General features: G+C 47.5%; 1 protein-coding gene and 1 pseudogene across 3 annotated transcripts; both read right to left on the reverse strand.

Moving 5' to 3' along the window:
• Window positions 1–20,230: 20,230 nt before the first annotated feature.
• LOC125518439 (uncharacterized) lies at window positions 20,231–22,153 on the reverse strand (annotated as a pseudogene). Its single transcript, XR_015612134.1, has 3 exons — window positions 21,303–22,153; window positions 20,860–21,238; window positions 20,231–20,762 (listed from the first exon to the last, which is right to left on the reverse strand). The product of XR_015612134.1 is annotated as an uncharacterized LOC125518439 (transcript).
• A 16,336-nt stretch (window positions 22,154–38,489) lies between these two features.
• Window positions 38,490–40,541, reverse strand: LOC125520966 (uncharacterized). Of its 2 annotated transcripts, none has more exons than XM_087537519.1 (3): window positions 39,664–40,541; window positions 39,188–39,534; window positions 38,490–39,077 (listed from the first exon to the last, which is right to left on the reverse strand). In XM_087537519.1, exons 1-3 carry the CDS (start codon window positions 40,463–40,465, stop codon window positions 38,730–38,732), a joined length of 1,497 nt encoding a protein of 498 aa, XP_087393645.1. In that variant the 5' UTR covers window positions 40,466–40,541; the 3' UTR covers window positions 38,490–38,729. The 2 variants fall into 2 exon arrangements, with proteins under 2 accessions (XP_087393645.1, XP_048541964.2); XM_048686007.2 differs by having other exon boundaries at window positions 39,188–39,576.
• Between the last annotated feature and the right edge of the window lie 31,548 nt (window positions 40,542–72,089).

Below are 72,089 nucleotides of genomic sequence, written 5' to 3' on the forward strand. Positions count from 1 at the left end.
GGAGTAGGCTAAAAAATTGGTATTACCAAAGATAAAATCATGCATCAAGATCTTACACAGTGACATGAAAACAGTAAAAATACCTAAGAAGCAGGCTAGGACAACAATAGAGACAAGAGTACCAAAATGAAAATACTACCTATTGCTGTGACCATGAAACTGTAAATATTACAAAAGCTTACTATAAAAGCGAAGAACGGACACCTTGCTTATTTTTCAAAAGTAATACGACTGGCTATATTTGATTGTCAAGTGTATAATTAACTGCCTACAATGGAAGCAAACATGTAGGAGCTCACTGTAAAAAAAACAAACAACCTGAGGAGTGGGCTAGAAAATTAGTATTACCTGATATACATACATGCATCAAGCCATTTACAGTGACACATACACAATAGGAGCCTTTAAGATTGTTAGAAGTGTAATCATGTTTAAGGTAGAGATAAGGATGTAGAGATAGAATAGCTTAAACATGCTACGACTTGTCTTGTACTCCAAGTCTTTCTTCCTTCATTGTACCTCTATATATACCCCATACACGGATCAGATCAATACAACAGAAATATTAGTCATCCTATATTTTTCTACATGGTATTAAAGCGGTTAGTCTCACGACGCCGATCCTAGGACTTTCCACCACTTCCGCAGCGCGCCGCCCCCGGGAAGATCAATCTCCTCTCTCCGGGGGCGTGGCACCTGGTCTCGATCAAAAATCAGATCGTTCTTTAGACTAGATTAGATCCCAATTTTGAAAATTTTCAATTCGTAGATTAGATCCAGTTAGCCGCAAATAAAATCCCTAGATTAGATCCTCACGACCCTCGAATCTCCGGTGAAAATCAGTGCAGATATCGGCATCTAGGACTCCATCGACTCCCGCAGAATCTGATGTCTCCGGCGGCAGCAACGTCCGGCACGGACCTTCACGCAACGCGTCCCACATGGACGCTGGACGGAGCAGCCCCGGCCAGCCGAACGAGCTGGCACACAGGGCAGCGGCTCCGTCGAGGCGCTGGCGTGCGCCCACAGCCGCACGCGTACAGGTGCTTGAACACCACGAGAGTAAACTCCACACCGATCGGCTCGGAGCGTCGTCCCGCAGAGCCGTGAACGCGGCATCTTGGGGACGGGCGCAGCTCCGGGCGGCTTTGATCCGGCAAGCATCGCGGCCACAAGCACGGTCTCTGCATCGACCATCCGCCCGCCGGACCCAGCAACTCGGAGTCTCCAAGCGAGACGCTATCTTCACGTTCGGACCGCCTTCCTCGACTACCCTCCATCACCACGTTCGCTCTACGTCAACATGCGGCGTGACGCGAGGAGCAGCGCAGGCCGTAGGAGACCATCGCATCATCTGCGCGTTCTGCACGGACACCGGACAGGAGCAACGCAGGCCGGCCAATACGCGACCACGTCAAGCATCAGGGTAGCCAGGGTTCGAAAGACCGCAGCAACCACACACACGAAAATACAATGGCCTAATTATCGAAACTCTACATCATCACAATTGTATGAAAGGTATACCAACAAAATTTTAATCATTATAGTGGCCTAAAAACAGTAATTCATTCTTGTTACAGAGGACTCCAGAAATTGGTACCAACCAAAAATGTGCAAAAAGATTACATGGAAGTTTCAACTTAATTTACTAATTTCTGAATATTTTAACTTCGATGCGTTTTAACTGCAAAAGGAAGACATGGAAGAGTAAAATCCAGTGTAATGCTCCATTAAGGGCCAGTTCTTTTCGGCGATTCTCCCAGAATCAACCCCCTCCCCAGCTTCTTTCAGAATCGCCACTTCATATTTTTTTACAATCCTATCTAGTTAAGGTCTAATTAGCTAGGATTGTAAAAAACATATGGAGTGGTTATTCTGGAAGAAGCTGGGGAGGGGGGCGATTCTGATAGAATCGCCCAAAAGAACTGGCCCTAATCAAGTTCAGACAACAATGAAAGTCAGATACATCTGCTCAAGAAATTACAGAGAATTGAAACCTCAAAAACAAAATATACTTGTACAAACCTCCTCGCGAAGAAGTACCACAATATCTAGCAATAATCACTCATAGAGTATGTCCAATCAATATGTTGGCATATAACGGTTTGTTTTTTTTCCCAGAAAACCTGGTGTCTCAGGAGAGGCGATTAGGGTTTTGGAGGGTGGACTCGTGACGGCGCTCGTTGAGATTGTCGACGAGGCGCCTTGAGAAGCTGATCGGGATGGCTGGAATCCCAGATCGGGGGAGGGGCAAGCAGCCCCTGTCGCCTTCGACGACGAGGGCAGAGTTAGCGGAGGCTTTGGGTAAGTTGGAGATCTCGGAGGAGGAAGCAACGCCGCTTGTTCTGGATGATTGTGAAGAGGGGCCGGAGAAGTGGATGCTGGCAGGAAAGGTTCTTCATCGCCATACTTTCCACATCCAAACCATCACGAGTGCTCTTCGTCCTGCATGGGGAAACCCTAAAGGACTATCCTTCCGGCCAGCGGGCGATAATATTTTTGTGGCTGAATTTGCCAATCAGAGGGATCGTGATCGTGTATGGGCTGGTTCCCCATGGCATGTGAGTAAGAATGTTGTAATTTTGTCGGAGTTTGAGGAGTGCATGGGACCGTCGAAATTAAAATTCGACAAGCTACAGATGTGGGCTAGAGTTGTTAACCTCCCCTTCAATCTACGTGATGAAAAGTGGAGCAAAGCAATTGCTAAACAGATTGATCGGACTGCTAAACAGATTGATCGGACTGCTACAATGGTACAGTTTGACCAGACTGCTGGGTACCTAAGGGCGAGAGTCACATTAGAGGTGGACAAGCCCTTGAGGAGATGGATACTGATTGAATCAAAGAGGAGAAAGTGCATGGATCCGTATGACATACAGTATGAGAATGTCCCTCATTTTTGCTTCTCATGTGGGCGTCTAGGACACTCCGATCTGTACTCTCCGACGCCTGGAATAAGAGATGAGAATGGCGATCTTCCCTTTGGGAGGGGTCTACGCGCGCCAGAGGATCGTAAAAGGCCAACATCAAGTGAAAATTCTGGGAAAGATCATAGCGGCACGCAAAACAGTAAGGCAGAAACTCGCAACTCTTCCTCGGGAGTAGATGGCGGTACGGAGGTCACATCCCCGTTGAAGCCGAGCACCCAGCAGAACAAACGAAAGGGTGGACCTCAGGGACCGAAACAAGTGTACAAACAGATTCAGATGCCCCTTCTCATGAATTCAACTCATAATGAGATGACGGCAGATGTTGGTTATACAAACTCGTTGGTAGAGAGTCAGAAGGGTGAACTCGATCCAGCAGTTGGGGAGGGAGAGACCCTGAACCAAAGAAAAAGAAACCCACACCAACTAGCTCCGAGAATTTGGCAGAGGCTGCTAGACAGCCCTGCCCGAGTCAATGAGTTGTTTGAGCTGGAACTGCCGGGGGCTTGGGAACCCCGGGGCAGTTCGCGAGCTTCGCAGTATTGTGAAGCAAGAAGTGCCCGGTCTCCTTTTCATTATGGAGACAAAGATAGCAGCAGCAAGAGTGGAAAGCCTACAGAATTTATTGGGTTTTGCGGGCTGTTTCACAGTTAACAGTGTGGGACTCAGCGGAGGGATTGGCTTGTTCTGGACAGCTGATTTTGATGTGGAGTTAAAGAACTACAGTGCCGGCCATATTGATGTTATGGTGCGGAGGAAGAATAACTTAGCTAAGGAATGGAGAGTAACCGGTTTCTATGGAGCTCCACGGGTTGAGGATAGACACCATAGTTGGATATTCATGAGAACACTTTATGCAATTCAGCATGATGCCTGGATGTGCATCGGAGATTTTAATGAAACATTGTTTGGTTCTGAACACTTCTCGAGAACACCACGTCCTGAGTGGCAGATGCGTGCCTTCCGGGAAGTCACGAATGAATGTATGCTTACTGATTTGGGTTGGACAGGAGTTGAATATACATGGGATAATAGACAATCAGGGGGGTCAAATGTCAAAGCCAGAATTGACAGAGCTTTTGGCAATGCAGCTTTGATGAGCATGTTTGAAAACATCAAAGTGCGGCACATTGTGGCTACGGAGTCCGACCACTGTTTCGTCATGGCGGATCTCCGGGAGCGACTTGGGGAAAATCGAACGAGAGGGCCTCGGCGTTTCGGTACGAAGACGCTTGGCAAACGCATGTCGACTATGACAAGCTAGTTCTTGATAAATGGAACAGATGTGCTGGAGTTCATGGTTTGCAAGGGGTTAACCAAGCGTTGCAGCAACTACAAGAAGACTTATCATCCTGGGGAGCACGAGAGTTTGGTTGCTTGGCGTGTAAAATCCGCAAACTGCGTGAGAAGCTTACACGGCTGCGGGAGCGGTCAGTTGGAAGGGGACCGTCCGATGAAGAAAAAAAGGTCACTAAACAGCTGAAACTTGCACTCCAGCAAGAAGAGATTTGGATTCGTCAGAGGTCCCGAGTCACATGGTTACGACAGGGGGACAGAAACACGGGCTACTTCCAGGCCCAGGCCTCACAACGTAAACGCATGAACAAAGTTGAGGGGCTGGAACGTGCGGATGGCTCAAAATGCAGTTCTGCAGAAGAGGATCATGCGGAGGTTCTAGCCTTTTATCAAGCTTTATATTCGTCAAGAGGGTTTCATCCACCTGACGAATTATTACAGCATGTCCCTCACTGGGTGACAGATGCCATGAATGATGAGCTAGAAAAACCTTACACCGAAGAGGAAGTTAGACACGCCTCTTTCAAATGGCTCCGTCGAAAGCCCCGGGAGTGGATGGGTTTACGGCGGGTTTTTTCCAACGTCACTGGCATTTCTTGAAAGATGACATTGTTCCGGCTGTGCTGGATTTCTTGAATGGAGGAGAACTACCAGAGGGTATGAATGATACTTCCATTACGCCGATCCCAAAGGTACAGTTTCCACAAAAAATATCACAATACCGTCCTATTTCTTTGTGTCCGGTTTTGTACAAAATAGCTGCCAAGGCTATTGCTAACCGTACAAGACAGTGTTTGGACGAGGTTATTGGTGATGAACAGAGTGCTTTTGTCCCTGGCCGCCTAATCACTGACAACATGTTAATTGCGCATGAAAGTGTGCATGCTATGAGGAGACGGAAGAAGGGGGCAAATGCAGTGTGTGCAGTGAAATTAGACATGATGAAGGCGTACGACCGGGTGGAATGGCACTATCTCGAGTCAATCATGTTGAGATTGGGTTTCGGTGCAGAGTTCGTGAGATTGGTCCTGAAGTGTGTGACATCATTGAGATTTTCTATTCGGGTTAATGGCGAACTGCTGCCTTTCTTCACCCCTTCATGTGGTTTAAGGCAAGGTGATCCTATATCGCCATACCTCTTCCTCTTGTGTGCCGAGGGGTTTACGTCCTTGTTGAATAATTATGGGGGGGCTCAAGTGGATAGAGGGATTCGAGTGAGTTATCGGTCGCCATGGATAAACCACTTACTCTTCGCGGATGACAGCTTAATTTTTATGCAAGCATTGGTACAGAGTGGCCACCGGCTGAATGATATTTTGCGGATTTATGGGGAATGTTCGGGTCAAGCAATAAACAAGGAAAAGAGTTCAATTTATTTTAGCCTGAATACTCCTGCTACAACCCGTCAAAGGCTAAAGCAAATTCTGAATATCTCGGTTGAGGCATTCAGCGAACGAGATCTGGGTCTTCCCACTGCAGTGGGGCGGATTACGAGTGGCACTTTTAATCATATTCGAGAGTGAATCCGTAGCTGTTGGGTTTCGTAGTAATTTCAAAAAAATTCCTACGCACACGCAAGATCATGTGATGCATAGCAACGAGGGGGAGAGTATTGTCTACGTACCCAACGCAGACCGACTGCGGAAGCGATGACACGACGTAGAGGAAGTAGTCGTACGTCTTCACGATCCAACCGATCAAGCACCGAAACTACGGCACCTCCGAGTTCGAGCACACGTTCAGCTCGATGACGATCCCCGGACTCCGATCCAGCAAAGTGTCGGGGAAGAGTTCCGTCAGCACGACGGCGTGGTGACGATCTTGATGAGCTACAGCAGCAGGGCTTCGCCTAAACTCCGCTACAGTATTATCGAGGAATATGGTGGCAGGGGGCACCGCACACGGCTAAGGAACAGATCACGTGGATCAACTTGTGTGTTTAGAGGTGCCCCCTGCCTCCGTATATAAAGGAGTAGAGGGGGGGAGGCTGGCCGGCCAAGCTTGGTGCGCCAGGAGAGTCCTACTCCCTCTGGGAGTAGGATTCCCCCCCAATCCTAGTTGGAATAGGATTCCCGGAGGGGGAAAAGAGGAGGAGGGGGCCGGCCACCTCTCCTAGTCCTAATAGGACTAGGGGAAGGGGGGAGGCGTGCAGACCATCAAGGGCAGCCCCTTCTCTTTTCCACTAAGGCCCACTATGACCCATATAGCTCCCGGGGGGTTCCTGTAACCCTCCCGGTACTCCGGTAAAATCCCGATTTCACCCGGAACACTTCCGATATCCAAATATAGGCTTTCAATATATCAATCTTTACGTCTCGACCATTTCGAGACTCCTCGTCATGTCCGTGATCACATCCGGGACTCCGAACAACCTTCGGTACATCAAAATGCATAAACTCATAATATAACTGTCATCGTAACCTTAAGCGTGCGGACCCTACGGGTTCGAGAACAATGTAGACATGACCGAGACACGTCTCCGGTCAATAACCAATAGCGGGACCTGGATGCCCATATTGGTTCCTACATATTCTACGAAGATCTTTATCGGTCAGACCGCATAACAACATACGTTGTTCCCTTTGTCATCGGTATGTTACTTGCCCGAGATTCGATCGTCGGTATCCAATACCTAGTTCAATCTCGTTACCGGCAAGTCTCTTTACTCGTTCCGTAATACATCATCTCACAACTAACATATTAGTTGTAATGCTTGCAAGGCTTATGTGATGTGTATTATCGAGAGGGCCCAGAGATACCTCTCCGACAATCGGAGTGACAAATCCTAATCTCGAAATACGCCAACCCTGTTGGGGAACGTAGCAGAAATTCAAAATTTTCCTACGTATCACCAAGATCTATCTATGGAGAAACCAGCAACGAGGGGAAGGAGAGTGCATCTACATACCCTTGTAGATCGTTAAGCGGAAGCGTTCAAGTGAACGGGGTTGATGGAGTCGTACTCGTCGTGATTCAAATCACCGATGATCAAGTGCAGAACGGACGGCACCTCCGCGTTCAACACACGTACGGAACGGAGACGTCTCCCATGCCTTGATCCAGCAAGGAGTAGGGAGAGGTTGATGGAGATCCAGCAGCACGACGGCGTGGTGGAAGTAGCGGGATTCCAACAGGGCTTCGCTAAGCGCTGCGGGAGGAGGAAGATGTGTCACGGGAGGGAGAGGGAGGCGCCAGGCCTTAGATTGGTTTGCTCCTCCTTTTTCCCCACTATATATAGGGCCAAGGGAGAGGGGGAGGCGCAGCCCTTGCCCCTTCCTCCAAGGAAGGGTGCGGCCAAGGGTGGGGAGGAGTCCATCCTCCCCAAGGCACCTCGGAGGTGCCTTCCCCTTGTAGGACTCTCCCCTTTTTTTCTCTCTTGGCGCATGGGCCTCTTGGGGCTGGTGCACACCCCCTACAGCCCATGTGGCCCCCCGGGGCAGGTGGCCCCACCCGGTGGGCCCCCGGGACCCTTCCGGTGGTCCCGGTACAATACCGATGACCCCGAAACTTGTCCCGATGGCCGAAATAGCACTTCCTATATATAATTCTTTACCTCCGGACCATTCCGGAACTCCTCGTGACGTCCGGGATCTCATCCGGGACTCCGAACAACATTCGGGTTACCGCATACTAATATCTCTACAACCCTAGCGTCACCGAACCTTAAGTGTGTAGACCCTACGGGTTCGGGAGACATGCAGACATGACCGAGACGTTCTCCGGTCAATAACCAACAGCGGGATCTGGATACCCATGATGGCTCCCACATGTTCCACGATGATCTCATCGGATGAACCACGATGTCAAGGACTTAATCAATCCCGTATACAATTCCCTTTGTCTATCGGTATGTTACTTGCCCGAGATTCGATCGTCGGTATACCGATACCTAGTTCAATCTCGTTACCGGCAAGTCTCTTTACTCGTTCCGTAACACATCATCCCGTGATCAACTCCTTGGTCACATTGCGCATATGATGATGTCCTACCGAGTGGGCCCAGAGATACCTCTCCGCTTACACGGAGTGACAAATCCCAGTCTCGATTCGTGCCAACCCAACAGACACTTTCAGAGATACCTGTAATGCACCTTTATAGTCACCCAGTTACGTTGTCACGTTTGATACACCCAAAGCATTCCTACGGTATCCAGGAGTTGCATAATCTCATGGTCTAAGGAAATGATACTTGACATTAGAAAAGCTATAGCATATGAACTACACGATCTAGTGCTATGCTTAGGATTGGGTCTTGTCCATCACATCATTCTCCTAATGATGTGATCCCGTTATCAATGACATTCAATGTCCATGGTCAGGAAACCGTAACCATCTATTGATCAACGAGCTAGTCAACTAGAGGCTTACTAGGGACATGGTGTTGTCTATGTATCCACACATGTATCTAAGTTTCCTATCAATACAATTATAGCATGGATAATAAACGATTATCATGAACAAGGAAATATAATAATAACCAATTTATTATTGCCTCTAGGGCATATTTCCAACAGTCTCCCACTTGCACTAGAGTCAATAATCTAGTTCACATCGCCATGTGATTAACACTCACGGGTCACATCGCCATGTGACTAACACCCAAGAGTTTACTAGAGTCAGTAGTCTAGTTCACATCACTATGTGATTAACACTCAATGAGTTTTAGGTTTGATCATGTTGCTTGTGAGAGAGGTTTTAGTCAACGGGTCCGAACCTTTCAGATCCGTGTGTGCTTTACAAATCTCTATGTCATCTCCTAGATGTAGCTACCACGTTCTATTTGGAGCTACTCCAAATAACTGTTCTACTTGGAGCTATTCTAAATTGTTGCTCCATTATATGTATCCGGTATCTCTACTCAGAGCTATCCGGATAGGTGTTAAGCTTGCATCGACGTAACCTTTTACGACGAACTCTTTTACCACCTCCATAATCGAGAAAATTCCTTAGTCCACTAGTTACTAAGGATAACTTTGACCGCTGTCCTGTGATCCATACTTGGATCATTCTTGTACCCCTTGACTGACTCATGGCAAGGCACACTTCAGGTGCGGTACACAGCATAGCATACTGTAGAGCCTATGTCTTAAGCATAGGGGACGACTTTCGTCCTTTCTCTCTATTCTGCCATGGTCGAGCTTTAAGTCTTAACTTCATACCTTACAACTCAGGCAAGAACTCCTTCTTTGACTGATCCATCTTGAATAGCTTCAAGATCATGTCAAGGTATGTGCTCATTTGAAAGTACCATTAAGCGTTTTGATCTATCCTTATAGATCTTGATGCTTAATGTTCAAGTAGCTTAATCCTGGCTTTCCATTGAAAAACACTTTCCAAATAACCCTATATGCTTTCCAGAAATTCTACGTCATTTCCGATCAACAATATGTTAAAACATATACTCATCAGAAATTCTATAGTGCTCCCACTCACTTCTTTGGAATTACAAGTTTCTCATAAACTTTGTATACACCCAAAATCTTTGATCATCTCATCAAAGCATACATTCCAACTCCGAGATGCTTACTCCAGTCTTTAGAAGGATTGCTGGAGCTTTGCATACTTATTAGCATCTTTTAGGATTGACAAAACCTTCCGGTTGTATCACATACAACCTTTCCTCAAGAAAATCGTCGAGGAAACAATGTTTTTTGACATCCTATCTGCAAGATTTCATAAATAATGCAGTAATCGCTAATATAATTCCAACAGACTCTTAGCATCGCTACGAGTGAGAAAGTCTCACCGTAGTCAACTCCTTGAACTTGTCGGAAAACATCTTAACGACAAGTCGAGCTTTCTTAACGGTGATACTTACCATCATTGTCCGTCTTCCTTTTAAAATCCATCTACACTCAACAGCCTTACGACCATCGAGCTGTTCTGCCAAAGTCTACACTTTGTTTTCATACATGGATCCTCTCTCGGATTTTATGGTCTCGAGCCATTTATCGGAATCCGGGCCCACCATCGCTTCTCCATAGCTCGTAGGTTCATTGTTGTCTAGCAACATGACTTCCAAGACAGGATTACGTACCACTATGAAGTAGTACACATCCTTGTCATCCCACGAGGTTTGGGAGTGACTTGATCCGAAGTCTCATGATCAATATCATAAGCTTCCACTTCAATTGGTGTAGGTGCCACAGGAACAACTCTTTGTGTCCTGCTATACACTAGTTGAAGTGACGGTTCAATAACCTCATCAAGTCTCCACCATCCTCCCACTCAATTCTTTCGAGAGAAACTTTTCCTCGAGAAAGGGCCTGATTCTAGAAACAATCCCTTATTGCTTTCGAATCTGAGACAGGAGGTATACCCAACTGTTTCGGGTGTCCTATGAAGATGCATTTATCTGCTTTAGGTTCGAGCTTATCAGCCTGAAACTTTTTCACATAAGCGTCGCAGTCCCAAACTTTTAAGAAATGACAGCTTAGGTTTCTCTAAACCATAGTTCATACGGTGTCATCTCATCGGAATTACGTGGTGCCCTATTTAAAGTGAATGTGGTTGTCTCTAATGCCTAACCCATAAACTATCGTGGTAATTCGATAAGAGACATCATGGTATGCATCATATCCAATAGGGTGCAGTTATGATGTTCGGACACACCATCACACTATGGTGTTCCAGGCTGTATTAGTTGTGAAACGATTTCCACAATGTCTTAATTTTGTGCCAAACTCGTAATTCAGATATTCATCTCTATGATCATATCATAGATATTTTATCCTCTTGTCACGACGATCTTTCAACTTCACCCTGAAATTACTTGAACCTTTCAATAATTCAGACTCGTGATTCATCAAGTAAATGCACTCAACATCTACTCAAATCATCTGTGAAGAAAGAACATAACGATATCCACTACATGCCTCAGCGCTCATTGGGCTGCACACATCAAAATGTATTTCCTCCAACAAGTTGCTTTCTAGTTCCATTTTATTGAAACCGAGGCTTTCAGTCATCTTGCCCATGTGGTATGATTTGCATGTCTCAAGTGATTCAAAATCAAGTGAGTCCGAACGGTCCATTTGCATGGAGTTCCTTCATGCATATACACCAACAGACATGGTTCGCATGTCTCAAATTTTTCAAAAATGAGTGAGTCCAAAGATCCATCAACATGGAGCTTCTTCATGCGTTTTATACCGATATGACTTACATGGCTGTGCCACAAGTAGGTGGTACTATCATTACTATCTTATATCTTTTGGCATGAACATGTGTATCACTACGATCGAAATTCAATGAACCATTCATTTTAGGTGTAAGACCATTGAAGGTATTATTCAAATAAACAGAGTAACCATTATTCTCCTTAAATGAATAACCGTATTGCGATAGACATAATCCAATCATGTCTATGCTCAACGCAAACACCAATCTCGATGGTAGAGGGAGCGTGCGATGCTTGATCATATCAACATTGGAAACACTTCCAACACCTATCGTCAGCTCACCTTTAGCTAGTCCCCGTTTATTCCGTAGCTTTTATTTCGAGTTACTAACACTTAGCAACCGAACCGGTATCTAATACCCTGGTGCTACTAGGAGTACTAGTAAAGTACACATTAACATAATGTATATCCAATATACTTCTATCGACCTTGCCAGCCTTCTAATCTACCAAGTATCTAGGGTAATTCTGCTCCAGTGGTTGTTCCCCTTTTTACAGAAGCACTCAGTCTCGGGTTTGGGTTCAACCTTGGGTTTCTTCACTAGAGCAGCAGCTGAATTGCCGTTTCACGAAGTATCCCTTCTTGCCCTTGCCCTTCTTGAAACTAGCGGTTTCACAAACCATCAACAATTGATGCTCCTTCTTGATTTCTACTTTTGTGGTGTCTAACATCGCGAATATCTCAAGGATCATCATATATGTCCCTGATATATTATAGTTCATCACGAAGCTCTAGAAGCTTGGTGGTAATGACTTCGGAGATCCATCACTATTTCATCTGGAAGATCAACTCCCACTTGATTCAAGCGATTGTTGTACTCAGACAATCTGAGCACTAGCTCAACAATTGAGCTTTTCTCCTTAGTTTGCAGGCTAAGAAAATCGTCGGAGGTCTTATACCTCTTGACGTGGGCACGAGCCTGAAATTCCAATTTCAGCCCTCAAAACATCTCATATGTTTCGTGACGTTTCAAAACGTCTTTGGTGCCTCAACTCTAAACCGTTTAACTGAACTATCATGTAGTTATCAAAACGTGTATGTCAGATGTTCACAACATCCACAGACAACGTTCGAGGTTCAGCACACTGAGCGGTGCATTAAGGACATAAGCCTTCTAAGAAGCAATGAGGACAATCCTCAGTTTACGGACCTAGTCCGCATAATTGCTACTATCAACTTTCAACTAATTTTTCTCTAGGAACATATCTAAACAGTAGAACTAAAGCGCGAGCTACGACATAAATTGCAAAATCCTTTTGACTATGTTCAGGATAATTAAGTTCATCTTATGAACTCCCACTTAGATAGACATCCCTCTAGTCATCTAAGTGATTACATGATCCGAGTGAACTAGGCCGTGTCTGATCATCACGTGAGACGGACTAGTCAACGTCGGTGAACATCATCATGTTGATCGTATCTACCATACGACTCATGCTCGACCTTTCGGTCTTCTGTGTTCCGAGGCCATGTCTATGCACATGCTAGGCTCGTCAAGTTAACCCCAAGTGTATTTGCTGTGTAAAACTGTCTTACACCCGTTGTATGTGAACGTAAGGATCTATCACACCCGATCATCACGTGGTGCTTCGAAACGACGAACTGTAGCAACGGTGCACAGTTAGGGAAGAACACTTCTTGAAATTTTAATGAGGGATCATCTTATTTACTACCATCGATCTAAGCAAATAAGATGTATAAACATGATAAACATCATATGCAATCAAATAGTGACATGATATGGCCAATATCATGTAGCTCCTTTGATCTCCATCTTGGGGCTCCATGATCATCTTGTCACCGGTATGACACCATGATCTCCATCATTGTTGAAGTTGTCTCGTCATCGACATGCAAGTCGTGATTCCCTTGACAAGAACATGATCAATCTCATACATCACATATATCATTCATCACATCCTTTTGGCCATATCACATCACATAGCATACCCTGCAAAAACAAGTTAGACGTCCTCTAATTGTTGTTTGCATGTTTTACGTGGCTGCTATGGGTTTCTAGCAAGAACGTTTCTTACCTACGCAAAACCACAACGTGATATGCCAATTGCTATTTACCCTTCATAAGGACCCTTTTCATCGAATCCGATCCGACTAAAGTGGGAGAGACAGACACCCGCTAGCCACCTTATGCAACTAGTGCATGTTTGTCGGTGGAACCTGTCTCACGTAAGAGTACGTGTAAGGTTGGTCCGGGCCGCTTCATCCCACGATGCCGCCGAATCAAGATAAGACTAGTAACGGCAAGCATATTGAACAAAATCAACGCCCACAACTTCTTTGTGTTCTACTCGTGCATAGAATCTACGCAATAGACCTAGCTCATGATGCCACTGTCGGGGAACGTAGCAGAAATTCAAAATTTTCGTACGTATCACCAAGATCTATCTATGGAGAAACCAGCAACGAGGGGAAGGAGAGTGCATCTACATACCCTTGTAGATCGTTAAGCGGAAGCGTTCAAGTGAACGGGGTTGATGGAGTCGTACTCGTCGTGATTCAAATCACCGATGATCAAGTGCAGAACGGACGGCACCTCCGCGTTCAACACACGTACGGAACGGAGACGTCTCCCATGCCTTGATCCAGCAAGGAGGAGGGAGAGGTTGATGGAGATCCAGCAGCACGACGGCGTGGTGGAAGTAGCGGGATTCCAACAGGGCTTCGCTAAGCGCTGCGGGAGGAGGAAGATGTGTCACGGGAGGGAGAGGGAGGCGCCAGGCCTTAGATTGGTTTGCTCCTCCTTTTTCCCCACTATATATAGGGCCAAGGGAGAGGGGGAGGCGCAGCCCTTGCCCCTTCCTCCAAGGAAGGGTGCGGCCAAGGGTGGGGAGGAGTCCATCCTCCCCAAGGCACCTCGGAGGTGCCTTCCCCTTGTAGGACTCTCCCCTTTTTTTCTCTCTTGGCGCATGGGCCTCTTGGGGCTGGTGCCCTTGGCCCATATAGGCCAAGGCACACCCCCTACAGCCCATGTGGCCCCCCGGGGCAGGTGGCCCCACCCGGTGGGCCCCCGGGACCCTTCCGGTGGTCCCGGTACAATACCGATGACCCCGAAACTTGTCCCGATGGCCGAAATAGCACTTCCTATATATAATTCTTTACCTCCGGACCATTCCGGAACTCCTCGTGACGTCCGGGATCTCATCCGGGACTCCGAACAACATTCGGGTTACCGCATACTAATATCTCTACAACCCTAGCGTCACCGAACCTTAAGTGTGTAGACCCTACGGGTTCGGGAGACATGCAGACATGACCGAGACGTTCTCCGGTCAATAACCAACAGCGGGATCTGGATACCCATGATGGCTCCCACATGTTCCACGATGATCTCATCGGATGAACCACGATGTCAAGGACTTAATCAATCCCGTATACAATTCCCTTTGTCTATCGGTATGTTACTTGCCCGAGATTCGATCGTCGGTATACCGATACCTAGTTCAATCTCGTTACCGGCAAGTCTCTTTACTCGTTCCGTAACACATCATCCCGTGATCAACTCCTTGGTCACATTGCGCATATGATGATGTCCTACCGAGTGGGCCCAGAGATACCTCTCCGCTTACACGGAGTGACAAATCCCAGTCTCGATTCGTGCCAACCCAACAGACACTTTCAGAGATACCTGTAATGCACCTTTATAGTCACCCAGTTACGTTGTCACGTTTGATACACCCAAAGCATTCCTACGGTATCCAGGAGTTGCACAATCTCATGGTCTAAGGAAATGATACTTGACATTAGAAAAGCTATAGCATATGAACTACACGATCTAGTGCTATGCTTAGGATTGGGTCTTGTCCATCACATCATTCTCCTAATGATGTGATCCCGTTATCAATGACATTCAATGTCCATGGTCAGGAAACCGTAACCATCTATTGATCAACGAGCTAGTCAACTAGAGGCTTACTAGGGACATGGTGTTGTCTATGTATCCACACATGTATCTGAGTTTCCTATCAATACAATTATAGCATGGATAATAAACGATTATCATGAACAAGGAAATATAATAATAACCAATTTATTATTGCCTCTAGGGCATATTTCCAACAAACCCAACATCTACCTTTGGAGACACCTGTAATGCTCCTTTATAATCACCCAGTTACGTTGTGACGTTTGGTAGCACCCAAAGTGTTCCTCCGGCAAACGGGAGTTGCATAATCTCATAGTCATAGGAACATGTATAAGTCATGAAGAAAGCAATAGCAACATACTAAACGATCGGGTGTTAAGCTAATGGAATGGGTCATGTCAATCAGATCATTCAACTAATGATGTGACCTCGTTAATCAAATAACAACTCATTGTTCATGGTCAGGAAACATAACCATCTTTGATTAACGAGCTAGTCAAGTAGAGGCATACTAGTGACACTTTGTTTGTCTATGTATTCACACATGTATTATATTTCCGGTTAATACAATTCTAGCATGAATAATAAACATTTATCATGATTATAAGGAAATATATAATAACTTTATTATTGCCTCTAGGGCATATTTCCTTCAGTAGCAACCTCCAAGGAGGCTCAGAACGCATGATTTCTTGTGCGGGAAGAGAAGTTAGATTAAAAACTGTGGCACAAGCTATACCAACCTTTAGCATGTCCTGTTTCAAATTGACGAAGAAGGTGTGTAAAAGCTTGGTGTCGCTTATGGCAAAATACTGGTGGAGTTCATCCTTAGATCGCCGATCTATGTATTGGTTGGCCTGGGATGCAATGTCACAACCAAAAATCAATGGAGGAATGGGATTCCGGGACCTAGAACTGTTCAACCTAGCCTTGTTAGGAAAGCATGGCTGGAAGTTGATGACAGAACCTAATTCTCTGTGTGCTCAGGTACTGAAAGGGAGATACTTTCCATTCAGCGATTTTATGCAAGCTACAGCGCCTAAAAGTTCCTCAGCTACTTGGCGAGCAGTTATCGAGGGAAGGAAAGCCCTGCAGACCGGTCTGATAAAGCGTGTTGGTACTGGAACGGCGATTTCCATATGGGAGGATAAGTGGATTCCCAGTACTGTGGCCATGATACCTACTAGAATCGGTAATGCACAAGTAAGTTTGGTGTCAGACTTAATTGATGATGATATTGGTATGTGGAAAGTCGATGTTATCAGACAAATATTCATTCCCCCTGATGCAGATGCAATCCTAAATATACCGATCAGAACGGGTGGACATGAAGATATATTGGCCTGGACGTTTGAGAAGTATGGGACCTACACTGTAAAATCTGCGTATCGCTCTCTTGTGAATCAGAATGAGCATAAAGCTCTAGAGGAAGGGACGCATACGGAAACCTCAGAGACAGAAAAACAGTTGTGGTCTCGGTTGTGGAAACTCCAAGTAATGCCCAAGGTACAAGTGTTTTGGTGGCGAGTGCTGCGATGAATTCTACCAGTTGAATCCTTGCTAAAGCATCGCCACATATCTACTGAAAGCACATGCAAGTTATGCATGCACACTGATGAGACCTTGATGCATGCTCTCATGCACTGTTCTCATGCAAGGAAATTCTGGGATGAGGCGCCAGAGTGGTTGCAAATCAAACGACCGGACCTACATCCTCTTACTTGGAAGAAGGACATTTTATGTGATCCTCGCTTCTCTGAATCGGAAAGGGCAAAGTTGGTCTCCATCATGTGGGCTATCTGGACCTCCCGCAATAACATCACACATGACAAAGGAGCTACCAGCCCTGTTCAGTCCATGATCATGACCCGCGATGCACTTGCTTTACTTGATATTCCACGTGAGCATGCTCGGATTCTGCCTGGCCATGGCTGGCGCCCCCGGATGAGAACTGGGTGAAGATTAATACCGATGGTAGCATAGCTATGGATGCTCGTCGGGGTGGCGGTGGAGGAGTCGCGAGAACTCGCTCTGCGTTCTTGGCAGCTTGGTGTAAACCATACAATGGGATCTCGGATCCGCTAATTGCTAAAGCTCTCGCTTTGCGAGACGGTGTCCTGTTTGCAAAGCTGCGAGGTTTCTCCAAAATCATCATGGAAACTGACTGCCAAGACCTTGTCAACTTCTGGAATTTGCGTCAATCTTCTCGGACAATAGTGGCGCCTATCTTAGATGAAATAGGGGAGCATGCCTTGTCTTTTACTTCTTTTGTTGTTCAGCATGTTTCTAGATCAGCAAACACCTCCGCCCATCTGTGTGCTAGGCAAGCAAGCACTCTAGATGTGATGGACTGCTGGTTAGAGTCAAAAGCTTTCTTGTAACTAGTCTCTTGGAAGATACTGCCGGAGCCTTTGCTGAATAAAACTCCCCGTATTTCCCGTAAAAGAAAGAGTATGTCCAATCAATTGGGACCCCCCTAACAACAAGTACGGACCTTCCTGTAACAGAAGGGGATGGGGAATCAAGCTAAATGAACATTGCCCACAAGATTTAGCAACACTAGCTCCATATGAAATACAGAGCACACCAAAACTTGTACAATCGAAGCAAAAATCCATCCACAAGCCTGGATCAGCAACTACAAACCCTTGGAATATCTAACAAGCAAAGGGGAGGACAACCACCCGAACGAAAATCCCACCTCCCATACAAATCACCTAAACAACTAGGAATAGGAAGGGACAACTAGGAATTCCTAGAAATTGGAGGATGGAGGAGGAAAACAATCTAAGCAAACCAAAATCTAGACCTAGAGATGAACAAAAACAAACAATCAAGAGCAGAAGGGGGAAGGTTGAACAAACAAGGTGACAAACCGCTACACCCCAAATGAATCTGATACCGGGGGTTCTTCGCTCCCATGTCCTGATGATTGTGGTCTTCTTTTAGTTATGTGGTTAGGTTTTTAGAGTCATAAAGTGTGGCAAACCTTGTTATGTTTAAATGACTGCCACCGATTTGGTGGCATGTAGTTTTTCGCTTTTGTGTCCTTTGTGGCACCTTGAACCTGGCGTTTTAGCCCAGATGTTCTCACTTTTGTAAGGTTTTGGTTTCGTTTCTATGGAATGGAGCCAGGGGCTCCCCTTTGATTGAAATTTGATACCGAGGGTAGGAACCTCGAGTTCAAACACTCAATATCGCCATGGGAAGAAGATGAGGTAGTGTTCCCCGTAGCTTCTATTATCTATTCTCCCTCTCTTTCCTTGTAGCTTCTCTCCTCTCTGACCCCTGTTCTCCCTGTCTCTCGAGCGACAGGAAATGAACAAACAGACAAACAGGCGGGCAGCTTGCGAGCAGGAGGGGAAGCAATTAATAAAAAAAACTAAAGAGAACCACTATTGGGCGGCTTGCAGGCAGCCCGAACACAAACCCAGGCCCGAGAAAAAACGAGATGGGAAGTCAGCACGAATCGTGGCACCTGATCAGACGGACCACAATTTGAATGAAAGCCTGTTGCTTTTCAGCCAGCCGAAAAATAGCAAAACCGTAGACAATTCATCAAAATGAAACATGAAAGGTGAGCTTTTATCTAAAGCTTGAGAAGTATTCACTGCATGCACCAGTGAGTCGATTTCCACATGAAAGTGGTCTCTACATATCAGCCTTAATTTCCGCATGAAATCAATCTTGACCATGAACAAACCTTCAACCAACAACAAATTAGGATACGCATATGTCTAGATCATGGCTCAGCAGTTCGCCGGAGCAATTTTCCCATGCACAAAATATCACCAAAACAGCTCCAAGTTCAAAGCACCGGCTAATCAAGCGGCAGGACCAGCTTGGTGGCGTCGAGGCGCGGGTAGTGCCGGAGCACGACGCCCTTCACTTTTACGTAACCTTTTGTCTCATTTTATTTTTGCACACATTTTTAAAGTGTTTATCTCACATTTTCTCTTATCATTTTACTTTTTGCATGGTGCCTCACTATAGCTCCCCGTGCGCAACCACATTTGGCTGCCCAACTAAAGCCGTGCATGTTATTTTTCTTTCTTAATGTATCCTTTTCTTTTGCATGGTTTCCACTTACTTTTCATAACAAAGAAAATAGTATATTAAAGCCAACCAACTTTTTCAAGATCATCTTAAGACACACAAATAGAAATTAAACAAAAACTTTGGATAAACGATGGATTCTTTCTCCCAAACTCATCAATGATTCGTCATGTGTGAAGCTCCATCCCCATCTGGATATCTAAAACACCATTGAAGCCAGGAAAAAGGTGTTGACGCAGCGCCTAAGGAGTGAAATTGAACGTTGTCCTGAAAAAAAATGCGATAAAGAGGACTGGACAACAATGCCATATTCGATTATCTACTCCGAACCTAATCATCGCCCCAATAAAACCGAACCTGACCAAATGTCGCCGATTGGAGAAAGGAAGACAAGATAGGGGCAAGTCTTCCCATCGGCGAGGGTCACTCCAATGCAAGGTTATTGATTGCACTACATCCGACTGTCATGTGACTTAATGAAATATGTTCATATTTGTGTTAACATTTTGGAGCATATTCATCATTTTTCATACGTGACCAGACATCAGAGCATAGAAACCATGCCGCTTGTTTTGCCATTGCTGAATCGAGATATAAGAACCATTGTTCATGAACATATTTTGCACCAAATGGATATGAAATGCTTCTGATGATTATCACTGTTAGCACTCATGAACCATTCGTAGAACACAAACATAAACGACATTTTTGCTAGAAGACCGCAAGCAACAACATTGGACCTGGATCTTCACAGTATCATGGCAAATTCGGGCACTAATCCCCATTTTGGATCATTCTCCGAAGATAAAAATCCCCATGGCCGATCCAGTAATCACACGAATGAATAGTGAATGGTGAGCTTTTATCTGAACCATGAAACCCATTCACTGCATGCAACATCGTCGAGTCGATTTCTCCACCGAAGTGCCAGATCATGAAACCATGAAAAGACCAAACCAGCAACAAATCATGGCCTGGCTAAATCTCTGCACACGATGTTGCTATTGACTAGAGCAGTTTCCCCACGTACGCCAAAAGATCAACAAAAACGACTCCAAGTTCCTTCCAGCTAATCAGACCGAGCTAATCAAAGCGGCAGCTCCAGCTTGGCGGCGTCGAGGTGCGGGTAGTGCCGGAGCGCGATGCGCTTCATCTCCTCCGCGCCGCGCAGGTACGCCGGCAGCGCATGCTTGGCCAGCCGCCGCGTGTACTCCTCGGACCCCAGGAACTGCTGCACCGCCGTGGCCTCGGCGCTCTCCAGCTCTGCCTTCACCTTCTCCAGCTCGGCCTCCGCGGCCTGCCTCGCCGCCTTCTCCTTCTCCACTTGCTCCCACAGTGCCAGGTTGTCGCGCTCGCGCGCCACAACCTTTTCGTCCAGCTCCAGCGCGTAGTTCAGGGAGAAGGTCGCGTAGTTCGCGGCCTGCACGCGCCATTGTTGCCGCCGAACGGCATAACCAAACAATGTGATGCTGGTCCGGACATGCACCTAAGGACGAACGATTTGTTTGGAAATATACCTGGAGCACTGCAACGTAGCTCGACGCCAGGAGGTCGGAGGGCTTGGACGCCGCGAAGTGGCGCTCCCGCGACGGCGTGACGAGGCCCTCTAGAATCTTCTGCGGGGCCTTCCAGTCGGCGCTGTCGCCGTCGTGCGTGTCGGGTACGGCCGAGCGCGGTGACCGCGGGCCAAAGCCCGACGGGGCACGCGGGTCGGACACCGGGGCGGCGCAGTCAAGCCCGTCTGTTGCAGTCGCCTCCTCCCGTCTCCTCTTCTTTCCGGACAACGGAAGCGTGTCGCCGTGCGCCTCGCTTTTCACCTGCTCCGCCCTGCCGCCGGCGCCGCCGTCTTCTCCACTGGCATTTTGTCAGTCATGTCGCGGACGGGTGGATCCACCCCTAGCACACAAACAACAACAGTCAAACACCTTTCGCCGTGAGTATGTGCCAATAGAACGCTTACCTTTGGCAACAGTAGAACGGGGAGAAGGCTGAGGTGGTGGCGGTGCGCCGGCGAGGTCCGCGGACAAGGCCGCAGCAAGATCCGTCTGCCGGAGGTAAGCCCGGAGATCACGCGCTGTGCCGTGTACGGCTAGCAGCTTTTCCGCCGACTGCTTCTGGTGGCTCGTGAGCGCCGGACCTGCGGCGGAGCTCTTGTACGGCGGCTCGCCCCAGCGCACAGGGCAGCGCCATGACTCCGGCGACGTCAGGAAGAAGAAAGCCCCTTTCCACTCCCTCTCAGATTGCGAATAGCTCGTGCCAGTGAAGAGCACTCCGGCGAACGCCCTGCAGCGGAAGTAGTACCAGTCGTTCCGGTTGTACAGCTTGAAGAAGTGCCGGAACAGAGCCATGGACGGCCGCACGCCGGCCTCGTGGCAGAGCGCCACGAACCCCACCAGGACGCGCCACCCATTTATGGAGAGCTGGCCCGGCGCGAGGCCGAAATGGTTGAGCGCGTCGCAGAAGAAGGCATGCAGCGGGAAGCGCACCCCGGACTCCAGCATGTGGGCGTACACGCAGACGGACCCCCGCGGAGGCGCGCTGCACGCGCGCAGCTCGCCGGCGGGGCGCGCGGCGAACCCCCTCGGCACGTCGTGGTTCTTGCAGAGGGCGTCGACCGCGGCCTGGGTGGTCAGGGTGGAGGCGATGCGCTCGGCGGCGGACCTCGAGGGCGCGCCGGATGCGGCGCCGTCGTCGCCACTCTCGTCGTCGCTGAGGACGACGACGGGGGATGGGGCGGGGGAGGAAGGCATCGCGTCGAGTCGCTTCCGCCTCGACGGCGCCGGAGGAGAAGCAGATGTGAGTCGTTGTGGCGAGAGTAGATCACAACAATGAGCCCAGTTGGTCTACGTAGTTTCGTACCGAAATGTTATCAACACTCGAGAAATCACGAGGGATCATTGTTGTTTGTAGTAACCCGGCGACCTGCAAGGTAAAAAAAGAACTCTTCATCTGATGATGCAACACTCAAAAAAAATTTAGGGCATCTAAAATGGTTTTAGGTAACTAGACATTTTTCTTTCGTAGCTGATGATGTAAAATAGGGCATCAGAAAAAAACTACAATAGAAGATGATGTAGAATAGGTCACAAACTATCTTCATCTCCACCGTTGCACACATATTGAAACATAACATGAGCTATGAATACAATTTAAACATTGCAAGATCATCATACACATATCAACAACATATCAAAGTGTACAATAGCACCAACTTAGCACATTTTGAGGCTGCCGATATTTGTTGTAGTGCACTATTTAAACTTTGCCCAAAGAGAATGAGGAGCTAGAAAGGTTCTACAGAGAATGTTTAGGGTACTCCAAGCCCGTTTTGAAGTTGTTTTGAGGACCTGCAAAAAAATTGTAAACGTTGTGTGAGGTGATGATAGCTAGTGTGATCATGCCTAACATGATTATCTGGGAAAAGGGTGACGGAGTTCGCCACGATTTGGAATCTGAGCACATAAGTAATCCTATCAAACTTCCATAGCATAACACAACAATGTTTGAGGAATTTATACAAACTAGTAAATGCAACCATGCAATGCATGTTGATATATGGTAGAATACTAATTGCAAATTGATTGTTAATATTTGGTAGAATGTTACTTGCACATTGATATTAGGTACGATATCAGTGGTATGGTAATAGTGTGATTAGCGTACATATTGATATTTGGTATGGTATTAATTGCACGTTAACATGTTGAACGCTTACCATCAGAGCAATTCATATCATTGGATTGGTTAATGGCCGAGATTAATTGGATATGCCGCTCTAGGTCTTTTTATATTGACATAGATGTAGATGCATCAACAGATTTGCCATCGAGCAACTCAAGGCAACTTCGGAATGACCGGGTTGAAGATCTGTAGGCGCTTTGACAGGAAAACTACAAAATATGTGTGAATAAATTGAATTCAAATTTGGAAATTTTTATTCCAAATTTTTATTTTTGGCTGTAATATTTATATATTTAAATTACTATTGTGTTAGAATGTTTTTCCATTGTGACTATGGAAGAAGGATGATTTAATTTTTAATTTTTTAGTACTTCGGATAAAACAAACTTGACAAATATTTAATGTATGCGTGGACATGCCTGGACATGTCCAACAACGTATGATGTGTTCAATTTCATGCACGGTGTTGGAATGCCCTTAGAGCATCTACAATAGCTAATTCGAACCTTATACGCCCGCGGATGAGTCCGTGGACAGGTCCGAGTTGTCCCTCTCCACAACCACACTTCTCAAATCTTGATACCCAAATCTATGCAAATCCATGCACAATGATCATACAACACAAATTCATCATACATTCAACAATACAAACATAGTTTAGCCTGAATAAATTCAGTGCATGCTAAAATAAAAATCTAATAGTTCATACATAGATATGTGATAAACAAATGAATCAATGACTTCAGTAGCCGCGGTCATTGATCATCTTCTTCATGCGGAGGAATCACTTCTTCCCTTCCTCATCCAAGAAGTTGATATCTTGCAACATGGTCCTCGACTTCTTCGTCTCTCTTGCAGGCCTTCTCCGCCGCTATCTTCTCTGCCGCCTCACGCTCGCGTTGCCTCCGGCGACACTCCTTTCGAGCAAGGTTCTCCGCCTTGCAAGGATCCACCGCCACGCCGAGGAGCCCGACTATCCGCCAAGGCATGATCCGTGGTCATGGTGACGGACAAGATCGTCAGCGACGATATCTGCGAAGGCGGACGAGGACGGTGAGCAAGGAACGGGGTGGGCAGCTCCACGGAGGCGGGAGAAATGAAGAAGGAAGGCTTGACAGAGCCTACGTGGCGAGCATGTCCGGACGCGCCCAGACGTCTCCATATCCGGCTCAGATTTTGGTCGAATATAGAGAGTGTTAGTCAATTCAGGTGTTTGGGCCGGAAATGAGATGCTTGGTTAGGTGGTGTTTTTTCATCCCGCCACTCATCGGACAATCTGGCCGGGTGTTTAGGACTGGTACGGTTCCGGTTTCAGATGCTCTTGTGCTCTCGAGAAATCCTACACGGTCGGGTCTGGTGTGGACTCATGGACAAGACATCTTGTGTCGTTTGACCGTACTACACTCGGCTGGTCCTCCTTTTCTTTTTCCGTTCTGCCACGATTGGTCACACTCTCACAGACCACCGGATCAACAGCAAATTTGCCATCGAGCAACTCATGGCAACTTCGGAATGACCGGGTTGAAGATCTATAGGCGCTTTGACAGGAAAACTACCAAATAGGTCTGAATAAATTGAATTCAAATTTGGAAATTTTTATTCCAAACTTTTTTTTGCCTGTAATATTTATATATTTAAATTACTGTTGCATTATAATGTTTTCTCATTGTGACTATGGAAGAAGGATGATTTTATTTTTTATTGTTTTAGTACTTTGGATAAAACAAACTGGACACATATTTAATGCATGCGTGGAGATGTCTGGACATGTCCAACAATGTTTGATGTGTTCAATTTAATGCATGGTGTTGGAATGCCCTTAAAGCATCTACAATAGCTAATCCGAACCTATACGCCCGCGGAGAGGTCCCAGTTGTCCCTCTCCACAACGAGACTTCTCAAATCTTGATACCCAAATCTATGCAAATCCATGCATGATGATCATACAACACAAATTCATCATACATTCAACGATACAAACATAGTTTAGCCTGAATAAATTCAGTGCATGCTAAAAAAAAATCTAATACTTCATACATGAGGTAATATCACAGGTGGTGCTTAAACTTACCACCGATGTTTACTTTAGTGTCTGAAGTTGAAAAATACACCAAACTGGTTTTAAAATTTGGCACGAGCGTGCAAATACGGTGCTAATCCTATTAGTAGATGTTTTTATGCTGACATGGCACCGTAGTTCGCTTAGCATGCACAGACAACCTCGCCCTAGCAAACTGGAACTACTGGCCAGTATGCCATACGTTTTCTCGTGCCTGTTAATGAAAACAGATTCTTTTTCTTAGAATAATGAAAACATTTCTTTCTTTTTTTTAGATAAAGAGACACGTACGTGGGTTTTAATCGGCTCAGCAGTGCAGCCCAGTTTGCGCATGTTAGTTTCATTTAGAATTTTGTAGAAAAGTTTGTAAATTATAATCACAGTAATAAAAATATTCACATATTTGTTTTAAATGTATCCTATAAATAAAATGGTATTTCTGATTATAAAAATGGCTGTAAAATTTAGAATTATATAAATATTTTCTATACTACAATTCATAAATATTATTTTAACTACATAAACCTTTTAATAGTTACATGTACATTTTTACGATTCATATTGTTTAACAAATTTTCAATAATGTAAAATGTTCATAAATATGCAAAACTTAAAATTTTAGTTTATAAAAAATATTCACTCCAGACTATAGTTTAATTATAAAAAAATATGAATATATGACACGATGAAAGTTATACACATGTTTCTCGCAAAAAAAGAAAGTTATACACATGTGAATATTAATAAAAATGTTTCTACTTATCATTTTTTTCCATTTAAGCATAATCCAAGCATGCATAATCTTTTGGAATTTACTCAAAAAATTAAGTTTTTTATAATTATTTTTTCATATACTAAACAATTTAGAAAATTTATTTACTAAAAGCTTTAACTATAAATCACATGTAAATAGCTGACTATTTTTTAATTACATGAAAATTTTAGTTATTTAATTTATATGTATTTATAAAAAATTTGAAGCACAAATATTTGAAATGTATTTTTATTACTGTGATTATAATTAACAATTTTTTTTACAAATTTCTAAATCAAACTAACATGCGCAAACTGGGCTGCACTGCAGCAGGCCATTAAAACCCACTAACGTGTTTCTTTATCTAACAAAATAGGAAATGTTTTCATTATTCTAAAAAAAAGATATGTTTTCATTAACAGGCACGAGAAAACGTATGGGCGAGTAGTTCCAGTTTGCTAGGGCGAGGTTGTCTGTGCATGCTAAGCGAACTACGGTGCCACGTCAGTATAAAAACGTCTACTAATAGGATTAGCACCGTATTTGCACGCTCGTGCCAAGTTTTAAAACCAGTTTGGTGTATTTTTCAACTTCAGGCACTAAAGTGAACATCGGTGGCAAGTTTAAGCACCACCTGTGATATTGCCTCTTCATACATAGATATGTGAGAAACAAATGAATCAATGACTTCAGTAGCTGCGGTCATTGATCATCTTCTTCATGTGGAGGAATCACTTCTTCCCTTCCTCATCCAAGAAGATGATATCTTGCAACATGATCCTCGACTTCTTCGTCTCTCTTGCAGGCCTTCTCCGCTGCCATCTTCTCTACCGCCTCACGCTCGCGTTGCCTCCAGCGGCACTCCTTTCGACCAAGGTTCTCCGCCTTGCAGGGATCCACCGCCAAGCCGAGGAGCCCGACTGTCTGCCAAGGCATGATCCGTGGCCATGGTGACGGACAAGAACGTCAGCGACGATATCTGCGAAGGCCGACGAGGACGGTGAGCAAGGAACGGGGTGGGCAGCTCCACGAAGGCGGGAGAAATGAAGGAGGAAGGCTTGACAGAGCCTACGTGGCGAGCATGTCCGGACGCGCCCAGACGTCTCCATATCCGGCTCAGATTTTGGTCGAATATAGAGAGTGTCGGTCAATTCAGGTGTTTGGGCCGGAAATGAACGCACGCACGCACACCCTACCCCTATGAGCACCTCCGAGAGACTGAGCCGGCATATCATCTTGAGATTTACGAAGTCACCTAGGCGCCTCGTCGTTGACGGGAACGTCTCCTCCCACTGAAAGCGCATCGCCGGAAATCCTGAAATAAATACAGGAATACTGCGAGCACCGGGATTGGTACGGTGGGTTGGGGATACCACTGTCCACCTAACCAACTCAACCACAGGTTGATTCGCAATGAGATACTTGGTTAGGTGGTGTTTTTTCATCCCGCCACTCTTCGGACAATCTGGCCGGGTGTTTAGGACTGGTACGGTCCCGGTTTCAGATGCTCTCATGCTCTCGAGAAATCCTACGCGGTCGGGCCGGGTGTGGACTCATGGACAAGACATCTTGTGTCGTTTGACCATACTACACTCGGCTGGTCCTCCTTTCTTTTTCCGTTCTGGCACGATTAGTCACAATCTCACAGACCACCGGATCAACGGCAAATCCCTTGCTTCCGCAGCTTGGTTCTGCAGTCCTGCCAGCGCTCAAGCGCTTAGGGCATCTCCAGCCATTGCCCCCCCAGGATGCATAAAAATCGCCCCCTGGGGGCGAGCCGGCGATACACTCGGCGCTGGGGGCGGTTTTGCGCCCAGTCGTCGCCCCCAGCTCGCCCCCAGGCGCCGAAATTGGCCCACTTTGCAGCCCAATTTCGGCGAATAAAGGGCCCATATGGGCGAGAATAGGCCCATATTCGGCGTGGTTTTGCCGTGTCTCGGCGTTCAATTATCAACACAATTATTTCTTATCACATATTTCATCACAGAAAAATCAAATACTTCAACAAAATAGTACAACAACAAATAGTTCAATACAAATTATATAGTTCAACAAATAAAAACTCGTATTTCATCACACGGCGTCCCCCTTGAGCCTCCATAGGTGCTCAATCAGATCTTTCTGCAGTTGATGATGCACCTGTGGGTCTCGGATCTCCTGACGCATACTGAGATAGGCAGTCCAAGTTGCCGGTAGCTGATGATCAACTTCGGCTAGAGGACCCTGCCTGTAGTATGGTTCAGTGTCAAACACTGGGTCTTCTTGCTCGCTCTCGATGATCATGTTGTGCAAGATGACACAGCAAGTCATAATCTCCCACATTTGATCTTTGGACCAGGTCTGAGCGGGGTACCGAACAACAGCAAATCGAGATTGAAGCACACCAAATGCCCGCTCGACATCCTTCCTGCAAGCCTCCTGAAGCTTCGCAAACCAGGCGTTCTTGCCTCCTGCCACAGGGTTTGAGATCGTCTTCACAAATGTCGACCATCTCGGATAGATGCCGTCAGCTAGATAGTACCCCTTGTTGTATTGGTGCCCATTGATCTCGAAGTTCACCGGAGGAGAATGGCCCTCAACGAGCTTGGCAAAAACAGGAGAGCACTGCAGCACGTTGATGTCATTGTGAGTTCCTGGCATACCAAAGAAGGAGTGCCAAATCCAGAGGTCCTGTGTGGCTACCGCCTCAAGCACCACACTGCAACCGCCTTTGGCGCCTTTGTACATCCCCTGCCAACCAAATGGGCAGTTCTTCCATTTCTAATGCATGCAGTCGATGCTTCCAAGCATCCCAGGAAATCCTCTTGCTGCATTCTGGGCTAGGATCCGAGCAGTGTCTTCCGCATTGGGTGTTCTCAAGTATTGTGGCCCAAACACTGCCACCACTACCCGACAGAACTTGTAGAAACACTCTATGCTGGTGGACTCGGCCATGCGCCCATAGTCGTCGAGTGAATCACTGGGAGCTCCATATGAAAGCATCCTCATCGCTGTCGTGCACTTCCGGATGGAGGTGAATCCAAGAGCGCCAGTGCAATCCATCTTGCACTTGAAGTAGTTGTCGAACTCCCGGATGGAATTCACAATCCTGAGGAAGAGCTTTCGGCTCATCCGATAACGGCGCCGAAATGTTCTCTCGCCATGAAGTGGAGCATCGGTGAAGTAGTCGAAGTAGAGCATGCAGTAGCCTTGGAGACGATGCCGGTTCTTTGCTTTCACCCGCCCCGGCGCCGAGCCACCTCGCCGCGGCTTTTCATTGCTCGCCAGCAGCTGGGCGAGGGCCGCGAGCACCATGAGATGCTCTTCTTCCTGGACGTCGGCCGCGGCTTCCTCCTCCAGCAGCGCGGCGAGCTCTTCCTCCTCATCCGAGTCCATCGCCGAGACAGGCAAAACGCCGAACACCTTGCGCTCGGTGGGCGTGTACCCGCCGTTAAACCGCGCCTCCGCGGCCGGAAACGGCGGCCGGAAACGCCCAGCTGCTGTGGGAGGGGCTGCCGCGGCGAAGCGCTGCTATTTTCCAGCGGGGAATGGCTATCTACCGGAGTAGGGCGGCGGCCGTCGCCGGGATATAGCTAGTGGTGGCCGAGGACGCGGGGGGTTGCGAGGCGAGTCGGGGGAAGAAAACCTTGACTTTTCCCCTATCGATGTGGGCCAGGCGTGCTTTTCCCTAGCGCCAGAGCCCCCAACTGCTCCCCAGCGTGCCGGGTTCGGCCTGTGACCGCCGGGCGGAAAAAAGGTCCGAATCGGCGATTTTCGGCGTCCTGGGTGCGCGACTGGGCCGTTTTTTCGGCGCCGGCGCCGAAAAAGTGGCCTTGGGGCCTGTTGGGGGCGCGGCTGGAGATGCCCTTAGGATGTGGGGCATTGCACAGTGCGCACACACCACAGTTGCCATGGTCTGCACAAGACCTACGTGCATACAGACAACCGAGCCGGCCAGCCGGGTTGCAGGCTGCTGCCAAAGTCTTTTAGTACCAGTCAGGTGCGAAAAAGAAAGCAAGTAAATGCCCACACACGGCGTTGCAGCGTGGCCGGACGGTCGCGAGATACCTTCTCAAGACGAAGAAGCTAGCAACCATTGCTCCGTCCAAGTACCTGGTCCACTGCCCGAGAAGGCGAGGAGCATGTGTCGTGGCCAATCTTTCGGCCACTGTTCAGTCTCACGAACCAACCTCTGGTCTACCCGAAATAGTGGCATTTGCAGGGCTGGAAATACACCATTGCTACCCGAAGGACGATGGCGTGCGACATACGATGGCGGGTGGCGTACGCGGCCGATCTGGTGCTTCGCACCGCCACGTTCCGCGACGGCGAGATCTTCCTCCGCAGCGACATCCAGCGACTCGCTCTCCTCGACTGCCGCGGGTGCTTGGTCGATGCGCGGTACGTTCACGAGGGGGAGCGGATCGATGTTGGAGGGGTCGTGTCCTTTCCATGCCACTTCGCCAAGATCCACGATCGCCTGCCGGTGATTGGGTCGTCTCACGGAGGGGCGCCAGCGTGCGGGGACGGGGCGGAGTGTCGCGTCGATCGGGGGAGCGATGCTGCGGTGCACGGGAACAAGGTGGACGTGACCGTGCGTGGCCCGCCAAGACCTCCACCACGACCGGATGCGGGCCCTGGGGTGCTCGGCCGTGGCCCGGGCCGCCATGGCGCCGATCTGAGACACGTGGGCGACGCGGCCATCGACCGCCCCGATCCGCCCCGATCTAGGGTTTCGGCACCCGCCTCAGGTACAAAAGCCCCGCCGTCCCGTCCGCGTCCCATTTTCTCAGATCTGGACGAATGCTTGCTTCACCTCTGGGAGCCGCCGCAGAGGGGGGGGGCTAGGGTTCCTCCTTCTTTTTCGTGGTGGGAGGAGAAAATTCGCGGCGACAGTAGATCCTTTGCTCAGGTTGTCGCATCTCCACCTCCCGCAAAAATCCCACCAAAGAATCCTGATATTCGGAGGCGAAGTGGAGGCGGAGAGATGAGGGGAGATGGTTTTGGTGCGGGCAGGCACGGCCGTGGGGCGGGGCGCTTCGACCGCGGTGGCAGCCGGGGGCGAGACAGCAACGTGTGGAAGCGCAAGGAGGATGCGGGGCAGTCCTCAACCACCAAGGCGTCGGGCTCTGGTGACACGGGATTCGACAAGTGGGAAGCCGCGGCGGGCTCGGGCGGATCTGGACTGCCTCGACCTGACCGCTGGACGACGGCCACCGACGGCGAAGGTGGGGATAAAGCTCCACGCCGTCCTCATGGGAAGTCTCCTACCCCCACTATGAGGCGTGATCTTCCCGTCAACGCTGGTAACCCTAACCCCATGCCTGATGCATGCTAGATCTGCAACCTTGTGGGTCACTACACTGCTAGATGCCCACAGGCTCTGTGTGAGCGTTGCAAGAGAAAGGGTCACCTGTCGATTGTCTGTACTGATTTGATTCCATGGGAGTGTATTCCTGCTATGTGTGGTTTCCAATCTAAGGGGCAGGGTTTTTGCTATTTTCCTGATTATAGCATGGAGAGGCAGCCTCAGAGAGAGAATACAAATGTTCTGATCACTATTGTAGAGGGTAATATCTCCAAGCAAGATCTGCAGGATGACATGGGGGTGTACATCGGTCAGGGCTGGAGATGCTCTGCTCATCTCTTGGCCCCCAACAAGTATGTCATGAGGTTTCCTAACATTAGGGAGGTAGAGCGTGCCCTTTTTGTTGAATATATTACCCTGAAGAAACACAAGACTGTGGTTCGCATCACTCCATGGTCTGATGACATGGATTGTGAGAGTCTGATGGAAATTGCCTGGGTTAGAATCAGCAAGATCCCTTTAAACAAGAGATGTGAGAAGAATGTGGCATTTGTGGGTGGGCTTGTCGGTGTGACCTTGGAGATTGATATGTCTACTCTGAAAAGACCTTCATCTGTCCGGGCTAAAATTGGATGCCGCAGTGTGGATGAACTTCCTGTTTCTGCTGAGGGGTGCATGGGGGGACGTTTTTACAGATTTCGTTATGAAGTGGAAGAGGTTGTGGTTAGAAATCCTCCTGTCGAGGATGGCCCTGTGGCTGTTAGGAACTAGGATAATAACAACATCACTACCCCAAAAAGAAAAAGACAAGAAGGAGGGGGGGTTGAATCCTCGAAAGGAGCCCAGGCTCCTGTTGAGCTTGGTAACTCCTCCTTCAGGGGGGGCACGACCTGTCGCCTGATTCCCTCTGAGAAAAAGCTTGACTCTGAGAAGACCAATGCAGTAAAGGACGACTCTTCTAATTCATCGGAGAGTGATGAGGATACGACCCTGTTCATTGAGAGATTGGCAAATGAGCATTCTGCTCTGGTGTCCTATGATCTGGCATTTGAGAACAAGCAGAATTGCGAGGCTCAGGAACCCGTGCCAGAGTGCACAACTTGGGTGCGTGATATACAGGTGAATGATATGCCATGTACTGTGAAAAAATCTTCTTACGCAGAAATAGTAACTGGTGTCTCGCAGGTGTCTGAGGTGGTGGGAGAGGCTGATCCTAATATGAAGATCTCAGATGATTATCTGGTACATTTACCATCACCTGACTGCGAAGATGAGATCGTCCCAACTCCCCCTTTGGTTCCTGAAGCTAACCTGAGGTTTAGTCTTCACTGTGCTCAGGGGGGGCAGGCGGATATGATGACAAAGGCTATGGCTGTGAAGAAGAAAACCATGGAAGGTAATACTTCAAACCCCAGAACTAATTCTTTTGCTGCTTTAGGGGATGCTGAGTTGATATGTAGAGCTAATAAAATGGGAGTTTGCATTCCTGACAATGATTTTACATGCGTTGACATTTTACGCGAGCTTGAGGAGGCTAGAGAAAACTTAATGAATAAACAGAATTCTATGAACAAAGAGAATGATTTCGATAATAACATGTCAGTGATTAATGGTCTAGGAAAAAAAGCCCCTCTTAGCTTAACTTGGCTGGAGCAAGATGAGTATGTTGAGGATGAGTTCGTTTCATCCAAGCATGGCAGTAAAAAGAAAACCCACAGATCATCGGTTAAGATTTCTAGGCCTGTGACTAGAAGTTAAAAGAACCTGGTGACTGAGGATAGGAAGAATGGTGGTAACTCTGCCCCGGCTCCTGGCAGGGTTACCAGGGCCAAGAAACAAAAAAACCGTTCCAAATGAGAGGTCTCATTTGGAACTGTAGAGGGGTGGGCAAGAAAGGTATGGCCACCTGCCTCTCTGATCTAATTAGTGACCATACACTCGACTTCATAGGGTTGCAGGAGACTATGAAGAAAAACATCTCCTCTAAATGCTTGAGGAAGATTGACCCTTTTAATATATTTGAGTGGGTCTGGATCCCCTCAAATGGCAAATCTGGTGGGATTTTGGCTGGGGCCAGAAAAGGCAATTTAGACATTGTCCATAGCAACACTGGTAGATATATGATCCAACTTGACTTGAAAGATATCAATAAGAAGAGTATATGGAGTATGTTAGTGGTGTATGGGCCAGCTCATGAGGATAAGAGGGAGGAGTTCCTGACTGAACTCGCTCACTTCTGCTCCTCCATGGATAAGCCTTATATTGTGGGAGGCGACTTTAATATATTGAGAAATGGGGAAGAAAAGAATAAGAAGGCCCATAACCATAAGTCCATGGATATGTTTAACTCTGTTATCAATGCTTTCGGCCTGAGAGAATTTTTTTGTAGTGGTGGCAAATACACCTGGACCAACAACCAATTCCATCCCACTTTAGAAAAGCTAGACAGAATTCTGATGTCTAGTGACTGGGAGGACTTATTTCCTCTCGTGACGGTTAGGAAGCTTGTTCGCGAGCTTTCTGATCACAGTCCCTTACTCCTTTCCTCAGGCGACTCGGGTAGAGAAGCTCCTAAGCCTAGAGAGTTCAGGTTCGACCTGGCCTGGCTCAAAAATGAGAACTTCTTGCCCTTAGTTGAGAAAATCTGGTCCAAAGCTGTTAAAGCAAAAGACCCTATAGACATTCTCAATATTAAGCTCAAAAGATTTAAAACCTTCTTTAAAGGGTGGGGATCCCACAAATATGGTCACGATAAAAAAAGGAAAGAAGAACTTAGGCTGGAACTAGCCGCTTTGGAAGAGCTGGAAGAAGAAGGCCCTTTGCTGCCTGAGATGTATAATAGGAAGGTTGACATTAACTTTGAGCTGCACGAGATTCTAGTGAATAAGGAAATTTTCTGGCTTCAACAGTCCCATGAGCGCTGGCTGCTCAAAGGGGACCTTAACACTGATTACTTCCACAAGATAGCCAATGGGCGCAAAAGAAAAAACACCATTCACATGTTGAAGTGTGGTGACATGGAAATCGAGGGCACTGATAACCTAATCTCACACGCCACAGAGTTTTATAAGGATTTCTTCGGTCCAGCACCTGGTAACATCTTTCACATGGACCCTGGTGCGTGGGATGATTCGGAGAAACTTACGAAAGAGGACAACAAAGAGCTAACTAAGGACTTTTCTGTGGAGGAGGTGAAAGAGGCTCTGTTTGCAATGGATACCAATAGAGCACCTGGCCCGGACAATATTCCTGCAGAGTTCTACCAACATTGTTGGGATATTGTCAAAGATGATATTATGAGGATTTTTAGGCACTTCCATGATGGGACGCTTGATGTGCATCGTCTCAGCTACGAAGTGATCATTCTTCTTCCTAAAGTTTCGGGCGCTGAACGAATTCAACAGTTCCGACCTATCTGCCTCCTTAGGTGCCCGTATAAGTTGATTACTAAGACTATGGATAGGAGAGTTGAAAAGTACGCTGATAAGCTGATTAGCCTTTCGCAAAATGCTTTTGTGAAGGGTAGGAATATTATGGATGGTATCATGTCTCTTCATGAGATATTGAACTACACCCATGTCAAGAAAAGAATTGGGGTGGTGCTGAAGTTAGACTTTGAGAAGGCTTACGATAAAGTCAACTGGGAGTTTCTCTTGGAATGTCATAAGCTGAGAGGCTTCGATAAAACTTGGTGTGGATGGGTGAGACAAATCCTATACAATGGTACGGTCAGCATCAAGCTGAATGGTTCTGTAGGACCATACTTTCAAAGCGTGAAAGGGGTGCGCCAGGGAGATCCACATTCCCCCTTCTTGTTTAATTTGGCTGCAGATTGCCTAAATAAAATGATCAACAAGGCTCAACAAAATGGCCTGCTAACTGGTTTAGCTGCTGATCTCATCCCAAACGGGGTGGCCATTCTGCAGTATGCAGATGACACGATCATTTGCCTGGAACATGACATGGAGAAGGCAATGAATCTTAAGATCCTGTTATACATGTTTGAACTGATGTCTGGGCTTAAAGTGAATTTTCAGAAGAGTGAGGTTCTGACTATTGGGGGAGATGCGGAGATCGATAAGGGGTATGCTGAGCTTTTCAACTGTGAGATTGGACACTTTCCAATCAAATACCTGGGGATGCCAGTGAGCTTTTCCTCTTTGAAAGACTCGGTGTGGGAATTTATTGTGGACAACTATTTGAAATATTTTGGGACTTGGATTGGGCATGCTGCCTCTATAGGGGGCAGGCTTACTCTGCTTACTTCGGTGCTGTCGCAATTGTCTCTGTACCACATGTCGATGTGGCTCATGAGTAAGACCTTTATAGATAAGCTCGATAAGCACCGAAGAAAGTTTTTCTGGCAAGGTTGCAATAAGAAGAATCGTTACTACCTGGTTAAATGGAAAAGGGTATGTAGATCGAAAGAGAAAGGGGGCCTGGGGGTCAAAGACCTCAGGAAACAGAATATCAGCCTTATGGTGAAGTGGTGGTGGAAACTTGAAACCCAGAAAGGGATGTGGCAAGATCTGGTAAAAGCGAGATATTTGTATAACAAATCTGTGGCCACAGTGTCCTCGAGATATTCTGATTCGCCTTGCTGGAAGGCTCTTCTGAAGGTTAAAGACTTATACATGGTGGGGAGGCGAATTACCTTGGGGGCTGGTAACTTGGCCAGGGTGTGGAAAGACTCCCTGAATGGTCTCCCACCATTTGAATTATCCTTCCCACGGCTGTTTGCAATTTGCACTGATCAAGATTGCACAGTGGAAAAATTCGGTGGTGCTGTGCCCTCTTCGTTCTTTAGACGCCGCCTTGACCCCGATCTGAGAGATCAATGGGATCAAATGAGTGCGTTAATTGTAGGCTTAAACCTTTCTGCTGATAGAGACTCGGTCTATTAGGGGCTTAATAAGAATGCCAAATACTCCCCTAAATCTATGTATAAATGGCTGGAGAAGCCGATTAGTGGCTGCAACCATAGAGGGATCTGGGAAGCTAAGCTTCCGCTTAAAATCCAGGTTTTCCTATGGCAAATGGCACAAGATGCAGTTCTCACCAGATCAGTGATGAAGAGGGAAAAATGGCCAGGAAACCCTGTGTGTTCCTTCTGTGGCCAACTGGAAACGAGTTCGCATTTGTTTTTCTCCTGCCATGTGGCTCGTGTGGCCTGGAGATCTATAGGTGTGGTCCTGGGGACTGACACATGTCCTAACAATGTTTGGCAATATTATGTGTGGTGTAATATGTTCTTGCCTAAAAGAGATAAGTTCTTCACTGTTGGCCTGGCGGCTGTGACTTGGGCCATCTGGCTGGCCCGTAATAGAGCTACCTTTGAGAAGAAATTGATTAAATCTCCGTTTGAGATTGTGTTTTCGGCATGTTCCTTTCTTTTGTATTGGGCAGGGCTTCAGAAGCAGGGGGGCGCGGAGGAACTACGTCAAGGTGCTGAGATGATCCGCTCGAGTACGTCCAGGCTGATGGCGTTGTGTGAGAAGGCCAGAAGTGCAAAAGATGATGATGGAGAAGTGTTGGCTTGGTGATTAGCCTGGAGGCGATTCTCCTCGGCTTGCATGCTGTTTGTTTCTCTTGGCGTTCTGAGTCTCTTTTGGTCTCGTGCTTAGCTGGTGGTCAGGGATTTGTATAACTGTATGGTGCTGTCAGGTTTTCGCCCCATAGTGCTCGTCGCGATGGCGGGCGAGCACGGTGGGTTTTCTGGCAGTGCTTTGAACTCGCTACCTCCTTTCCCTCCTCTCTAACTTCCTGGAACCGATATATTTCCGTTTAATGCAAATGGAAAGGGGTACGCCCGGTTCAAAAAAAAAACCTCTGGTCTACCGGTGAAACCAGGGTGTGATGGTGGCGTTCGTGGTCACCGAAGCAAACTGTTTGAAACTTGCTTGGTCGAGGTGGTAAAAAAACAAGATAACAACTTCAAGTGTTGATGGACATAACTTAGGGCATCTCTGTCACGCCTGCCGCGGCGGCCCCGCTGGACAGAGTGGACAAAAGCACCGCGAGTGGGGCGAATCGAGTTGCATCCCGTGCTGGCAGTATCATCAACAACACCATAGTACGCGATGGTTTGGCTAGTGTCGTCTCTTCCGATCAACGACTCAGGGCACCACAGGCCAAGTGGCCACAACGAGAACATCAACTCCGGGGGCTCTGGCACACGGGGTGGTCACCACCCTGGCGCCGCCTCCGGTCACGGATGCGTCTCTTTGATCCCTCTTCATATCCCTAGCACTCATAGCTTAGATCTGGCGAATCATGTTGATCTTCCACCTCGGTCTCCACAATCTCCTCATTCTCAGTATGCTGCGCACATCAATTAGAACCTTTGGCGGCTCGATTTTCTGTCCTCCGATCGCAAGAACCCCCAGTTTTGAAAAACCAAATGTGAGAAGTACTTCGATGTGTATGGGGTTCAGAGAGACATGTGAGTGCGCATAGCTACTCTTCATTTTTCTGGCAACGCAACGCGCTAGCTTCAAATCCACAAAGCACACAGTGCCGCCTTCACATGGGAGACGCTCGTTCGTCCGTGTGTGCCAAATTTGGCCACGAGCACTACCAGGCTCAACTTAGGCAATTTAACATTGTTCATCAAACTTGTTCTGTTAGTGAGTATATGGAGCAGTTTGAAGAACTTGTGCATGATTTGCTAGCTAATAATCATGCATTTGATCCTTGGTTTTTCACTACTCAATTCCTTGATGGTCCTAAAAGTGAAATTAAAGTTGTTGCTTGACATCGCCTGCAAGATTTGGACTCCGCCTTCTCTCTTGCTCTCTTGCAGGAGGATCTGCTGGGACAAATATCTTGGAGGGTTCCAGGGCAGGCGAGGCAACCTGCTCGTCCATTGCTGGCCATGGGCGGACCGCCTCCACGTCTCACATTACTGACGAATGTGGCGGCTATGGAAGATCGCCGTGCGCTTGTGATAATCTACAAGGGATCGCGACAGTCCTCGCTGGTATTATTTCACCCAATGTATTGATTCGACACAAGAGGTGCTGTGCGTCAAGACTGCAGCCTCCCCTCCCCCTGGCCAACAATTTTGCTATCCGCATTTGGTTACCCTCAAAACACAAAAATAATACTTACTCCCAACTTTAATGTCGATGGACTATTAGCAAATATAGGTTATATGTCATGAAAAGCATATCACTAGATTTCTATATGGATGCAGTTTCTAAATATATATTTTTTGTCACATATAATACTCTTTCTGTACCACAATACTTGTAGCTGGGAGAACCAAGTTTTAGTTCCCCAGCTACAAGTATTATGGTACATAGAAAGTACACATATTTAGATAGTTAAATTGTCGACCCAAAACTACGTGAATGACTTATACACCGGGACGAAGATAGTAGTAATCCACATTTTGCTAGCATATCACATACATCATCATTAGCATGAAATCAATCTTGACCGTGAACAAACCTTCCACCACCAACAAATTAGGATAGGCATATGTCTAGCTCATGGCCCAGCAAAAAACTCTGCACATGATGTTGCTATCTAGAGCAGTTTCCCCATGTACTCCAAAAAGATCAACAAAAACGACTCCCAAGTTCCAACTAATCATCAGACCGAGCTAATCAATCGGCAGCTCCAGCTTGCCGGCGTCGAGGTGCGGGTAGTGCCGGAGCACGAGGCGCTTCATTTCCTCGGCGCCGCGCAAGTACGCCGGCAGCGCTTGCTCCGCCACCCGCCGCGTGTACTCCTCCGACCCCAAGAACTGCTGCACCGCCGTCGCCTTGGCGCGCTCTCGCTCCGCCTCAGCTGCCCGCTTTGCCCTCTCCAGCTCCGCCTCCACTGCCTGCCTCGCCGCCTTCTCCTTCTCCAGCTGCTCCCACAGCGCCAGGTTGTCGCGCTCCAGCGCCACCAGCTTCTCGTCCAGCTCCAGCGCGCAGGTCATGGAGAAGGTCGCGTAGTTCGCGGCCTGAACACGCCGCCGAACGGCACACACAAGACACAAACAATGTGATTCTACTGGAATATCTGTGTCCGGACATACATCTACGGACGAACGAATTGTTTGGAAATGTATACCTGGAGCATTGCTATGTAGCTCGACGCCACGACGTCGGAGGGCTTCGACGTCGCGAATTGGAGCTCCCGCGACGGCGTGATGATGCCATCTAGGACCTTCCGCGCGGCCTTCCAGTCAGCGCTATCTCCGTCGTGTGTCTCGGGTACGGGCGAGTGCGGTGACCGCGGGTCAAAGCTCGGCGGCGACGGTGGGGCATGCGGGTCAGACACCGGGGCGGCGCAGCCAAGCCCGTCTGTTGCAGTTACCTCCTCCCGTCTCCTCTTCTTTCCGGTCATAGGAAGCGTGTCGCCGTGCGCCTCGCCTTTCACCTGCTCCGTCCCTGCCGCCGGCGCCGCCGTCCTCCCCACTGGCATACTGTCAGTCATTTCGCGGGCAGGTGGATCCATCCCTGGCGCAAAAACAACAGTGAAATACCTTTCGCGGGGAGCATCTCCAACAGTCATTGGACAAGAGGAATCGGGAGTAGAGGGCTTACCTTTGGGAACAGTAGAAGGAGGAGAAGGCGGAGGTGATGCGCCGGCGAGGTTGGAGGAGAAGGCCGCAGCAAGATTTGCCTTACGGAGGTAAGCCCGGAGATCGACCGCGACGCCGTGTACTTCCAGCAGCTTTTTCGCCGACTGCTTCAGCTGGCTCGTTAGCACCGGATCTGCGGGGAAGCGCTTGGACGGGGGCTCGCCCCAAAGCACGGGGCACTGCCACGGCTCCGGCGACGTCAGGAAGAAGAAGCCCCCTTTCCACTCTCTGTCAGACTTGTTGTATTTCAGGCCAGCGAAGAGCACTCCGGCCTCTGCCCTGGAGCCGAACCAGTACCAGCCGCCCTTCCTGGTTACGGTGAGCAGCTTGAAGAAGTGCCGGAACAGCGGCACCGACGGCCGCACGCCGGCCTCGTGGCAGAGTGCGAAGAAACCGACCAGGACGCGCCACCCGTTGGGCGCGAGCTGCCCCGGCGCGAGGCCGAAGTGGGCGAGCGTGTCGCGGAAGAAGGCGTGCAGCGGGAAGCGCACCCCAGCCTCCAGCGCGTGGGCGTACACGCAGACGGCCCCCGGCGGAGGCGCGCTGCACGCGCGCAGGTCGCCGGCGGGGCGCGCGGCGAACTCCCTCGGGACGCCGTGCTTCCTGCAGACGGCGTCGACGTCGGCCTGCGTGACTAGGGACGACGCGATGCGCTCGGCGGCGGGCCCCGAGAGCGCGGCGGAGGCGGCGGCGGCGTCCTCGTCGTCGCTGTCGCTGAGGAGGACGATGGGGGGCGAGGGGGAGGAGGGGCGGGAGGAAGGCATCGCGTTGCGCTTGGTGGCTTCCGCCTCGACGGCGTGCTCGCCCTGCCGAAGGAAAAGCAGAGGTTTTTTTGTCTTTCTACTCCGCTTTGGGTGTACGCATGCACAGCTCTCTCTGATCTGTACGCTTGCATTCATGGCAAATTAAGATATTTCCGAATTTCTCTTTTTTTTTACTGGAATATACTCCCTCCGTAAATTAATATAAGAGCGTTTAGATAACTAAAATAGTGATCTAAACGCTCTTATATTAGTTTACAGAGGGAGTATGTGTCAAATTATAAAGTTCAAGGTAGAAAAATGTAATAATCGAAGACCTGAGTAGATAAAACATGCATAAAAAACAAAAAAAATGCGAACTCGAGGCATCCCAAGTCGGCACTTAGAAGAAATAAGAATGTCGGGGGAGCCTCAAGCTTCGGATCCAGGTGGCGGCGAGTAGACAGGCGCTGCTAGCCACTCGAGCTTTGCTAAGTCCTCATGCATGAAAAAAAACTCCTTATTTGATATATCTAACTTGCATGGAATTGCAATTCGAGTTAATCAGTTCAATGGAGGAAATGTCGAGCCGACAGTGACTCAGAGCTGAGGACGATGTTGCAGTGGCGTTCCTAGCTGAAAGGAGTCAAAGGTTGATGGGCCAGGAGAAGGATGGGGAGGACATGTCGCCTTCGAAAAAAAAGAGATGTAGGTGGTTTAAAAGGATGGTTGAGGGTAAAGACATACAGGCGGGCACATTTGAGTGCCACCTGCCACGTGTAGTGGCAACGGGCGGTTGGGCTGGCATTGCATCATGCAGATAAGAGGAAGGGGGAGACACCTAGCTGGAGGTAGGAGAAAGTACCGACGTTGTCCAATTTTGGTCCAACGGTCAAAAAATTGACTAACGGTAAAAAAGATCCAAACAACTTATAGTGGGTGCCTAAAAGCTCACAAAGTCTGATATATGATCACACCTCCTGTTAATTTCACCAAGTTAAGATATAGATAGAATGATGCGCTCTGCTTTGCTCAACTATAGTCGGGTTCTCCTCATCAATTGGTTGACCGTAAAGAATGTCACCGAAATCCAAATGCAAGGAACAATGCCTAAATAATCAAGTCTGGCCCGACCAAACAAAAGTTGAGTTCTATCATTAATGTCACCAACTAAAAACCAGATCTAATTTTTTTTCTTAGCCTAAAGAGAAAAACACTTAGGCATTTCACTTTGAGTTTGGGAAAGTTAGCAAGGTGGAATTCTTCGGGGCGTATTGTAATTTTTCACCGAGGGGGTGGATCGAAGTGTTTGGTGCAAAAACTGGATTGAAGTGTCTGCTATGAAAAATTTACTCCAAACAAAGCACTTCGAGAAAAGGCATGCATATTATTAAACTTTCTCCCTATCTTCTAGATGCAAGAGAATGAAACCTTACAAGATTTATTCAACATTTTACAAAACTGCTATACCATATTGAAAGGAAACATAGTATTAAAACTTCACCACATTGCCTTATTTAAGCAACAATAAATAGATAGCATGCCTCTGCCAATTTGCAAGAGAAACCTTTATGCAGCCACTTGATGGGTGAGAAGTGGTATATTATATATGTCCAACGTTATGGAGCTAAGAAGTCGCATATCTAACTAGAATGAATTCGTCTTACGCTTGTTTTTGCGAGAAGTTTGAAAACAGCATTATCACATTGAACAATAATAAGGTGAAGCATGTAAATAATGTTAAAACATGACACCTTTCAAGGCAATGATGCCCAGATAGGATAGGCAAAAATACACAAGAAAATTGAACCGTTGTTTTTCCTATTATCTAAGAGAGATCGAGACCAAGTAAATGCAACTACATGAAAAATTGAAGGATCATCAACCAATAGTTCACCCTTTTCCTCTTACGTTATCCATATGTGTCTAAGAACGCAAGAATTTATTACAGTGGCTAGCAATTAACATGCTATTTCGCATGATTGTGTAAAAGATAGAGCATGCATCACATGTCTGGATGAAAAACTGGTTCATTATGCAGGTACATCTATACTTGCTAATCTCCTTCAAAATTATGTGTGGCTAGATTGGCCAACGGTGAGGCTATTAGGTGGTTCGCAGTCGCTGACATGTGGGCCTCAATGTTGTGGTTTTTAGGGGAGGCCTTATCGCTGGTGCGTGGATTTGTCGGCGATTGTGTTAGTTCTGTCAGCCCACTCCTAACTCTTTTTGACTGAAAAGTCGGCCTGCTAGATGGGTCGTGAACTAGCCGCACAACGGGTGATAGGGCGGGTGTGCAGTTTTTTTAAACACAGTTTGGAGTTGAATTTCGGGAATTTGGCCATTTGGGGGCAGCTGACTTAAGCGGGTGCCCTCAAAAAAGAAAACCCTTAGTTAAGTGGTGCACTAAATGACATGTGGGCCCGGTTGTGGGGTTTAGCTGGCCGTGTTTATGATTTCTTAAAGAGAGAAGCTGCATGTGTTTACGTTTATCCTTGGGTTGTATGTTTGGTGACCCAGGTCTGATTTTTAATATGCTTTGTCCTCTGCGCAGAAAATTTTATGTGCTCTAGAATGTCTTAGAATTAAATAATTGCCCACAAATTTATGAATTGATGTTTGAATTTTTAAAATGTTCCTGCATTTAAAAATTGTCCCTAGTTTTCAAAACATGAATTAATTTTGAAAACGATGCAGGAATGTGTTTACATAGCTATTCCACGCGTTACACGCGGAATATGACTTGTCCTAGGCCAGCTCTTCGATGGTCGATGGTTTTTTGGGTTTGTTCTTTTGCTGGAGCTTTGTTCAGGGGAGGAAGTATATATGCGCTTGGCTGAATACTAAAATAAAAAGTAAGACACACAAACACGGAAAATTCGAATCTGAGCCCGAGCTCATCTGCATCTGCGCTCACGAAAAAAATCAAAATAAATACTAGAAAAATTCCAAAAATTCCAAAAAAAATTTGGGTGGTGGACAATTTGATGCGTGAGGTACGCTCCAATTTTCAAAACATTTGGACTTCTATGCAGCTCTCAGCAAAAAAGACAAATCGGAGATCTGTAAAAATGTGTACTGTTCATATACTGTTCTGGTCTGATTTGTCTTTTTTGCTGAGAGCTGCACAGAAGTCCAAATGTTTTGAAAATTAAAGCTTACCTCACGCATCAAATTGTCTATCACCCAAATTTTTTTGGAATTTTTTGATTTTTTCTGATTTTTTTATGAATTTTTTTTAACCGGATGCAGATGCACCCGGGCACCGAAACGCCGTTCTCACACAAACACACACTACTCAGCCCATCACTGAAGCTCACGTCATCTAAAATCGCATACAAACTACTCGCTCATGGCCGGGCGCAGCGGAGCGCGCCACTTTGTCTAGTTAGCAATACCTGCAGCCACATGAGCAATTTCTTATGCAAAGATAATTATCTATTAAGCAGGCGATCTAATATAGTTGTTCTTTTAATCAAAAAAACTGATCCGGTATACTTTTCATTTGTAAATATACTATGGGGCGTTGGGAATCCTATATCCTATATATGTAAGAGCATCTACAACCACGATTGCCTAATACCGATCCCCAAACGTCAGCGGACATGCCTGATAAGTTACTGGGCATGTCTATTTTGGCCCTCCATTTATGCATGCATGCAACTGTGTCCCCTGCATTCTCCTCATATTCTCTGGTCAAATGTATGGGATTAGTGTGGATGGAGAGAGAAAGAGAAAAGAAAGAATAACAAAAGAGCAAAAGTGGTCCGGGGTGGGCAAAATCCTACGTGGAGGGCTTCCTGGACATCCCCGGACATCTCCTCATATTTGGTATAGATATGGAGATTTCCGGACAGCCCGGTCATAGTGGGGGTCCGTTTGGGTACCTTTTTCCTTCTCTCTTCTATCCGGACAGTAATCATGATGTCCAATTAGACATTTTGGGTGTCAGTTGTGGACGCTCTAACAGAGTTAATCCCCACTAACTCTATTGATTTCAACATCAAGCATGCCCACCTCAACAATACCGCCACATCATTTTTTGTCGCATGCATCCGCCACATCATTATTATTATTTTAATTTTAACCACTAAATAAATCTCCTACTTTGAGTTAATTGCAATTATAGGGGGTAAAGTATCCCTTCGCCCACCCCAATACATCTTTTTATCTCTAGAATAGTTTTGAACTATTGGCAAGGATCACAATTTTATTGTTTAATTTTGTCACTATGTACTATGCGGTAATATGTCCATTTTGGCCACCCTTCAAATATTCTGTATTTTAATTGTCCTGCATCGTCGCATTTTGCTGATTGTTTCTACCTGCATCATTTGTTTCCTAGGTTGTAGAAATCGCATGCCATTTTGTCGAAAAGCTTCGTTAACTATTTTTCATGTATTAGAGTCATGTTATATTATGCTACCATAAAAAAACACTATAACAACACAATTGGCTCAGTCCAATGGAGCTTCTATGGTGTTCCGTTGTCCGAAACAATTATTCTATGATGATTAGACAAATATTATTTGTGATCAGCAACTATTACCAGACAATATTATTACTTTAGCAATGTATTTTACAAATAGGTCGCGTGTTGATTGCTAACTTTGGCGTCCATGATTTGATTGTTGACTTTTTTCCACTAGCACTGGCTGGATATCACTTTTTATCTAGAGGTGTTAGGTAGAAGAACAATATATGTAAATCATAAGGCACATTTAGAATTTTGTTTCAAATAAAAATCACAAATATTAAACTTCATTATGTTGCTTTACTAAAGTTATTATAAGAGTGTTGATTACTACAAAAACATACTTTTAGCAAGGTCGTCTGTGAAAAGCATAGGGTATCATGTAGTATAAGGAAACCACGAACTTTCAAATACATGAAAGAGTGGGCATGTCACTGTAACTTTCAGTTTTATTACATGTTTTTATAGGGCTAATATTTAAGAAAAGAGGTTGTGTGATTACCAATATTCAGATGGTGATATGCTCATATGTTACCTCATTTCATCACTAATACATGATTATAGTTGCTATAAAGTGGAATTTCTTATTATTGCCAAGACGAAATATATTCTTTTTGGAATATAGTGTGAAACTGTTGACGGTAAGTACATGGTATCATCCTTTCATGACATACTACTCAAGTTAGGTTGAAGTACAACCAACGAAGGCTATCAAGCAACCCACAAAGGCTATCAAGCAACCGACACAAATCTACTCATCATGGACTTTTTTTTCTCCTTTTATCATGTGGGTCCCAAGTGTAACCGAGAGAGAGAACAGTGGTCCTGATTAATTCTTTTTAATTATTTTGTTTTGTTTTCAAGGCCAGATCCCACGTGTAAGTCGCATAGCCCCTTTACCAGGTACCTGGGGCAGTTTGGTCCAGAGTAACGACCAAAGGCCTTTGACCAAACGGAATCTTGACGGAAGGGCATCCGGACAGCCTCAGAGGAAAGTAAAGGAAAAACTGAGCAAACTTGAAAAGTAAGGGCAAAACCAGTGTGTAGGAACCAACTGAGGTCAATTGTCCCAACTTTTTGCATGTGGTATGATAGTTTGGTTCTTTATTTTTATCAATTGAGTGTTATAATTTGCTAGACAGTATGAGATTGTACAAACAATCAGAGGTAGAGCTAAGCACATACTGTTGGCGAATTAGATTGGATTTTCTTAGCAAGTTCCGCCACCGCATACAATAGTTAGTTCATGCCCCAAATCCTTAGTGAACTCATTAGCAAAATTTCCTGTCTCCGTCACTGATACTCCAGTCATGGACGATGAAGAGAACTAACACGAGCAAGAAGACAGGCATTTTTGTCAGGCAATCCAGGCACGACAGAAAGGCAGGCGCAAAGGTAACCGCGTGATAGTGGACCGCACTTGCCTGCTCCACTGCTAGCATTGTGAAGAAGAGCATCTCGCGTTTAACCACTAACTAAATCTCCTAGTTTGAGTTAATTGCAATTATTGGGGGTAAATTATCCCTTCGCCTACCTCAATACTCCTTTTTATCTCTAGAATTGTTTTGAACTATCTGCCAGGATCACAATTTGGTTGTTTATCTTTGTCATTTTGGGCTACGCAATAATATGTCCATTTTGGCCACCCGTCAAATATTCTGTATTTTAATTGTTCTGCATCATCACATTTTGCTAATTCTTTCTACCCGCATCATTTGTTTCCTAGGTTGTAGAAATCGCATGCCATTTGGTCAAAAAGCTTCGTTAATTATTTTTCATGTATGTTATTCAACTCTTCATATATTAGAGTCATGTTATATTCTGCTATCATAAAAAAGACACTATGTCAACACAATTGCCTCAGTCCAATGGAGCTTCTATGGCGTTTCGTCGTCCGAAACAATTATTCTACGATGATTAGACAAATATTATTTGTGATGAACAACTATTACCAGACAATATTATTACTTTAGCGGTGTATTTTACAAATAGGTCGCGTGTTGATTGCTAACTTTGGCACTTGTGATTTGATTGTTGAGTTTTTTCCACTAGCGGTGCCTGGATATCACTTTTTACCTAGAGGTGTTAGAACAATATATGTAAATCATAAGGCACATTCATTATTTTGTTTCGAATAAAAATTACAATTATTAAACTTCATTATGTTGCTTTACTAAAGTTATTTGAAGAGTGTTGATTACTATAAAAACATACTTTCTGCAAGGTCGTCTCTGAAAAGCATAGGGTTTCATCTAGTATAAGGAAAGCACGAACTTTCAAATACATGAAAGAGCGGGCATGTCACTATAACTTTCAGTTCTAATACATGTTTTTATAGGGCTAATATTAAGAAAAGAGGTTGTGTGATTACCAATATTGAGATGGTGATATGCTCATATGTTAGCTCATTTCATCACTAACACGTGATTATAGTTGCTATAAAGTGGATTTTCTTATTATTGCCAAGAGGAAATATATTATTTTTGGAATATAGTGTGAAACCGTTGATGGTAAGTACAGGGTATCATCCTTTCATGACATACTACTCATGTTAGGTTGAAGTACAGCCCATGAAGGTTATCAAGCAACCCACAAAGGCTATCAAGCAATCAACACAAATCTACTCACCATGGGCTTTTTTCCTTTTATCATGTGGGTCCCAAGCGTAACTGAGAGAGAGAACGGTGGTCCTGATTAATTCTTTTTAATTATTTTGTTCTGTTTTCAAGGCCAGATCCCACGTGTAAGTCGCATAGCCCCTTTGCCAGGTACCTGGGGCAGTTTGGTCCAAAGTAACGATTAAATGTCTTTGATAGGAAGGAATCTTGATAGAAGGGCATCCGGACGGCCTCAGAGGAAAGTAAGGAAAAAACTGAGCAAACTCGAAAAGTAAGGGCAAAATCAGTGTGTAGAAACAACTGAGGGCAATTGTCCCAACTATTTGTATGTGGTCCGATAGTTTGGTTCTTAATTTATTTTTATCATTTTAGTGTTATAATTTGCTAGATTATACTCCCTCCGTCCCAAAATAAATGACTCAAGTTTGTACTAACTTTATACTAATCTTAATACAATGTTGAGTCACTTATTTTGAGACGGAGGGAGAATGAGATTGTACAAACAATCAGAGGTAGAGCTAAGCACATACCAAGGAGGGGGGAAGCCTTCGATAAATTGTGAAGGATTTTTTGGTGAGTTAGATTGGATTTTTATAGCAAGCTCCGCCATCGCATACAATAGTTAGTTCATGCCCCAAATCCTTAGTGAACTCATTAGCAAAATTTCATGTCTCCGTCACCGACACTCCAGTCAAGGATGACGAAGAGAACTAACACGAGCAAGAAGACGGGCATTTTTGTCAGGCAATTCAGGCATGGCAAAAAGGCAGGCGCAAAGGTATCCGCGGGATAGTGGACCGCACTTGCCTGACAATTGCTAGCATTGTGAAGAAGAACATCTCACGATTTGCACTGTCTCTCTCTCTCTCCCTCTCTCTCTCTCTCCCATTAAGCACGAGCACGCTAACTACGATTCAATACATCGCAACATGCTATTTAGGCTATTGATGTCTATGAGTTGACTGCAATGTGACTAACCAACGTACAAATATTGTGTTCAAGTGATCCCAACAGATTTTCTCGGCCACCAACATATACATATAGGTATGTGTTTGCTTGACTTGAACCCAAAAAAAATCTAGGATGACCCCATTGAATAATGTAATGCGGATAACCAAACAAGAGGCCCAAAACCCCACAATCAAATTACTTTACGCACATGCTTAAATTATGACTTGGTTAGTCACGTAAGTTTTTCTAGCAACATTAGCCACTTACGTTGTTGTATAGAGACAACAGCCGCACACCACATATGCCACGTCTCTTCTGAGTTGGTATTTCCAACTCGCATCTCACGTATGTTTGTGTATAGCTCGGCCGACGGACGCCAGGGGCAAGCAAATCGCTGTAGATCCACAGCGGCAAGCCGACAATTGCAGCCCAAAATTCCAGATGATTAATATTATCACATCTCCTTACACTAGTAGAAAAGGAGGCTTTGGTCCAGGCCGGGTAAGGCCAACTCCACCGCGCGACCCCAAACGGACGTCCGTTTTGTCCGGTTTTTGTCCCTTCGGGTAGGTATTTGGGGTCGTGTCCGGGCCTGTCCTGGGATGCGGTGGCCGTACGCCCAACGCGCGGCCGCATCCTTTTGCCCCATCCTGTCCGCGTCTATTTAAAAAAAAAGGACGTTTCAAATGCCAAGCCCCAGTTCACGACCCGAGTTCATCACGCTGGCAACAAAGCCAGCGGCCTACACGACCATCGCCGGCAACACAGCCAGCGGCCGGCAACACAGCCAGCCTCCAAAATGAATAGTTCTCCTCGCCGGCAACACAGCCAGCGGCCGGCGGGGCGTGGTGTGGACGGCGCGAACAAGCCACGTCCGGCGACGCCGAGAAATGGGTCTGGCCGTCGTGCCTGGGTGGAGGAAAGCCAGGCGACATGGGCGCGGCGCGCGACGTCGGCGACGGGCAGTGCGTAGCCCGGGCGGCCGACGAGCCTGTGCTAGCCGGGCCGACGGCCGCTGCATGGAACCCCGCCGGACGGCCCATGCCAAGCATGAGGATGGCGTGCACTTTGTTGATGAGGTCCTCCTTCTCGTCGGCAGCGGCCTTGCGCCGTGCGGCCTCCAGCTCCTCGCGCCGGGCGGCGAACTTGGCCGCGGCGGCATTCATCTTGACGGCCGCTCTCCGATCCCTCCTCTTCGCCGATTCCGCGTCCAACTTGGCGATCTCCTCCGGCGTGTACTCCGACCGCGGCTTCCTTGGCGCCTTCTTCTTCACCTTTGTGGTCGGGTCGACGGCCAGGCCGCCGGAACTCGGCGGGGCGTTGGCCATGGACGGGAGAGAGAGGGGGGGCGGCGGGAGGGACGTGGGAGGGTTTGGGGGAAATGGCGCCAAATGGCCGTCGAGGTTTTTTTGATTTCTTCCACCGACAGGCGGGCCAGGGGAGGACAAGCGCGCGCGTCCCGCCCGTCCGCGCGCTGTCCGTTTCATCCCAAAACCGGCGCAAGTTTGGGTCGGGGATGGGTCGAAAGCGGACACAAAGCGGACAAAAGTCCGTTTGCTCCCGCACGCTGGGCCGCCTTTTTTGTCCCTTTTACCCCAAACGGACGGGGCCGGACAGGATAGGGTCGCGCGGTGGAGTTGGCCTAAGCCCATTAGTCCCGGTTCAGTCTAGAACCGGGACCAATGGGTGCATTTATCCCGGTTCGTGCGGTTAAGGCATTAGTCCTGGTTCGTGCCACGAACCGGGACTAAAGGGTGCGATGCCCATTAGTCCCGGTTGGTGGCACGGTACTAAAGGTTAGACCTTTAGTCCCGGTTGGTGCCACCAACCGGGACTAATGGGCTTTGAGGCATTAGTACCGGTTCATGGTACGAATCGGTACTAAAGGTCCCATTTTCAAACTCTCCCCCCATGGACCGCCTTTTCAGTTTTAGAAAAAACAAAAGAAAATGATGGAAATGTCAAAAGAATAAAATAAAATAAGTTTCCCATGTGACATGTGGTCTAGTTGTTGGGAAAATTTACAAATATGAATTTCAACTTTATTTACAAAATCTCTCTGGAATTTGTAAAATAGGCATAACTTTTGCATACGAACTCGGATTAAAAAGTTTTTTATATGAAAAATCATCTACTCGAAAAGTTACATCCGATGGAGAGCGCCTACGGCCTGTTTGCAAATTTGTAGAATCCTCAGATTCCAAAAGGAAAAAAAGTTATGCTCAAATTTCAGTTTTTTTAATTTTCATTAAATCTGGTCAAACTATGGTCAAACTACTTATTCAAGAAGTATTAGTTTTACTAAATAATCATTCAAGAATATTAGTGTTATTAAATAATTATTTCAGTTTTTTTAAATTTTGGTCAAATCTGGTCAAACTATGGTCAAACTGTGGTCAAACAATGGTCAAACTACTTATTCAAGAAGTATTAGTGTTACTAAATAATTATTCAAGAATATTAGTGTTATTAAATAATTATTTCAGTTTTTTTGAATTTTGGTGAAATCTGGTCAAACTATGGTCAAACTGTGGTCAAACAATGGTCAAACTACTTATTCAAGAAATATTAGTGTTACTAAAAAATTATTGTTTTTTAAAACAATAGTTTCAAACTCAAACAGTGAAATGTGTGACTTCATGCTCAAGCTAAACTCCTGAGGGTTAATAGGATTGACATCTTACTATTGTCAGGAAAACAACGAGTGCAGACTTGAAAACGAGGGAGAATAGAATCCGGAAGTTAAGCGTGCTCAGGCTGGGGGAGTGGGAGGATGGGTGACCGTCCGGGAAGTTAGATGATTTGGAATGATGAGGGGTGATTAGAGATTAAATTGAGCAGTGATGAGGGGTGATTAGAGATTAGAGGTTAAAATAATTCAGAAATTTGAAAATAAAAAAATTCAAAAAAAATCAGAAAATTTTCTTTAGTACCGTTTGGTGTTACCAACTGGGACTAAAGGTGGACCGGCCACGTGGAGAGCCTTTAGTCCCGGTTCTGGTTTGAACCGGGACTAAAGGCCCTTACGAACCGGGACAACAGGCCCTTTTTCTACCAGTGTTATGCATGTTCTATCCAGCCTAATAGCCTAGTGTGATGATGAATATTTTTTGCCCATGTTTTCTAATTGTTTTTTCCATGGACTTTGATTGATCTATGCTATGGAATGCATTATTAAAAGGGAAATCGGACACCGAATCTTGTAACAACGCAGGCAAGTCAAGGTCATCCATTAGGCTGACCATAGTGGGGTAAGGCTGGTCATAGTGCGGAGTAACTTATACTAGTGTCATGCATATGCAAAAAGTTATGACACTAGTCTAAGTTACTACCTTCATATTGCAAAGTAACATAGTAGTAGTGACATAGAGGACTTCATTAATTAGCTTGTAGACTCATCTTGTCTTGAAAAACGCTATGTTACAGTAACATATTATGTTACACTTCTCATTAATTACATGTCACATAAGCAAAAAAAATTCAGAGTGCGCTATGTTACTTGCTAAGTTACTCCCACTATGACTAGCCTAACATAACCGGTAACATGCACTTGGAACTAGCAAACATGCTTATGTGGCACATAATTAAATAAGAGAGAGAGGGTTAGAGTAACATAGGTAGATACCGTATCATGTTAAATTCTATGCTATTTTGTGTCATGCATGACAATAAATATGACCATCTATGATACTCCCTTCGGTCCTTTTTACTCTGCATATTAGGTTTGTCTGAAGTCAATCTCATCCAACTTTGACCAAGTTTATACAAAAAATTATTAACATTCACATAACAACACATTTATTATTAGATTCATCTCGGAATATATTTTCATATTATATTTATTAGATGTTATAAATGTTAATATTTTCTAATATAAATTTGGTCAAACTTAACAAACTTTGACTTCACACAAAGCTAATGTGCGGAGTAAAAAGGACCGGAGGGAGTACTACTTCCTCCGTTTCAGTTTATAAGTCCTGCGCGTATATCTAGGTTGTCAATTTTATCATCCTAATATGAACTATATAACATAAAAATTATAGCGTTTGAAAATAAAACATCTAAAGTTTACATTGGTATATTTTTTATAATATATGACTTGTATTAGGTTGGTCAAATTGACGATCTAGAGATACGCGCACGCCCTGTAAATTGAGAGAAAGGGAGTATGCACAATGAAAATAGTATTATATGCATGATATTAATATATGTTACTCCTCATTATAAATAGCCTTAGATGTAGGCAAAGTGCATCAAATGTCATCGCACCTAGTTGTCAAGCCCGGTGTGCTTGGGGATTTTCTCCGCCCCTGGTGGTACCCCGTTAAATCCCGCCGCCGCCATGTACGACAGTACTGAAAAGGCCATATTCACCCGCAAAAAAAAGACCATATCCGGGGCAAAAGTTTTGAATCAGGGTTAAATGTTTAGCACTTGGACCAAAAGTGATCTTGAAGAAAAAGGTCAAACCCGTTTCCCTGATCCCAGCCGGGCAGCGCGCGTGTCTCGTCTCCTTCCTTCACACGCGCGGAGCTGCTCCGTCGCCTCACGCGGTGCTCAAGTACTGTATTCTCCTTCGACCCGGACGACATCGTAGCACTGCACGCTCGGGTCAATCACCATGTCGTGTCAAGATAAAGTCTCGTACGTGCTCTTTCACATTTGTACGCTCGGCAAAAGTACTGTATTCCGTTTCTTTTGTTGCGCATATGACTCGTCGGTCTCTCTTCCCACAGACAACTCGATCAGCAGCAAATTTTTTTGCTCCTAGGGTAGAGCAGTGGCACCTCGATCGGACACGACCTTGCACACACATCACGGATCACTGTTGCCCTGGTGTCCGCACAATCGCCACGCATGAACACACGTCTACATGCAGATGCATACAAGACGCATACACATACCCACTTGCTTGAATCCACAAGCAAGCAGACATGGACACACGCCTACGAGCAGGAGCTGGGCTACTACAGGCTACGGCTACATATAAAGGAAAAGCCGTGATGAAGGCCGCTGCAGCATGGCAGGAACGACGCGAGCAGGCAGCCTTCGGGACGAAGCTATCGCAAGCATTGCCGTCCTTTGGCCCGCGCCAGGCCTGTGAGTGTGACACTCCCAGAGCGAGAGCCGAGAGTAGGCTGAGGATCATGTGCCATTGGCCAGCCTTTCGTCCGGCCATGACGTTTGGATGCCGGGGCCATTATTCAGGCTCCAAAACTGCTCTCCTCATCACCATTGTCTTTCTCTCTGGTCATAATGAAGAGTAACTTAGATTAGTGTCATACATATGATAGTGGTCTATGTTACTATCCTTATAGTGCAAAATATCATATAGATAGTAACATATATAGTTGTATTTACTGGCTTGTAGACTCAATTTTTTTTGGAAAACGCTATGTGATGGTAACATAATATGTTACTCCAAACACCTTTCTTCTCATTAACTAGTTGTCACATAAGCAAACTTGTCTCGGGATATGTTATGTTACTCCCGCTATGACCAGCCTCATAAGTTCATGTCCCGTGTGTCTTCACTTCTTCACTCGCCGACCCCCTCTGTTCCTTCAACGCTCCCACCCCATGTCTCATGAGAAGCACTACCAGCCTATATTAGTCAACCAACACGCTACATGGATCAAAGGGGAAATATCTGGTGCGCTCGTTCATTACATGCGCCCAAGCTGAGCTCCTGTTTTTAAAAACCCATTTAAATGTTTTATTGTTTGCGGATTTTCATAAAAGATGTGTATTCAATCCTAAAAATCGTATCCGAATTACACGTCAAGAAAAATAAGAGCCAAATCCAGATGTTTGCAGTGTCGTTTTTTGCTTTTGTATTTTTCATGACACCATTAGTGCTAGATTTTTTTTTAACACGGCATAGATGCATACGAACATAGATTCACCATTATGGACGACGCACAGACATCCAACCCCTATGAGCATATCCAAAAAACTAGGCTGGCTCGTCATTTTAAGATTGATGAAGTCTTCACCGACATCTTCGAAGTAGACAAGAATGTCATATTTCACAAAAACTTCCTGAAGGCCTGAAATAACTTAAGAAAAATGCAAGCATTGGCGTCAAGTCCAGGGCTTCAACTTGAATAGACTGGGATACCACTTCCTCCCTACCATCTAAACACAAATTGGTTCACAATGTCCGATTTTCTTGACAACGCTCAACATGAAGTTTTCATTTTCTTTCTCCATGTGTGAAATGAATTTTGATCTGAAGTTTGTAGGGGTCGCAAACAGATGTCTTATGACATCCATGAAATGTTTCAGAATTTTCTGAAACGTTTAAATTATACTTTTTTAGTGCAGGAGGATGGTGGCTTGTGATGAATGAGGGCATTGGATACTCACCCTCTCATGGATTAGAACCGACACATAATTTACATGTTCGCACGCGCACAAGTTACATGAAGCAACCAACACAAATGCAATGGAGAGGAAACACAATGGATATGTGCGTGTGTGAGTGTGACACGACTCGTTAGTAATGGCGCATTGTAAACGAAGGCAACATTGTCGATTTTGGCACGGGCAATACAAGGGGGTGACACTCCCTGGCAGCTCCGAGTAAATGGTACACCTTGCTTTCATAGGCAATACTCGAGGAGTATTCAAAAACTTTATGCATGTGTCTTTTTTTGAGGAATACATATGTTACTTTGTCCCTTACTCCCTCATTTGAGTAAAGCATTTTGGAAAAGTGTCCACAGTGAAAAATAAGACTGTCAATTGATGCATAGACGGACGCTTTACAAGGAGAGTAGTAAGCTAAATGTCGAATTCTGAGACTCTTTTCTCCTAAGAAAATTCAAGTGGAGTCCAAGTAGTGCCAAACTGGAACGAAAGTGTCATTCTGCTGGCGAGCTCAAATGCTCCCTCCTGAATAGTAAAATCAAAATAAATAAGAATCACATTAAAAAAATTGTCCAGAACACTAACGAATTTTCTATATACATGCAAATTTCTTGTTGAGTATTTGTTAGAACATTCTTCACAGATTTTATTTTTTTTTGATTGAATATTTAACTTCTCAACCATCCTCATGCAATTTTCTTTTGTCCAGAACACTAACGAATTTTCTATATGAATGTTTATTGAGTATTTGTTAGTGTTTATGAGGGAGCATTTGAGTTTGGGAGCAGAAACTCCATGTCCCAAACTAGAATACTTCTTTTTTTTCCCTCATGGTTTGTTTCAATTCAAAAGATGAACTGAGACGATGAAATTAACATAAGCTTTTTTAAAACCGCCAGAAATGACAATTTAGGGAAAGACACTGAGAAATTTGAATGGTGATACCACTTAATCACCCCATAGGTCATTGAATATCAGACAACGAGTCTCGTAGCAAGGAAACAGATCACTCGTGTGTTTGGTAGGGTGCATGAGAGCAAAAATTCCCTTCTCGGTCCATTTTTGGGTGTTTCGTAGAGTGCATGAAGGGTGCGTGAGTCCACACTAATTTAATACAATACACTAGAAGGGTATGCATGAAAATAGGTGCTGAGATGAACATGCACGAAGAGTGAACAACTATGATGAAATGATAATGCAACCAATGAAGCAAACACACAGAGTAGCGGAAGCAAGAAAAAGATCCGCGGTGCGCCTCATGTCCTCCGTCTCGCTCTCCTGTTATCCTTCCGGCGCTCGAAACTCCTCTGGGTGAGTCCATTCTTCGGGGCTGATCCAAACAGGCACCAAGACAGACGGGCAAGCCAAATTTTTGATAGGGTCGGCATTGGTCCAAACAGCCCCTGTCACTTTTGTACACTCGGCCAAGTATTTCTTTTCTTTTGTTGCGCACATGACTCGTCGGTCTCTTTTCCCACAGACAAGTCGATCAGCAGCAAATCTCTGGCCCCTGCAACTCGTTCTCGACAGTCCCTAGGGTAGAGTCTAGAGTAGAGCGGTGGCACTGATGAAACTATATACCTAGCGTAGGGGCACGGACCCATCCAAAGAGCCCTACCCAAGGACATCCCTAAAAAAGTCATCTTTCAATTGACTTGAAGGTATCTCACTCGACGGGTTTAAGACACTCGATCAAGAAGCTACCACTCGACCATGAAGCTAGCCACTCGACCGCCAGGAGATCTGAAGTCACTCCGCAGGCAAACGGTCGGCTATTAAGTAGTCTTTATGGTCATTGTAGCACTCTATTAGGGGCGTTACCAGTAACGCCCAACCTTAAATGTACCTTAAACCCTGCATTACTGAGGACAGGAGAGGGTCGGCGAACTCTATATAAGCCACCCCCTCCTCAGTATGAAGGGTTCGCACCTCTGTTATTCACACGCCAGTAATCCAGTCGACCGTCTCCGGGCACCGAGACGTAGGGCTGTTACTTCCTCCGCGAAGGGCCTGAACTCGTATATGTTGGTGTGTTTACAACTTCCCAATAGCTGAGATCTAACCTCTCCATACATACCCTCCTACATCACTGTCAGAGTTAGAACCACGACAGTTGACGCCCACCGTGGGGCAGGAATCTTAGCGCCTGATTGGAGAAGTTGCGATTTTTCCGATCCCTTTGATCATGGTTTCGTGCGGAGTTTTGATGGAGGGCCGCGAGATCCGCCTCGGCGCGCTCATGTTCATCACCGACGACTCCGCCTGGCTTCAGGAGGCGCCACTCGACATCGACGCGCTCCCCGTCCGCGGTGCGACGCATTTCCGCGCATGCGTTCGTGGCGTCCTCCTGCGACAGCCGTCGACCCAGTATCGGTCGGCCCCCGTATCGTCTCCCCGCTCTGTCTCCCACCGGTGCAAGCGCTCCGGTCGGTCGAGACTTCAGAGGTGGGTGAGGCACGCCGTGGCTCGCCCGTCGGCCGCCCCGCAAGTCGCGGCAATCGAGCCCGACGAATCCCTCTGCGGCCTGTTCGACCTGTCGACTGGCTCCGCGGAGACCGCATCCGAGTGCGACAGCAGCGACCCAGCGGCTGAGATCCTGACGGTCGATGGAACGCACAATCCTCCCGGTTTCCCTCGCGCTGATGGAGGCGCGGGTGGGGGCGATCCGTCGCGTCCCCATGATGAGTATCTCCCCGAACCTCTCACGTCATTACAGCGAGAGGAGCTTCGCCGCCGGAACACGGACGCACTCCGCACTCCTATCGTCGGAGAGTCCCTCGAGGCCCGAGCCTTGGAGGACGCGCGCTTGGCTAATTTGGCCGAGCGCACTCGACTGGAGAATCTCTAGCGAGCACTCAACGAGCAAGTGCGTCAGCGGGCTCCCGAGTCTAGTCGACGCCAGCTCTTCCCGCCGACGCAGGTATACCGAACCCCAGTTCAGAATTTGGCCGCCGCGGCCCATATAGCAGCATCGATTCAGCCCTCCTAGTCGGAGGCTGGCAGGGGCTTGTTACAGATCAGAGCGTTGCTCCGGGCGGCGGGAAACCAGAATTCCGCTGTTTCTCAGTCGCGGAATAGGATCCACAGTCGATCCGTTGCAACAGATACAGTCCAGTCGGCTCACAGCCCGCTGTCGCCCCCGAGGCGTGAGGGACGTGGCGACCGGCATGATCAGTACAGAAGGAATGAGCAGTATGATCACCGATCCGATCGTGATGATCGACGTCGAGTGCCAACCCCTCCCCCGAGGAGTGGGTCATATGCGCCTCGACATCGAGATGACAGGCGCCCTCATAGCGTTGGGCAGAGGATTCCCGTCGACCCCAGGGACCCAGGCTTTGACGCGAGATCTGTCCTCGTTCAAGGCTTGGTTGACAGGAACAGGGCTCATCGGGAAGGCCAGAACAGAGATGCGCCCGCCAGCAGCAGAATACGTGTTTCAGGGCCAGAGTGTTTCAGTCGAGCCATCAGAGCCGCAGTGATTCCTCCCAATTTTAGGCTGGCGACTGGAATCAGCAAGTTCACCGGTGAATCTAAGCCTGACACTTGGCTCGAAGATTACCGAGTGACTGTACAGATTGGCGGTGGCAATGATGAGGTGGCCATGAAGCATTTGCCTCTCATGTTAGAGGGCTCAGCCAGAGCGTGGCTAAATCGGTTGGCACCCAGCAGCATTTACACTTGGGAGGACCTCTCCCGAGTGTTTATCACTACCTTTGAAGGAACATGCAAGCGACCTGCAGGCCTTACAGAGTTGCGGTCTTGCGTGCGGAAGCCAAATGAAATTCTGAGGGAATACATCCAGAGGTGGATCACACTGCATCACTCGGTTAAGAATGTGCCAGACCATCAAGTAGTTTGTGCCTTCAAGGAAGGCGTTAAATACAGAGAGTTGAATCTGAAGTTCGGTCGAACTGGAGAAATGTCTCTGAATCGGATGATGGAGATTGCCACCAAGTACGCTAATGGTGAAGACGAGGACCGACTCCGGAGTGGCAAGCACAAGGCAGTCGCCCAAGAAACCGGAGGAAACTCCGGTCGGAAACAGAAGCGGAAGGCCGAGCCAGCCGCTCCTGGGGAGGCCCTGGCCGTAGCCCAGGGAAACTTCAAGGGAAAACCCAAGGACACCTGGAAGCTCAAGAAAGTCAAGGATCAGGATGGAAACGATGTTTTGGATCTGCCATGTCACATCCACAGCAAGAAAGATGAAGAGGGTAATTTTATTTACCCAAAGCATACCACTCGACAGTGCCGGCTCCTAATCCAACAGTTTCAAGGCAAACAGTCCAAGGATAAGGAAAAAGAGTCAGACAGAGTCGAGGAAAAGGAAGATAGCGACGACGGATACCCCCAAATCAATTCCACCCTGATGATTTTTGCTGATGTCGAAAGCAAAAGTCGACTGAAAGTCATCAACCGTGAGGTGAATATGGTTGCTCCGGCAACACCCAGTTATCTGAAGTGGTCTCAGACTGCCATCACGTTCGACCAGTCTGATCACCCTACGCACATTGCCACCCCTGGGAGGCAAGCTTTGGTAGTCGATCCAATTGTCAAAGGCACTCGACTGACAAAAGTCCTGATGGATGGTGGCAGTGGCCTGAACATACTGTACGCCAAAACTTAGAAAGGAATGAGCATTCCGATGTCTAGACTAAGTACCAGTAACATGAGCTTTCACAGAGTCATTCCTGGCAAGAAAGCCGAATCACTCGTCCAGATTGCTCTTGATGTGGTTTTCGACGATTCAAAGAATTACCGCAAGGAAAAGTTGACATTCGAGGTTGTGGACTTCCAAAGTGCTTATCATGCCATTTTGGGCAGGCCAGCTTACGCACGCTTCATGGCTCGACCATGTTACGTGTACCTCAAACTGAAGATGCCTGGCCCTAAAGGTGTAATCACTGTTACAGGCAACCGAAAGAAAGCAGAAGAGTGTTTTCAGAAAGGCTCAAAGATCGCTGATGCTCAGATGGCAGTGGTCGAGCTACAAGAGTACCAAAAGACTACCGATCCGAGTGAATTGCTATGAGCCAAGAAGCCTGCTTCAGAATCAGCTTTTCAGTCGTCCGGTGAAACAAAGCCAGTCCACATTCACCCGACCGACCCCGATGCTGCCCCGACTCACATCTCAACGACGCCCGACTCCAAATAAGAAGAAGCGCTCGTCCAGATCCTTCGTGAGAACTGGGACATTTTCGCATGGAAGCCCTCTGACATGCCTGGAGTTCCCAGAGGGCTGGCTGAGCACCGTCTACGAGTCGACCCAAAATTCAAGCCTGTGAAGGAACATCTTCGACGCTCTGCCGTCCAGAAGAAGCAAGCCATTGGCGAGGAGGTAGCTCGGCTCTTAGCAGCGGAGTTCATCCGAGAGATTTACCACTCCGAGTGGCTCGCCAATGTCGTCATGGTCCCCAAGAAGGACAAGTCACTTCGCATGTGCATTGATTTCAAACATATCAATCGGGCTTGCCCGAAAGATCATTTTCCTCTCCCACGCATCGATCAAATAGTCGACTCGACTGCGGGGTGCGAGAGATTGTCTTTTCTAGATGCCTATTCCGGGTACCATTAGATCCGTCTGTATGGACTCGACGAGATCAAAACGGCTTTCATCACTCCATTCGGATGCTTCTGTTACGTCACCATGCCGTTCGGCCTCAAGAACGCCGGAGCCACGTTCATGAGAATGATTCAGAAGTGTCTACTCACTCAAATCAGTCGGAATGTGGAGGCATACATGGATGATATTGTGGTCAAGTCATGGAAAGGTTCCGACCTGCGGGCTGACCTTGCTGAAACCTTTGCCAACCTCAGGAGGTATGATATCAAGCTCAATCCATCAAAGTGCACGTTCGGAGTTCCAGGTGGAAAGTTACTCGGTTTTCTCGTTTCCGAACGGGGGATCGATGCCAATCCTGAAAAAGTTGGCACCATACTCCGGATGAAGCGTCCTGTACGCGTGCACGATGTCCAAAAGCTTACAGGCTGCTTGGCCGCTCTAAGTCGATTCATTTCTCGTCTCGGTGAAAAGGCGTTGCCTCTTTACCGACTGATGAAGAAGTCTGACAAGTTCGAGTGGACTTCCGAAGCTGACGCAGCATTTGCAGAGCTCAAAGCTCTGCTCTCCACCCAGCCGGTGCTTGCTGCCCCAATCAGCAAAGAGGCTCTGCTGCTTTACATTGCAGCCACATGACAAGTTGCCAGTACAGTACTTACGGTCGAGCGGGAAGAAGAAGGAAAGGCCTTCAGAGTTCAGCGCCCAGTCTATTATCTGTCTGAAGTTTTGACCCCTTCAAAACAAAGATACCCTCACTACCAGAAGCTTGTATATGGGATTTACATGACCACGAAGAAGGTTGCACATTACTTCTCTGACCACTCCATTACAGTCGGCAGCGACGCCCCACTGTCAGAGATTCTGCATAACAGAGATGCAACTGGTCGAGTGGCGAAGTGGGCGATTGAACTCCTTCCCTTAGATATCAAGTTTGAAGCAAAGAAGGCTATCAAGTCCCAAGCAATCGCAGATTTCATCGCCGAGTGGATTGAACAGCAACTTCCGACTCAAGTTCACTCGGAGCACTGGACCATGTTCTTCGATGGATCTAAGATGATGAATGGTTCCAGTGCTGGGGTAGTTCTAGTCTCCCCCGAGAAGATAAGCTCAGATATGTTCTTCAGATTCACTTCGATTCCTCCAATAATGAAGCAGAATATGAAGCACTTTTGTACGGGTTGCGCATGGCCATTTCACTCGGCGTCCGTCGCCTCATGGTTTATGGCGACTCAGATTTGGTAGTTAATCAGGTGATGAAGGAGTGGGACGTCAGAATTCCGGCTATGACTGGTTATTGCAATGCAGTGAGAAAGCTAGAAAAGAAATTCGAGGGGTTGGAGCTTCATCATATCCCCCGACTGAAAAATCAGGCAGCTGACGATTTGGCGAAGATAGGCTCCAAGAGAGAAGCCATTCCCAGCAACGTGTTCCTGGAGCACATTCACTCGCCGTCGGTCCAAGAAGATCCTTTTACAAAAGAAGCCCCGCAGCCGAAAAGTGCCACAGATCCGACTGAAGTCGAAGTTCCTGCTGTGGTCGACCTAATCATGGAAGTCTTGGCAATCACTCCCGACTAGACGATACCGTACATCGCGTATATCCTAAGGAAAGAACTCCCAGAGGACGAGGAAGAGGCTCGACAGATCGTCCGCCGATCCAAGGCCTTCACAGTCATAAAGGGGCAGTTTTATAGAGAAAGCGCGACTGGAATTGGTCAGAAGTACATAACACCAGAAGAGGGTCGGATAATCCTTGATGATATCCACTCGGGGACCTCTGGTCACCATGCGTCCTCTCGGACCATTGTGGCTAAAGCATACCGAGCGGGATTTTACTGGCCTAGAGCAAATGAGATGGCAAAAGAGATAGTCGACAAGTGTGGAGGGTGCCAGTTCTACTCCAACATGTCACACAAGCCTGCATCAGCCCTGAAGACCATTCCACTCGTCTGGCCCTTTGCCGTCTGGGGACTAGACATGGTTGGTCCACTGAGAACAGGCAGAAGTGGTTTCACTCATGTGCTTGTGGCAGTCGACAAGTTTACCAAATGGATTGAAGCTAAACCTATCAAGAATCTTGATGCTTGCACTGCTATCAGTTTCGTCAGAGGACTAACATTCAGATATGGAGTCCCGCATAGCATCATCACTGACAATGAGTCAAACTTCGATTCAGACAAGTTCAAAACTTTTTGCGCCTCTCAAGGCACTCGAGTCGACTACGCATCGGTCGCCCATCCCCAGTCGAATGGACAAGCTGAAAGAGCAAATGATCTGATTCTCAAAGGACTAAAGCCTCGACTGATGCGTGATCTCAAGCACACGACAGGTGCTTGGGTCGACGAGATTCCGTCAGTTCTGTGGGGATTGAGGACCACCCCTAACCGGTCGACTGGAAGAACTCCATTCTTTCTGGTTTATGGAGCCGAAGCAGTTCTGCCAGTGATCTTCTTCACAACGCGCCCCGAGTCGAGCTTTACACCGAAGATGAAGCAGAACAGGCCCGGCAAGACGCAGTCGACCTCTTAGAAGAAGAGAGGGACATGGCCACGATCAGATCGACCATTTATCAGCAAGACTTGCGTCGATTCCACGCCCGGAATGTGAAGAGTCGAGCCTTCCAAGAAGGATATTTGGTCCTCTGAGTGGATCAACAGAAACCACACAAGCTTGCTCCTACTTGGGAAGGCCCCTTCATCGTCACCAAAGTCCTCCACAATGGAGCGTATCACCTCTACAATGTTGATCGCCAGATCGACGAGCCACGAGCTTGGAATGCGGAACTACTCCGCCCGTTTTACACTTGAGTTCTCCCTTGGACGAGATGTAATAAGAAAAATTTCTGCAGTTTATTTTTATCAAAGACAAGAGTATTTCAATAATTGCTGTCACTTCTGTTTGCTTACAAAATCCCCCAGTGGGTGACTTAGCTGCGAATCCGTTTCGCCTAAGTTCGAAAAATCCTACCGAGTGGAGAGCCAGACTCCCACTCGGAGACTTAGCTGCAGCCCAGCGCTCGCCTAAGTTTGAAAAAATCCTACCGAGTGGAGAGCAAACCTCCCACTCGGGGGCTTAGCTGCAGCCCAGTGCTTGCCTAAGTGTTCAAAAATCCTACCGAGTGGAGAGCAAACCTCCCACTCGGAGGCTTAGCTGCAGTCCAGTACTCGCCTAAGTTCTTCCACTAAGAGAATTAGCTGCAGTCAGCACTCGCCTAAGTTTGAAAAATCCTACCGAGTGGAGAGCAAACCTCCCACTCGGAGGCTTAGCTGCAGTCCAGTACTCGCCTAAGTTCTCCCACTAAGAGACTTAGCTGCAGTCAGCACTCGCCTAAGTTTGAAAAAAATCCTATCGAGTGGAGAACAAACCTCCCACTCGGGGGCTTAGCTGCAGCCCAGTGCTTGCCTAAGTGTTTGAAAAAATCCTACCGAGTGGAGAGCAAACCTCCCACTCGGGGGCTTAGCTGCAGCCCAGTGCTTGCCTAAGTGTTTAAAAATCCTACCGAGTGGAGAGCAAACCTCCCACTCGGAGGCTTAGCTGCAGCCCAGTGCTCGCCTAAGTGTTTAAAAATCCTACCGAGTGGAGAGCAAACCTCCCACTCGGGGGCTTAGCTGCAGCCCAGTGCTCGCCTAAGTGTTTAAAAATCCTACCGAGTGGAGAGCAAACCTCCCACTCGGGGGCTTAGCTGCAGCCCAGTGCTCGCCTAAGTGTTTAAAAATCCTACCGAGTGGAGAGCAAACCTCCCACTCGGGGGCTTAGCTACAGCCCAGCGCTCGCCTAAGTGTTTAAAAATCCAACCGAGTGGAGAGCAAACCTCCCACTCGGGGGCTTAGCTGCAGCCCAGCGCTCGCCTAAGTGTTTAAAAATCCTACCGAGTGGAGAGCAAACCTCCCACTCGGGGGCTTAGCTGCAGCCCAACGCTCGCCTAAGTGTTTAAAAATCCTACCGAGTGGAGAGCAAACCTCTCACTCGGAGGCTTAGCTGCAGCCCAGTGCTCGCTTAAGTACAAGACACAACCCAATCCGTGAGTCGACTGCTACCTTCCCCTTCGGAGCTGCGCCGCAAATACAAGGTTATTCCGAGTGGAGATCAAGATCCACTCGACGAATCAAACCACGAAGATATTCAACGAGAGATCAAAATCAGATAAAGCCTAAAAGGTCCCAGACCTCAGATCAAAATACTCAAGCCCTCGGCTCGGCGGAGTTTAATGGTTACAAATCCACTCGGCATTCCGAGGCAAATTTAAAGTGAAGCATAAAAGTTTTTCATTCCTCAGGAGGAGGACTGGAAGGGGCGGCGAACTCGTCCAAGTCGATCCCGTCTGCAATACGAGTGGCAGCAGCAATAAAAGTCTCCATGAAGTCCTGAAAGTTGTGCTTCCTGGTATTGGCAACTTGGATGGCGGCCAGCTTTTCTTCTCGCGCCTCCTTGCAATGGACGCGGACCAGAGACAGAGCGACATCAGCACCACATCTAGCAGAAGATTTCTTCCATTCCGCCACTCGACCCGGGACTTCATTCAGTCGGACCATCAGGGACTCGAGGTCGTTCTGAAGTGTCATTCTGGGCCAGAGTGGTGTGTCGATCCACGACATCGCAACCTTCAGCCGAGCAAGATAATCAACAACTCTGGTAACACGAGACTCCAGTCGGAGCACGTTTATAGCAGCCTCGTCCTTCACGAGAGAATTGGCGGGATCCAAGCCTGGCTCCACTCGACTGGTTTCCTCTTTGAAGCTCTGGAAGAATTCTGCAAACACGATTCAAGAATAAGACAGTGGCCGTACGCGGGCTCGGCAACTACAAGACAGCCGGGTTGGAATAATTACCTTCGAGCATGACGAACAGCTTCTTGGCGAGTCCACCGAGATAAGCCTCCAGATCTTTTACCCTTCCCCGCCATCTCATCCGCCTTGTCGTGCAGAGCCATCTTTTCTTTCTTCAATCGACTGGCATCTCGATTAGCTGTCTCGAGAGCAGTTTTCAGTCTGGAGTTCTCCTGTTCAAGAGTTCCGACCGAAGCCAGCTTCTCTTCTGCGAGCTTCGTTTTGCTCGAGGCCTCCTTCCGTGCCTCTGCAAGGTCTTGATCATTCTTCTTCAGAGCTTCCTCCAGTTTATCTGCGGCGCGTCGAGTGGAACCAACATCAAGAATGGACAAGAAAGAAAAGCCACCCGTTAAGAATGGAGAACCTCACCAGCCATACCTTTTGCTTCTTCTTGCGCCTTCTTCAAATTCTCCTGAGCAAGCTTCAAGTTAAGGTTGAGCTGGATCTGCTGATTCTCCAATTCAGTATAGCGAGCTACAAGTTCGCAAGATTTCTGTAAAAATAAAAATCAGTCGACAGACGTCCAAGATAAGTTGCTTTCGAATAACTAAGAGACAATGATGACGTTTCTAAGACCACAGCCGAATCAAAAACATTCGACAGTAGTCTCGGGGACTACACCCAGTGGGTGCACTCAGCGTGCCCCCACTGGTTCGACCAAAAAAAAGAGAAAGAGAGAAAAAGTCGACTACCCGCAGTCGACCGGATACAGTTCCACTCGACCTGGCCCGACCAAACCGAGTGAAGAAATACAGCTACAGCAACACAATGTAAAGACTACAGTCGACTGCCAGCAGTCCACCGTAGTCTCGGGGGCTACACCCAGTGGGTGCACTTAGCGTGCCCCCACTCGTCCAAGGATTGGCAGACACACCCAGTGGGTGTACAGATACAGATACAAAAGATCTTCGGAAAAGAGACTCTTCAAACAGCATATCATAACAGACCAAGTGTTGAGTCGACTGACCTGGACGTTGCTCTGAAGAGCCAAACTCGCGTCATAGGCTGCTTGGCTGGCCTCCCGAGCCATCTTCACTTGCTCCATCATGATCCCCACCCGGCGTATAGCCTCTTTTGCAGCAGCCGCTTGGTCCTCAGGGACGGGGTATGCGCCAAAAAGCGAAGACGGATCCGCAGTCGACGATGAGGGCCGCGCACTCGCCAGAGGAACGGCGAAGGTCACAGAAGCCCGAGTGGTGTCACCACCATCCCGAGCCACGGCCTCGGACTCCGGAGCGGATTGGGGGGTCTTGTCAGCCGACGCCCTCTTGTGCCTCCTCACTCTCAACGGACCATTGTCGTCGTCATCCGGGAGGTCGATAACATGAGGAGGGGCTACAAAGGAAAAGTTCAATCGACCAGGGTTGCAATAAATGATCAGTCGACTCAAAGCGGAACGACAGTAATCGTACCAGGGTTGGAGGTAACAGCATCCTCCATCTCTTGGTCGTCGTCCTTGGCGGAGACCTCAGAAGTAGCAGCGCTGCAAATCTCGAAAGTCAGTCAGTTGGCTCAATGAATCGACCAAGGATCTGTCCATGGTCGACAAAGGAAAGCAAGTTTTATTATTACCCGAAAATGGTAGGGACAGCTATCTTCATCTTGGGCAGAGCCTTGGGCGGCTTGGACAGCGTCGTGCGTGGGTGCTTGGGAGCCTTCCCAGTCGGCGTAGGAGAAGAGGTCCGAGGGCGTTTCGACAACTGCCCAACAGAAGCAGTCGCCTTGCCACGTTCCCGCGCTGGGTCGTGTGTGTGCTTGGACCGCCCCTCTGGGCGAGGGGGTTCGACCTCCTCCTCCTCCTCCTCTTCGCTGGAGTCGACGTTGTCGTCTCCCTCTCCTTCACCGTCGGACTCCCACTCGCCTTGGTCGTCCCCACTCTCAACTCCGCTCGCCTCCCCTTCCTCAGTTGGCTCCTGAGCCCCGTTGGGCGTCGAGTACATCTTGGTGGTCGCCTGGAAAGCAATAGACAAGACGAAAGTCAATCGACCAACTCAAAAAAGACCAATGCAAAAAACAAGATTTCAGTCGGGAGCATAAAGACATACCTGGTCCACTTCATACGAGTTGTCGAGTGGAGTTACCCTCCTGGCTCCTCGGGGGTTGTCTTTGTTCCCCGTGATGCTCGACAGCCACCCCTCCAGCATCTCGTCGGTGACCTCCTCCGGGTGGATCCGAGTGGTGTCATCAAGACCCGAGTACAACCACATCGGGTGGTCACGGGCCTGGAGCAGTTGGATACGCCTCTGGAGGAAGACCCCCAGCAGGTCCATCCCAGTCACACCCTCACGGACAAGCTCGACCACTCGACCGGCCAACACTTTGACTTGGGCCCTTTCCTCCGGCGTCACTTTCAGAGAAGTGGGTTTTTCAGCTCGGTCGAGGGAGAAAGGAGGAAGACCAGTCGACTGTCCTGGGGTCGCCTGGTCCTGACAGTAGAACCAGGTCGCCTGCCAACCACGGACCGACTCCGGGAAAGTAATGGATGGAAAACAGCTCTTCCCCCTCGTCTGGATCGCCAAGCCCCCGCACAACTGGATCACCTGCGTCCTCTCGTCACTCGACTTGGCCTTCTTGACCGATTGAGAACGGTAGGTAAAGATGTGCTTGAAAAATCCCCAATGGGGGCGGCAACCCAAGAAAGCCTCACACATGGAAATGAAAGCGCCAAGGTATACAATGAAGTTGGGAGTAAAGTGGTGGAGCTGCGCTCCGAAGAAGTTCAAGAAGCTTCGGGAAAAAGGATGGGGCGGCAGAGAAAACCCTCGGTCGATGTGGGTGGCTAGGAGCACGCACTCACCGTCGCGGGGTTGAGGTTCGATCTCTCCCCCCGGAAGACGCGCGGCTTCGTGGGGAATGACTCCCCCCTCGACCATGTCGTCGAGATCCTCTTGCCGAAGCACCGACGGCATCCAGTCGCCCTGAATCCAACCTTTGGGCAGAGTGGTCCTAGAGGAAGATCCGCCCCGAGCAGACCTCTTCCCTTTCCCCGCCGCCGCCGCCTTCTTCGCGTGCTCCAGAGCAGTCGTCTTGCCCTTCACCATCGTCGCCGGCGAAATCTCGAACGGGCTTGCGGCGCTAGGGTGAGAACGGAGGTGGCGGAAGGACTTGCGAAGGGACAGAGGAAGAAGAAAGCAGAAGGGAGCGCACTGTTTGGAAACCCCCGAGCCGGCAACTTATAAGGGGCCGCTTCCGAGTGGCTGACTGGTAGGCCCAGGCTATCCAGTCAAATCCCGCAGCAGACGCGCGCGCAGTACGTGGTGAAAAAGGCGATGCGGGGATCAAGGAGCTTCCGCTTTATCGCTTCCGATTACTACGGCCGCTCCCGTCCCGCGCGCTTCCCAAAATCCGAATCCTGCGACATCCGCGGGCCACAGAACAACTTGTAAAAACAGAAGACCCCGATCACGCCGGCGCTCAGTATGTCACAAGTAAAGAAATTCACTCGACGATAGGCCTGGAATGGATCAAGGCGACTGAAAGAGGTTGATAACGTCATCCGTGACGATTGGCCCAAAACGAGGCACTCGTGTAGCCCAAAGAACCAGTCGGGAAGATCCCCAACTCTTTCCCCACTCTAACCTCGATCCATTCGGGGGCTAATGATGAAACTATGTACCTAGGGTAGGGGCACGGACCCGTCCAAAGAGCCCTACCCAAGGACATCCCTAGAAGAAGTCACCTTTCAATCGACTTGAAGGTATCTCACTCGACGGGTTCAAGACACTCGACCAAGAAGCTACCACTTGACCATGAAGCTAGCCACTCGACCGCCAGGAGATCTGAAGTCACTCCGCAGGCAAACGGTCGGCTATTAAGTAGTCTTTATGGTCATTGTAGCACTCTATTAGGGGCGTTACCAGTAACGCCCAACCTTAAATGTACCTTAAACCCTGCATTACTGAGGGCAGGAGAGGGCCGGCGAACTTTATATAAGCCACCCCCCTCCTCAGTATGAAGGGTTCGCACCTCTGTTATTCACACGCTAGTAATCCAGTCGGCCGCCTCCGGGCACCGAGACGTAGGGCTGTTACTTCCTCCGCGAAGGGCCTGAACTCATACATCTTGGTGTGTTTACAACTTCCCAATAGCTGAGATCTAGCCTCTCCATACATACCCTCCTACATCACTGTCAGAGTTAGAACCACGACAGGCACCTCGGACACGACCTTGCACACACCTCACGTATTATCAGGCCAACTCCACAGCGCGACCTTATCCTGTCCGGCCTCATCCGTTTAGAGTAAAAGGAACAAAAAAGGCGGCCCAGTGCGTCGGAGCAAACGGACTTTTGTCCGCTTTGTGTCCGCTTTCGACCCATCCGCGGTCCAAGTTTGCGCCGCTTTTGGGGTGAAACGGACACCACGCGGATACGCGGGTCGTCTGCGCGTGTCCTACCCTGGCCCGCCCGTCAGTGGCACAAGACGGGCCTTTTTCTATCCGCCCCCTCCCTCCCTCCGGCCGCATCCCCTCCACTCTTCCCCATTCTTCCCGTCGCTGCCGCCGCCGCCGCCGCTGCCATTGCAGCCGTGCAGTTCGGACGCGAGCTCGCCCAACCCCTTCCCCTCGGCGCCGCCGAGCTACCCAACCACGGCCACCTGGTTTGCGCACCCGCCGGCCGGTTTTGAGGCGGATCCTGTCGGTCTTGAGCTCGGCCGGCTGTGGGAGGCCGGGCCGCGCCATGGACAGGCCGGGCACCTCGCCGGAAGGCCCTGGCAAGGCCGCATGTAGGCAGTGGCTCCTCCTCTAGCCGCTCGGATCTGCACCGTCGGCGGTCCGCCGGCAGATACACGAACGGCGGTCGGCCGGGCTCGGTGCTTACCCAAAAGCTCGCCGGCGCACCATTGCCACTAATTAAGTGCGACCACTGCCCAAGGATGGTCGTGCGCCGCGTGTCTAAAACGCCGGAACATCCCGGATGGGTGTTCATCAAGTGCTTAAACGATGGGGTATGCGCTTTTTTTAGCTTCGGTTTGTGCTCTAGATTTAACTAGTTGTGCTAATTTCAAATTTTGTTGTGTAGAACGGATGCAAGTTTTCGTATTGGGAAGAAGAGTACATCGATATATTGATAGAGCAAAATTTAGTACATGTTCGTGCACTTTTAGCTAGCATAGAGGCTGTAAATGAGACAAGTGCACTTGATGCTAGATTAGAGGCTAGACACGAGACTAGGTGTGAGGAGGAAGCAACATCGACTTCCGGCTTGAAGAAGAAAGGAGGATGCCAGATCGAGCCTTCTAGCTTGAAGAAGAAAGGAGGATGCCAGATCGACCCTCCTCCACAGATCAACAACGAGTGCATCGAGAAGGCCCTAACCCAACTCAAGGGAGTAGTTATGGAAATTGGGTTTCTTCTAAAATGTATTCTTTTGGTTCTTGTTTTTTTGGCCTTGCTTTACTAGTCAAAATGTGATGATGCATTTTCCATGTATCAAAAATGAATGATGAAATAAAGTTAAGGACTTGCAAAGAAATAATACGCGGACAAGATGCGCCCGGGATGCGTCCGCGCGGTGGGCGCACGGCCACTGCATCCCATAACAGGCCCGGATACGACCCCAAATTCCTATCCAAAAAGACAAAAACAAAATAAAACGGACATCCGTTTGGGATCTTGCGGTGGAGTTGGCCTTGCCTACATCTACATGCATACAAGCGCATGCGCATACAAATAGTACCCTTCTTTTGCGTGAATCAACCAGCAGACATGCCTAGCAGAACGAGCTGGGCTACATGGACACATGGCTACGAGCACAAGATTGGCTACAGGCTACGGCCAGAGTCTACATCAGTCGGGTGCAAAAAGGGGCAAAGCCAGTAAATGTGACGCATGCCGCTGCAGCAGGGTACGAGTGGGCAGCCTTCGAGACGAAGATATTGCCAGCATTGCCGTCCATCGGGTACGGCTGACCTGAGGATCATGTGCCATTCAGCCATTGGCCAGCCTTTCGTCGGGCCATGACGTTTGGATGGCAGGGCCATTATTCAGGCTCGGGAAGTGCTTCCCTCCTGGCCTCCTCACCATTGTGTTTTTTCTCTTGCGAGGTCCTCGCCATTGTATTTCTTCTCAGAAGTTCATGCCTCGTGCCCTCACTTCGTCACCGACCCCCGCTGTGTTCAACGCTCCCACCCATGTCTCCTGAGAAGCACTACTGCATGGATATCTCGTTCATTACATGCACCCAAGCTGAGCTCCTGTATTAAAAAAAATCGATTTAAATGTTTCACAAATGTTTTTATTATTTTGTGGATTTTTACTACAATCCGAAAAATCATATCCGAATTTGACTAAACGTACATTGCTAGAAGGCCTGAAAAATGCGAGCGGAGGTGTCAACTCTAGGACTTCAACTCTGATGGACTGAATATACCATTGTCTTCCTAATCATCCAATCACATGTAGGGTTACAATGTTGAATTTTCTTGACAATGGTCTAGTATGGATTTCTCTTCCTTTTTCTTCATGTGTGAAATGAATTTTGATCTCAAGTTTCTAAGAGTTGCAGACATATGTCTTGCGACATGCATGCAATGTTTCAGACTTTTCTGAAATATTTAAATTGATTTATTTAATGCAGGAGGATGGTTGCTTGTGATGAACGGGAGCATTTGATACTCGTCCTCTCATGGATTGAACCGACACATAATTTGCATGCACGCACGCACGTTGTGTGTGTGTGACTTGACTTGTTAGTAATGGCGTGTTGTAGACAAAGGCAGCATTGTCGATTCTGGCACGGGCAATACAAGGGGGTGACACTCCCTGGCATAATTGAGGAATATTCAAAAACTTTAGGCATGTGTCTTTTTTTAGAAAAAGAAAACAAACATACCTTTTTTTTTGAGGAA

The sequence above is a fragment of the Triticum urartu genome, chromosome 7A, assembly GCF_056163025.1.
Source record: "Triticum urartu cultivar PI428250 chromosome 7A, HENAU_Tu73, whole genome shotgun sequence".
NCBI classification, from domain to species: Eukaryota; Viridiplantae; Streptophyta; class Magnoliopsida; order Poales; family Poaceae; genus Triticum; species Triticum urartu.

Excerpts from the sequence above, each read along its gene's own strand:
- LOC125520966 (XM_048686007.2), bottom strand. The coding sequence starts at position 40,465 with ATGCCTTCCTCCCGCCCCTCCTCCCCCTCGCCCCCCATCGTCCTCCTC. Across the intron at positions 39,577-39,663 it reads TCCTTCTACTGTTCCCAAAG|GGATGGATCCACCTGCCCGC; the intron begins GTAAGCCCTCTA and ends TTTTTGCGCCAG. Across the intron at positions 39,078-39,187 it reads GCTACATAGCAATGCTCCAG|GCCGCGAACTACGCGACCTT; the intron begins GTATACATTTCC and ends CGGCGTGTTCAG.